The sequence below is a fragment of the Phragmites australis genome, chromosome 1, assembly GCF_958298935.1.
Source record: "Phragmites australis chromosome 1, lpPhrAust1.1, whole genome shotgun sequence".
Classification (NCBI taxonomy): Eukaryota; Viridiplantae; Streptophyta; class Magnoliopsida; order Poales; family Poaceae; genus Phragmites; species Phragmites australis.
In genome coordinates this window covers 7,281,298-7,352,944 of record NC_084921.1, presented here as the reverse complement: position 1 = coordinate 7,352,944, position 71,647 = coordinate 7,281,298, and the positions used below count along the sequence as shown (strand labels likewise).

The 71,647-nt window shown below is 43.6% G+C and overlaps 5 protein-coding genes across 6 annotated transcripts; 3 read left to right on the top strand and 2 right to left on the bottom strand.

Annotated features, from left to right (window-relative positions):
* Window positions 1-16,637: 16,637 nt before the first annotated feature.
* LOC133900140 (ethylene-responsive transcription factor 3-like) lies at window positions 16,638-18,056 on the top strand. Its single transcript, XM_062341299.1, has one exon. The coding sequence runs from the start codon at window positions 16,787-16,789 to the stop codon at window positions 17,768-17,770; it is 984 nt and encodes a 327-aa protein (XP_062197283.1). The 5' UTR covers window positions 16,638-16,786; the 3' UTR covers window positions 17,771-18,056.
* Window positions 18,057-33,143: 15,087 nt separating this feature from the next.
* On the top strand, window positions 33,144-37,047 carry LOC133899938 (signal peptidase complex subunit 3-like). Its single transcript, XM_062341014.1, has 6 exons — window positions 33,144-33,339; window positions 33,791-33,838; window positions 34,691-34,753; window positions 35,708-35,761; window positions 36,461-36,547; window positions 36,697-37,047. The coding sequence occupies exons 1-6, from the start codon at window positions 33,214-33,216 to the stop codon at window positions 36,823-36,825; spliced, it is 507 nt and encodes a 168-aa protein (XP_062196998.1). The 5' UTR covers window positions 33,144-33,213; the 3' UTR covers window positions 36,826-37,047.
* A 31-nt stretch (window positions 37,048-37,078) lies between these two features.
* LOC133900018 (Bowman-Birk type wound-induced proteinase inhibitor WIP1-like) lies at window positions 37,079-40,485 on the bottom strand. Of its 2 annotated transcripts, none has more exons than XM_062341204.1 (2): window positions 40,297-40,485; window positions 37,079-37,440 (listed from the first exon to the last, which is right to left on the bottom strand). In XM_062341204.1, the coding sequence occupies exons 1-2, from the start codon at window positions 40,379-40,381 to the stop codon at window positions 37,217-37,219; spliced, it is 309 nt and encodes a 102-aa protein (XP_062197188.1). In that variant the 5' UTR covers window positions 40,382-40,485; the 3' UTR covers window positions 37,079-37,216. The 2 variants fall into 2 exon arrangements, with proteins under 2 accessions (XP_062197188.1, XP_062197108.1); XM_062341124.1 differs by having other exon boundaries at window positions 37,079-37,443; window positions 40,297-40,482.
* An 8,477-nt stretch (window positions 40,486-48,962) lies between these two features.
* On the bottom strand, window positions 48,963-49,752 carry LOC133887380 (Bowman-Birk type wound-induced proteinase inhibitor WIP1-like). The gene is made up of 2 exons (XM_062327316.1): window positions 49,416-49,752; window positions 48,963-49,319 (listed from the first exon to the last, which is right to left on the bottom strand). The coding sequence occupies exons 1-2, from the start codon at window positions 49,501-49,503 to the stop codon at window positions 49,102-49,104; spliced, it is 306 nt and encodes a 101-aa protein (XP_062183300.1). The 5' UTR covers window positions 49,504-49,752; the 3' UTR covers window positions 48,963-49,101.
* Window positions 49,753-52,212: 2,460 nt separating this feature from the next.
* Window positions 52,213-53,278, top strand: LOC133930757 (uncharacterized). Its single transcript, XM_062377487.1, has 2 exons — window positions 52,213-52,953; window positions 53,204-53,278. The coding sequence occupies exons 1-2, from the start codon at window positions 52,213-52,215 to the stop codon at window positions 53,276-53,278; spliced, it is 816 nt and encodes a 271-aa protein (XP_062233471.1).
* Window positions 53,279-71,647: the final 18,369 nt, after the last annotated feature.

The following is a 71,647-nucleotide window of genomic DNA, read 5'->3' as shown; positions in this document are numbered from 1 at the left end:
GAACATTACAGATATTCTAGAAAAACAATGTCTAAAATTATGTTAATATAATACAATGCAATACATTTAAAATTAGAGGGTTTAAATGTAAAAGTACAATGCATAGCATATCTAATGATGTAATTTCACAGAAATACAAGGTCTTTTCTATAAAATAGCCAATGGCTTGATTGAACCGACTGAATGGGCCAAGGCAACTTGGGTTGAGGCCCATTCGGTCGGGTGGGGAAGGGGTCCAGGAAAAATAAAAGGGGTGGGGGAGGGGCAGTTAGAGTTACCACCCCACCCTGTGATGGGAAACGGGTAGACTACGCTAGTCACCCAGGAAATCATACTAGTAGGAGATCATAAATCGTTACCATTCGACGCGTAGTGTAGTGGAAGAAGAGTTGGAGTAGATCGATCTAACATCGTGCGTGTCAAACTCCTTGAACAACTTCTGGATCAGAACTGCGACCAACCCCGTACAGATGGTCACGCTACTTGACCAACTTCGAACAGGTGGTCATGCTACTGAACCAGTTCCTTGAACAGCTCCCGATCAGGTCTGTCGCGACCTTGAATAGATCTAAGTGATCATGCTATCCGACCAGATTTGAGTGGTCGTGTTGTGCACTCCAACCAGATCCGAGTGATCGCGTTGTGCTTCGCGACCAGTCCCGAACACGTTGCGATCAACTCGTTGAGAAGATCAGTGCCGCAATAGCAATAGCACCTCTACGATATTCACACGTAATGGGCAGAAACATCGAGCACCGATGTACTAGTACCTTGTGCGCGGCTAGAGTTTTGGGAGAGCATGTGAAAGGCTGCGGCTAGGGTTTCCAAATGGCTCAACCTTTGCATGTCCCACCCCATACCTCTCCTTATATAGAACTCACTAATGGGATCACATGTTGGAAGCCCTTTAGGACTCTAACACCTCATGGATCACAATCCAATCAAACCTATATACGAATCCAATTCGCATATCTTATTCCAATCCACTAAGTATGTGACATGTTAGGTTCATGTACATACGGCTACGACTCAGAAACTTTTTCCAAACCGAAATCAATAGTGGTCCCTAGCAGGACATGTTAACTTCCGAGTATATACAAAAGATCATATCAATTGAACCTTTATATATACATGAACCGATCCCTTCGTCTCACGAAACCAGTCAAGCTCAAGGTGAGATATATGCCACCCTTATGATAGCTCAACCATTCACTCAATCAAGTAGTGGATTCATCATGATTAACTCTTTAATCATATTGACATGGCTATGCACTTTCTCAATCCAGCTACATCGAGAGATCCAGAGATATCTCTTCTGTTATCAATGATGGGCAAATTCTATCTTGATCGCTCACACCCGACGACATATTTCATGACAAACCTAAAAACTATCCTTGTGACTATCTAGTTACGGAATAGTATTTGACAGCTCCAAAGTATGTCACTACACATTCTGAGAATCAATAACGATCTCAGGTCTAAAGATCCTACAGGTATACCATTTGAGATAACAACTGATGGCATATCATAATAACAATCCCAACATTATCTTAATATGGGTTTATCCAATATTATGTTCTCTAACATAAATATCCATATTATTGACGTGATATCTCTATACCTATGATCCATGAAATATGATCATCAATCAATACACGTGATGGGCTTATGTATTGTCTCAATGATATGCGATCAGGGATTAACTAAGGATAATGTCATAATATAAACAAAGAATTTCATGAACAAGTCACATATTTGCCAATCAAAATAAACGATAGTCATTCTTGGAATAGCATATTATTCAGAAGTATATGAATATAAAAGTGTGATACAATCATCTCTATAAAGGGCATATCACCTTCACCCTGCCCCTTCTCTGTTGCGGTGTCACCACAGAGGCGGATGAGGCCGAGCCGATATCGCTGCCGACCAAATCCTGCCCGCGCCGCCGACTTGGACTCCTCTCATCACCAGGTGTGGCCGGTCGTGGAGAGGAAGGAGCCACCCCCGGTCCATCAGCGCCGTCATCGGCCTATGGCCATACGGCCGGATCGAGGATCCGGCATGGTGGGCCACAGCCGTTGCCTGAGGGCAGGGAGGTCGGCCATGAGTCGCGTGGTGGGCCAGCTCTGTGCGGCGTGTTTGGCCTCCTGAGGGAGGTACACTGTCGCTTGAGCGCCAAGTGACCAGCTTGATGTGCCATGATGGGCTACCACCGCCTGAGGGGAGCGCGGCCGGGCGGCTCCATCGTCAGATCTGGGCTGTGCAGCTGTCCACTGTCGCCATGAGGATGGGGGTGTGTGGGTGATGGCGTGACTAGCGTCACGCTGGAAAACGTTGCCATGGAGTCGCCTCCGCCAGCGCATGGTTGAGGAAAAAGGCGTCACCATGACGAAGAAAAAGGCTAGATCGGTGGTAAGTGATACCGATTTGTGTTGTTCGATATGTGTTTGATGGCACCGACCGTGAAGCCATCGCCGCCGCCTTCCAGTGTGAAGAAGACCCATCATTCTATCGGTGAATAGATGCACACCAGCCGCGGAATCGGAGATCATGTTGTCAAAGGGTGTCACACCGGCGAGGATGGCCTCGGTGCCGTGGGAACTGATGCTTCCACCAGAGAAGCTAAAGACGGGTAGAAAGGCACAATGGTGACCACCCTAATGGTGTCGACGATGGCAATAAGATGGCATCGCTGTGTGCATCGTGTTTTTCTGATCTTTTGTTCTGGTCCTGGGAGATCGAGGCCTTCTGCCTATGTTCTTGCTTCTCCTGTGATTGCTCAGTGGAGAACAAACGTACTGATAACGTATTACATAGAGTAAAGAATGAAACTCTTGTATTAATTTAATAATATATATATATATATAATGAATAGGTATCATTAAAGAGACATATTTCTCTCCAATAGACATAATAAAAAATATAAAATCTCTTAAATAAAGGACCTTATTACTAATTAATCACTAACTATAATCAAATTCTAACACAAAAGTTGCGCGATCGGAGTAGGCACGCCACGGAACTGAGCATCTGGTCTCCGCATTTTTCCTTTCCCCTCGTCGAAACGAAACGGATCTGGCACTGGCCGGCGCATGCGGATCGGAACCAAGTTGCCGCTGCGTGCACGGCGGATCAACTGCTAGTACCTACGTACGCGGTACGCCGCTATACGCGCAGGCACGGCACGGCCCCCACCACGCAACACCGCCCCGCCTCGCGGCACCAACCGGACCGCGCGACCCCATCAACTGACCTGCTTCACCTTGTTTCCGATTTCTCTCCGTCTGCTCGTGCCAGTATATGCTGCGCTCAAGTTGCGCCGAATTTTCTCGGTCGAGTGGCTTCGCCTTGCCCTCCCCGTGGACGATCACGTCCAAACTATTCGATTCCTCTCCGCGTGCCGCGCAAGGCCAATTATTAGAGTATGGATGGATGGGTTCGCACTCGCCATCGGTTGGACACGATCGGAGAGCCGTGGTAGCTGAAGAAGGTTATGCGCGCCGGCACGTCAGTAGGAAAGGTGGTTGGATCGCGGGACGAGGCGAGCGATCACGATCACATGCGCGGCGCGCGACCGGCCGGGGTCGGCGGCAATGCACGCCACACGCCAGAAAGTGGTACCGGAAGAGAGGCGGCAAACAGTATGGCCAGAGGAATTAATAAGGTGGTGGTGGAGTTGGGGTCCTTGGCAACCTGTATGCATGCCTGGGTACGAGATCTCGAGGACTTGGCCGGTCCGGACAGAGGTGCAGCAGCAGAAGCACATGGACGAGTGGTGCCGGTGGTTGGATCCGAGTTTAACCGACTCGCTCAACCTCAACAGCCGTTTGATTCGTGTCGACGCATGGAGTCACGGACGTGCACGGCATCACTCAACTCGTGGACTCAATGTTGTCTCATCGTCCCCTGCATCTGTATGTAGGTGAGCGTTCCAGTTCTTTTGGGTTGAACCTTGGAACTCATAGGGAGGAATGCACAGCTCGGAGAATACTTAACGAGTACTCAAGGAGCTTGAATTTGCATTTGCTTGTTTCTGTCCTTGCCATTCCCGTACTCCTCATTGGTGGAATAAACGCCACCAGATCGTAATCGTACGATGTTTGCAGTAAATAGTTGGCCAATGGTCATCCATGACGTCGTAACTGCAAACCGCCCTCCTGGGTGTCATTAATTCGCCGTGCAATCAAGAGTCAGATAAATATCCAATCACAGCGTTGCCATTAGGAATGGCAATGGCCATATTTTACCCGTATATCTTGGAGTAAAAATCCTAACATGCATTTTTTACTTGTCAGTACAAGCGTGGGTTTAAAGTTAAATTCAAAAGGTACAGGGAGGATATGAAATAGATTTACCTGTATCCACTTCATATTTTTTATCTTGTTGAATAATGTTTGTTTGTGTTGTACCAAACACTATTAAATTGTGAAATAATATAGTGTATATATAAACTTTGTGGAAATATACTAATGCAGTAATATACTAATGCGGTATACATGTTATATATATATGAGATGCTTATTCATTATATTAGTTGAGATACGATGCTCGTGGGTGACAGGCGCATGTGTCAATTTTTACCTGTGGAGGTAATAAGTGCATAAGTGGATTTGAGAATTAATATGTGGGTACGGATTTATAAGCCTCTATCGGTAGGTATTGTATCTGTTACCATTCTTAGTCGGCATCCGCAAATCCACACCTTTTGCACCCACATATTTTTTCCTTTTTTATTTTGCATAGAGGCGCCCCAATATATTTTGAAGATATTCAGAGCTTCGTAGGGGTTTTGAACTTTCTTTTGTTTAAAACATTTGATAAAGAAAAAAAATCATGTATGATAAAATAAGAAAACAAATAAATTATAACATGTCAAACTATGAATTAGGTTTAAACTCCAAATACATGAGACAATTGTTATAAGATTATTTTCCGTGGGCCTGGGTGGGAGTGTAACCCTGCTGGTTAAATGAATGGAACCTGCTGTTCCAATAAAAAATAATAGAGATTGCTATCGCTGAAATTATCGGCAAATGTTAGGGACGGGACGCGTTTGGAGTATCTATCGGCCTCAGGCCCAACCTCAATACCAACAGATGAGCACGGCCACTTCTCGTTGAATATGGGCCAACAAAAGTAGGCGCAAAGCTCAACGGCTCACGCAGCTCAATGACGAACAAAGTCGGACTTCCACGGCCCGCTTTTCTCAGGAAACATAATAGAGTTTTAAAGGCCCATAGAAAATTTGTTCTCGCGGAATTTTGGCAGCCACTCAATCTCAGGAGTTACCGATCACGGTTACAAATATCGTCGGTAACTGTTTATTTATTACGATTACCAAATGATTTGGTTCGCATTATTTTAATAAATCGAGTGATTACTAATTAAACTTAAATTTAATTTTTTTAAAAAAATAAAAATTTGACAAAATTTAACAGATTTCTATCGTATTTCACCAAATTACTGTACAATTGTCACGATAACAGAATTTTAGTTACCGTTTCACAAACTATTACCGATCCCCAGCGGTCGACCGGTAATTAAAACCTTGTTACCCTACAGGCACCATCATCAGTCTTATGAGTTTACCGTACTCTTGTCGCTACCACGAGGACTTGTTCTCAACGGTAAATTATCACATGCAACGAGGTCGCAAGGGTCTGACCTCGCACACTCCCCCATGTATCTTACTGCCAAAATTTTAACAGCGCGGCACATGCGAGCACGGCTCGCACAGTCGCACCCAGGGTTTACAAATTTGATTGACCGGAATTCGCTACCAGCGACTTTCCAAATTTCGTCAATATTGGATAATTCAATCAAAATTCGGTGAGATTTGGTTCAAAATTTGATCAGTCAAATTTGTAAATTGCTGAAAAAATCCGATCAAATCGATATTTGGTATCCGCTCGGTTTAAACCGAAAACCGATCGAATTGTAACGAAAACCGATTGAATTTTCCAAATTTATCACATGAACCGCATGGATCGAATTTCGAACGATTTGGTTGAAAACCAGTTGAATTGGCCGATTTACCGAGCATATTGTTCGAATTTCAGTGAAGTTTAAGGAAAACCAAAAAAATCAAAAAAAGTCACAAAAGAATCAGAAAAAATAGAAACAAATATAGTGGGAGATTATAATAGCGTACTGCCATCCACACTTACCAAAAATAATGATCTATAGTTTTCATTGTATCAACGCCATTACAACCTACCATAGGTAAAAGAATTAGTTAGAAAATTAGAAAATTATTCCATGTTAAAAAATTGTTCCGGAAGGTAAGCATTACCTTCATTATCACCAGCTTCTAACGAGTCGATCAAATTCGGCTGTATTATACTCTTCGGTGGACATGAGTATTATTCATTGTATAAATAGTAGCTCTGCCTTAAACTCTATTTAACTTTGTCCCGTCTATACAAAAGTGGTTGACCATTATCCTTACAATATGGTATAAAACTCAGAGTCTTCCTACCCATAAACCCACTAAATAGGAGACTATGACTAAGCATCGGGGACATGATAGTGGTATAGATACGATCAAGAACTACTCTCCATGCTATAGTTGCTGCCAGAACTCTCGCTATCTTGTGGTCCATCATGGCCACCTTATGTGAGGATGGGGCATCGTGGTCCTAGTCCTGTGGGGCATGCGTAAACTAACTCTCAGCGATAAATTGCACGGGTACAACAACAGAGGATGGGCGTGGAGGAGCACTGTCTCCCTGACCATCATCGTCACCGCTATCTATCTTTGAGCTGTTGTTATTAGACTCTTAATAAGTTAGGCTCTTTAAGTCACTATCCGTGTTCTCATCGCTTTGCATTTGTATTTTGCTCTTACCCTTAATCTTTTTTGTCTTCTTTGGATGCACAATTTGCTTTTTACTCTTTCCTATATGTGTACCACCTACCACTTTAGCATCCCACTTTGATAGTGTATAGTCCCAGTCTGTCGTTATAAATCATGTGGGTTCACTATGTTTGTCACATAGTGAGTTGGCAGGGTATGTCACTGTATGTATCCTTCTCATTAAGTTTTGGGATAGCATTTGATCTACCGGTCTCTATCCAGTCCCAGAGCAGATTGTTCTCCTCATTCAATGTGAGCTCGATAAGCCGCTGAAATGGATCATCGTCAACAGTCAACATAATGCCTGCATCCAAATTATTCTGCATTTTCAGGTTGTAGTTTACATATACCAACTTATGAAGCTTCTTGTAGCTTAATCGATTGCGAACTTTGGTATGGATAAATGCAAATATACTTTAGTTCCTCTCACACCCACTAGATGAAGCGCATTGAAACACTAAGCACCACACAAAGCATCGTTAGTGTAGTTGTATATGAACTGAACATAGACCACCATTGTGCTGCAAGTAAATAAAGTGATATAACGGTTAGATATGTCAAAGAAATATGTGCAAGGTGGAGTCTTGCAATATCCGTGAAGCGAGCGGACCAGCAAATGATTGAAACTTTGTCCGATATATTTCAACCTCATTAAGTGCTTCTGCGGTAGTATCAATATCTGTCATCCTCTCGAATGCCTCCCGTAGATCTTCGAACAAAGCTGGACCTATGCCATATGCGTAGTGCATGCAGGGATTAAATACGGTCGTTGCATGTTGATGATCAAATCATTAGTACCATAAGCATTAGTACTATAAGAATGCAAGTGGTAAGAGTGTATCACCGACATTCATGTAGGTCCCATATTTTAGATCATATATTCTGCGATCGACAACTGTGTACATGTCAAAAGTATCCTTATCATTGTGATATAAGAAATCGTACTCCTGCTTGAGAATGTTCTATCTCAGGAGCACCTCACTCAATGTCGGCATCGTGTCTTGATTAGCAAATCAGAGAAAGACATACAACGGTTGAACGGAATCGTCAACCATTTTAAGGTTGTCCCACCATGTTAAGCTGGGTAGGCAAGTATGTGCATATCTCCCAATATCATAAACAATGTAGCGAGACTGCTGCAGCTCATTAGATGTCATCGATTGCATAAGCATATCCCTTTGACGTAGAAAGCTTTCAAGAAATAGATAATTTGTGTGAAACCTTGTAGCATTCCACTTCACCAACTCTCCACCAATCGTTGTCTTATCATTTTATGTAGGTTTGAATGATTGTAAAGCCATCACGATATAGACCTTGCACTTTGAATGACAATGTCGTGATCTCTAAATTCACCAATTGATTTTTAACATTAAATTTATCTTATGCGCTACATAAGACTGACACATGATAGTGTGATACTCCCTTCTGCCAGACATGCCTTTTTATAGTTAGACCCATTATTGGTCACGATCTGCATAATATTTTGTGCCCCCACATCATTCACTACTGATCTTATCGCTTGCATAAATGAATCATCCAAATAAATATGCAAAAATTGCAATATTGAGTTACCAATTCAGCAAAACAATGTACTTTATTCAAATACTTGGCATCTTGGCTGTAGCCAAATGCATCTATAGACTTATGAAAGAACATGCAACCATTGCAATATAAAAGAAAATTAATAATACTCATGTGCATTGATCCAGACCAAGAATCACACATGATAGTCACACCACACTCTAGCTATTCTAACTTCCACTTATCAAATATCTTCTTCAAATTTCTCTTATTCTCATCCAGATACTTACCATTAGTATCCTGACCAGTTTGAGATGGGACACCCTCTCCTTTTATAGAGCAGATGATCATGATTAAAAAAAGGACAACAATAAAATTCATTACAAACTTTATCGGTCACCCCATTTCTGTGTTTCTCTCACTACAGCAACAAAAAATGTCATCCACCCTTCTACCAGGAATACCTGAAGTGTGAAAAAATTTGAACCATGCCACACCAATAGCTACCTTTGCATTCTTTCCCTTCGCACTCCATAGCCCGGTGTCAATTCTCTATTGCACAGGGACTTTTAGTGCAGCAACATTGTAATCCCTGCCACTTGGTGGCTCCCTAGTTGAAGATGCCCTCCTAAGCATCATCTTCAAAATATTGCATCCTCTGTCACTTTCACTACCACCTCCATTTTCGTAGGAATCACATGGCCTCCTTCTGAACTCTTCCTCCTCACTAGACTGAACCATGGTACACTGCACCTGTTTGTGTGAGCCCAAAATCCTTAATCCTTTCATTAAGCATTCAATTATTATTATCATCATTAAAGTTTTGAGCAAGTAATTAATGCAATTAAAAATTAAACATAAATTGTTAACTTTAATAATAAGTGGCACATTGTGAAGGAACTCACAAATTTGCTATGCAATATAGGATTGTAAATAATTTTAGAAATTAATTCATACCATATAAAGAATATTATTGATTTTCCCCAAATTTTTTAGGATTATTTTGAAGCCTTAAAAATCTATGCAACTTAGGAAAGATTGCATTTTTGAAGAATTTTAATTCAAAATTAGCTCAGGATTTTTTTGTCAAACAAGTTAAAATAACTTGCACATGAATTATAGCTTCACACAAAATTTGTCCCACAATTTTTGGAGGTGGGGAAGACCTATTTTTGGTTCACAACAGGAGAGGGGATATTTTTGCTATGTCAATTACTATTCCTCGGCCCCATTTGTTATCCCCTCTCTCTGTCTCCATATCCCGGCTAAGCAGCTTCGAGAGAGGAGGCTACCGGCTTTGTTGACCATTGAGGCCAGCCACGTCGACAGTCCACCCTCAAGAGAGATCGACCGCCGCCCTTATCTGCTCCTCCCTCACCTTGCACTCTCTACTCCGCCTCTCACACTCGGCCAAACACAACACAAAGCACGGCACGGCACCACCGCCGCCCAATACACCGTGTTGAGCCCCATTTAGCCTAGCCTGAGCACCCAGGAGCACGAAGGAAGGTCATCGAGCCCCTTCACCACCAGATTTTCCTTCTTCCTCGGTTGGATTCGTGCGCAGGCGTCATCTTCCCTAACGCCAGTGTGTCGCTCCACCCCTCACCATTGAGCCGCCTCCTCGCTACCTCTTCACGTTGACATGCCCCTTGGTGAGCTTCCCTGTCCCTTGTAGAGTCTAGTGCGCGCGTCGGTTTCCTTTCGGCCCGTCGATGGCGCGCTTCTCCGCTGCGGTTGAGCCCCTTGGCCAAGTGGCACACCGTTATGTTCACTGACCCGTGTAGATATTGTAGGTGCTCTCGTTCGAGCCATTTGAGCCATCGTTTAGCCGTTGGCCTGCCGGAACGATCCGTCATGGCTGTCGTGCTCTCCATGCTCGCCGTCAGCCGCCTCCCGACCGGGGCCTACAGGCTAGACCTACCCACTCGTGTTGTCCGTGCCGCCCTGGTGCCGTGGGTGCCCTTGGTTGGCCATTTCCTGTCGCCGTTCGCCACCGACGAGGTTGCATGTGCCGTCGGTGCACTATGCAGTCGACCTCAAGGCCATTTGACCAGAGTCAAAATGCCCTGGCCTATTTTCAGCCATTGTGGCTAGGGTTCCCTGGGTGAAAAAGGGTTAAAGTCTTTTAATATTCGAATAATCAAGAGAAAATGCAAAATTGAATTATTGTTGCACATTTAAATCAGCTAAAAACTTGTAAAATGCATAGGAATTTAAATAGAGCTCAAAAAATTGTGAAACCAATTTTGCTAGCCTTGCATGGTCATTGTCTACATGTTAAAAATTCTAGGATCCATGAAATATGTATTGAGTTTTCTTTGGCAAATAAAATGTGTTTAAGCTTTAATAATTCATATTTAATTATTGGTAAGTCCCAAAATGGTAAACCCAATTTGTTAATCTCATGAAATTATTCATTGTTCACTAAAAGTAATCCCTGTTCACTAAAAATTCATAAATTAATTTTCTATTTAGGTATAAGATTTGAGCTAAGCTTAATTAATCCATGAAAGTGATAAATCAATTAACAATAATAGCAATTAAGAAAATCTTTGATGCTATGAACTCGTAACATATTACATTGCATCTCCACTGTGGTCATGCACTGTGGAGCATCTTTCACTATATGTCATCATACTCATTACGATACATCGTTCTTTATTTAGGAAACGACGTTTTGTAGAGTCGTGAGTTTGAACACGGAGGTGAACCAGTGGAGTTTGTGGGTGAACTATAGTCAACACCAGGCAATCATCTATCATATATCTCCTGTGTTTTGGATAATAGTTAGTTAATATGTTAGATTTTGCTATATGTCGTAGATACATGCGGTAAGGAGTCGATGTCGGGAATCTGGCAGATTCTATTTGTTGCATCGTACCTACCTTGGTAAAGTTGTTAATCCTGATCCTTGTAGCCTGAGTATAACGTATCATGGTCCACCTTAAAAGTGATGAGGTAATTGCTTAGCCTTGCATAGGTCATCGGTAAAAGTCGAACGATGGATGTCATCGTCGTTCGCGAGCTCCAGCAATTTCAACTACAGTTACAAAGAAATGATTTGTTGGGATGAGAAGTTGGTGGTATTGAAAAAGAGAGCTGGACGGTTCTAGGGGCAGTTCGGGAGATGAATCCAGATGCCATAGACTATTTGTGAGTTTGAAAAGTTGAGATGAGATGTGGGCGGTGCTAGGGGTGTCTTCTGTCCTGAAGTGGAGTTCCCTAAGGTAGGTCAGGAGAGAATCCCAGAGGTCATAGACCGCCTGCATCGTTTAAGCATTGACCGTTGGTGCCGTTGGCTTAATCTCTTTTCGTACTTCTACATGTCAATCTAATGGTAAGATAAGCCAATTATCATATGTCGTGCTAACACTTACCTTGCGTCTCTGTGACGCGTAGAAAAACTGCGAGGAGATGCAAGGTGGTGGGGAGCCAGAGGTGTCCGAGACACGCCCGCGGTAAGCTTGGTGCCATAGGGTCTGCAAGTGGGTAGTTCTAGGTATGAGAAGTTTTGACACGAGTATCCTCTTGTATGAGCCTGTGTGGTCACTCAAGTCAAATGATCCTTGAGTCATATGGTTAAAGTTGTACCCCTGTAGAGTGTAAGAACAATTCGAATTGCTACGCTTTCAGTTACGGGCATGCTTCTGTCCATTTGTAGAAGTCGTAGAGTTGTGAATTTGAGATTTATGGTATGGTTAGATGAGATGGGTTTGAGATGGTTCGTTTTACAGTTATATTCATGAGCTGGTTCCTTTTATGTTTATATGCATGTCGATGGTTACAGAGTAGAAAGATATATGTGGTTAAATTTAGATGCTCACACATAGGTGTTAATATTGCTTACGCATGCGAATTTACTTAAACTTGTGACCTACACTTGCTAATGACTCAATGTATAATCCTTGAAGTCGGGTTATTATATATACCCATTATGGATGAAGTCTTGCGAGTACATTCGTACTTAGGGTGTTATCCTTAAGTCGATGCAGGTAGCGATGAGTTGTTTTACGGGTACTTTTATCCTGCTGATGTTAGAGATGGCTAGGAGTAGAGATCGAATGTACAAGCTAGTCTCGGTGGTGCATGATGGGCAATGGTGCCACTGGTCTTTATTTTATTAATATATTTCTACTATGTTTGAAAACTCTGATCTAAGTAGAAATTAGAACTTGGAATAAGGTCTGTAATAAAAGTTAGAACTTCTATACTCTGTTCATATCTTATAATGAAACTATGTTGTAATGGTATATGTTGTGATATCGGGACTGCCAGAATTACTCCATTTTAATCGACTTAATCGTTGATTAAGCTGGGTGTAATTTAGTTGGGTCGGACACTGTTCCTCTTCCGTCTGCTTATTATCGCTTGTCAAATCTATGTGGGTAGCTGTCTCTTTCTTGTGAAGTCTCTCCTTAGACCTTCCCTTCCTCTCATTTTTTGTCCTATCAAGCTCACGCACATCTAGAGGCATCATATCGCAACTCATAACATTCGATCCACGCCCTGCCAAATGTTTTTTCAATCATGTGGCACCATCGCTTTTCTTTTCCTTCTTACAGTAATTACACCTAAATCTTGGATGCAAGTTGTCCCCATGCTACCACACCACATCTCTATCCGCCATCGATTACTGCAAAACAACATATATCATCATATTAGCACTCCACAAATTCCAATAGTGAGTAAATATTAAACAAAATCAAATACTAAACGCTAACCAACGCTATCAAATACTAACCAACATTAACAACCTACAAACGAACTCTAACCGACACTAACCACTTAGAACCTACCTAACCAAGCATAACACACACGAACTGATCAGTAAAATATATTAACCAAGGGCACATGACCTAAAACCAACCGCATCAGGACGAAAATCGAGCACATCACACAATAACATCCATTGGTTTTGACCGCATCGACAACTAACCGCACTGACGACCTCCTACGAGCACATACCAACAACATTAAGCAAAAAAATAACTCAACTTTATGTGCTTACCAGTCGAACTGAGTTGAAATGCTGTTGGGCGTCAGGCGCTCGCTTTTTCCTCTGCAAATCACAAATACCGCTGCAATGCGCTCGGTTACCTACTCCTTCGCACCGTTTTTTCGCTTTCTCCACCGAATTTCCTTGGCTACGCAACGAATCTGGCCAGGCTCGAGGAGGTGGCGTCGTTTTTGCTCTAGACAAAGTGAGGGGAACTCAGTGAAGACCTTATCCTATTTCTGCCCTTACCCCCATCGAGCTGGGCCGAAACGGGCTGTTTGCACTGCGCATTCGACATGTTTCAGTCTTTTCTATTTTTTGTTCTTTTTTGAACTATCAATGTTTTGACACATATTTTCTGATACAAATGATATTTTTTTTAACTTTCTTTTCACAAATAGTCTTAAAATTCTCTTTAGTTTTTTTATGATTTTTTTATTTTTAAATCCGATTTACTTTTTTTAAATTAAATACGAAAACCGTTCAATCTCTGAATATGGGTCTAGCGAATTGTCCTAATATCGTGAATAGTTTACAACGAATTTTCGAACCCTTGCACCAGGACTGAACTGGACTGGACACTGGGCTCGGCGTGCCAACCGGCAAGCGGCCATCGCACCGAGCAGCACACACGATTGGAAGACAAAAAGGGTTCCAGATCCGATTAAATTTTGTAGTGGCATTAAAGATCTGTGCATGAAAACACGCTCAGGTTCGTTGCAACTGGGCCGCCGTGTAACGCGGCACGCACGCGCTGCCTTGCGATACATACGTGTAGCTCACCTGCTTCGCTTTGCCACGCCCCTCTGATTTCCCCGCACAACTGGAAGGAATATATTAGATCTGTTTTGCATTGGTTCTCCCATCTAAATTTTCAAAGAAAAATGATTATTTAATAGTTATTTTCCAAGATAAATTTTATAAAAGAAATAATTCTATAGAAAAAGCATATCAAGAAAAGTTAAAATTTCCAGTTCACAGTATCTGATTTATTTATAATAATTACTACTATGAAATCAATTTAAAATAAAAATTACACACTACCGTTTCACATTAGTTCCAACTAATTTTTATCATGAGAGGTGATCTCACAGCTCTGAATAGACCCCGCCGCTGCTACTTTTGGGAAAAAGGAATTTTTTCCAGCAAAACTATCTCACCGAACGAAATAAATACTACTATCGCACGAGCCTCTCACGTGCATCCCGGTCAGGACGGCACGCCTCGAAAAAGCGGAACGAATACGCAATTTTGGCACACCAACCGACAAAGACTTCTTCCCGGGCCCCACAGGAGTCGACAGATTTTTTGTTCACATGACCACGTTTGGCAGGCGCCAGGCGCACGCACCTGGGTCTGCGTGGCGGCCGCACAAGAAGAGTCCACACGGGCACGCACCTCGGCGTGCCAACTGCAAAGCGCTTGGCGCAAGGGCCAGCCGCCCAGCCATGCATCCGCTAGAAATTGTCCTGTTGTTTTCCGATGTCCTTTCCGCTCCGTCAATTCTACTCTTTCTGTTGTAAACGTAGATTGTTTTATCTTTTAAGTGTTTTTTAAATATAAGTTATTTTTATATTTTTATATTTTTTTCTTAATTTTTATGTATAAATCTAAAATAATCTATATTTAAAATCGGAGAGAGTATCTTCCAAGTACAGCATAATTTGCCGTGTAAATGCAAACACGTTTCAAACGTAGTGTCCGTGTGCGAATACTAAGTAGTACATGAAAGAGTTTTACTGTAAAATGTCATAATTTGTCCAAGTTCGGAGTGTTTTTCCTTAGCATACGTGAATAAACAAAAACACATCATTTGCCTCTCTGTTTTTTCCCTGCAGTGACAGAACGCTGAAGAGCAAATTTGCTGAACGGAAAATGTCAAATGCGGGGTTGGTTGCAGGCGAGATACTCGCACAAACATGTCCACGTGTCATATGTGCCAAAAAAAACGAACGGCACCAAATGTCCGTGGCCTTTCGTTGCGTTTCCCTTTATTTCATTCCATTTTATTTCTCCTCTAAACATCTCTAACCTATATTTCCTAAATCTCATTCTTTATATCTTTATATAAAGAGTCTATTCAAAAATTTCTCTCTTTATTTCTTTACACGCTTCAACCAATTTCTTAAATCTCACTTCCTAAATTTCACTCACATATATTTTATTAATATCGTATAAATAAAAAATATTTATAATAACTATATTTCCAACAGTAAATTTTGTACAATCATATTTCCAACCGTATAGGTGGAGGTTTATCATTTCTACTGCCGCCTCTCGTCGGCCATTCCCATGAGACCATGCTACCTTAAAACCCCTCGAAATATTCACCACCTAATGCATTCGGTCATTATCTCCATGATTAGTGGGAACATGTTATGTAGGTCCACATGTCAGGGGAAAAATCTCAGCATGCTTCCGTACAGTTGCGCGGAAGAGTTCTTACTGGAAAACGTAAACGTTCCATACTGACGGTGGGGTCGGATTGTAATTTGGGCCCACCAGTCACTGTGTGCGTAACAAACAGAATTCGCAGATCTTTGTACGTCCAGCGCCAGCACATCACGGCCGTCCTTTCGTCGCTTTCCGGTAGCCGGATTTTCCATAATGACATATGGGCCAGGGAAATTATTGGACCCACGCGTCAGTCCAACGGGTGGATTTCATACTTATCGTGTAATCTTCGGCGCGGTGCAGTGGGCACAACCTCGTGGTCTCGTGGATGGGGAAGCGGATTAAATATCGGAGGAGGAAGCTTGGCCAACCCCTTTCGCTCCTCTCGCCACTTTGGGTTGGGGTTTAAGCGAGTGTGAGGGAGGCCGGAAGCGACGGCGACGGCGCCGGCGTCGGAGAAGAAGAGCCGCAAGATCACCACGCGTGCCAGCTCTCGTATATGTCTTGTTGCCCCTTCTCCGATCTGGTCGTCGTGCTCCTCGCCGCCGTCGTTGCCGTCCTCCTCGTCCAAGCCCTCGCCTGTACCCGCCGATATATGCGCCTGGTGCTCAACGGCTGGAACAAGTGCTCGTCGATGCTCAGGTTTGTCCGCCTATTCCCCCATTAAAAATCACCTTTTCACCGATCTGAGAGGTTTTGACCGGGTTTTACCGCCCTGTTCGTCCAGATCTGGGGGGGGGGGGGGTTCTTGGTTGGGTTTTCATGGCGTTTTGACGTATGCTTCCTTGTGATGTTGCAGGGACGGGTTCGGGGTCAAATATTCCGGATTCCTCCACATAAGGTCGTGTGGCTTCTGTCGAGGAGACTGACGGATTCGGCCGATTCGTGCTGGGCTCCGTCAATTTTTTGCACTCATCAGAAAAAAAAGTTTTTCCTTTTAGAGTTTCCCCCCTTCAATTTTGGTAATTTTGGCGAGAAATTTTGGAGTTCCTTCCGGCGTAGATAGAAGGGAGATGGCTCCGTTGAACCACCAGCAGATTCTGATAAAGAAGGCTCTGGCGAAGAAGCCCAAGACCAAGATGATCTCAGGTTTTGGTCTTAAGCCCTCCAAGAGTCTCTTGAAGGCCAAGCCTCAGCCGCCGGCGGTGGTGCAGCCGAGGCGCCGCGTCCGTGTCCTCTTCGAGGACCCCGATGCGACGGATTCGGACTCTGAAGACGAAGAGGCCTGCGCCACAACTGGCGCAAAATCCAAGCGCTTCTCCTTCGAGCTGTTCGTCGGCAAGGCAGCGGCAAAGCCGGTTACTCCTGCGGCCACTGGGGCTGCATACACCAGCGGCGGGAAGCCGGAGAGCTACCGTGGTGTGAGGCTCCGCAAGTGGGGCAAGTGGGCGGCGGAGATCCGCAACCCGTTCACCGGCAAGAGACAGTGGCTTGGCACCTTTGATACCGCCACGGCGGCCTCTTCTGCCTACCTATCTGCCTCCCGGAGCTTCGCCGAGGAGAAACGTCGCCGCCGTGGGCAGCCCGTGGCCACATCCTCACCTGCTCCGTCGGCAAGTACCACCCCGACGGCCTCCTCTTCGTCGTCCACCTCGGCTGCTCCGTTCGCCCACCCCTCGCCGTCCTCCGTTCTTGAGGCCACCAAGCCTGCGCCGAAGCTGCTGTCGCCGGAGCCGGCTCCAACCCCCATCCCGCCCTCCATTGATTCCGCGCAGCTGCCGGACGACCCAGAGTTCTACCAGGATCTTCTGCGCGGGCTACAGCTGCCGGACATCGACCCGATGGACTTCCGTGCTGGGCTGGACGCCCTGGATGTTTCCGAGTTGCCGTTTTGCTTGGATGACGAACAGGACATGCTGCTGGGGGACTTTGGGGATGAGGAGCTGGTGCTTGATCTTGACCTCGACGACATCAACGCCGTCTTCCCGGAGATGGCCGGTTGCGACCTGGGTCGCGGCATGGATGACTTCCTGAGAACCGTGAATTTCTGCGTGTGAATTAAGTGCCTTAATACTATAGTTGTTGGTATGATGGCCCTGTGAGTGCTTGGGAGGGGGATTCCTTGGGTTTTTTCCCCGGGCAATCCAATTTGCTCGTGCCCAAGAAAGATGTTTCCTAAGCAAAGCACATTAGTGTTTGGAGAGTTCCTAATTTTTGTAGGTTACATTATGGCAAGTTATAGCTGGTATGTTATGTTTTTAATGTTATTTGGCATGCTTGTCGAGACGTTATAGTGGACAAGTCATTGAGCTCTTATAAGGAAAGAAAATAAGTGTTGCATTACATTACATTTTTGCCCATGCTAATCGCCTCATGTATATGCATTTTTTGTTCTTTTGTCTGAGCTGTCTTCGTGAGATTCCAGAATGGAGGGCGTCCAACTAGTTCCATGTGATTGACTATTCGAGTGGGTACTTATGCTGTGATCGTGCTGTTAATCGGCGGTTGTTGAGGCCAGGCGTGGTATTGTTCACAACAATCATGATATTCTAGTATGCAACTGGATCCGATGTGCCATTGGACTCGATCGTCTTTTGTTCGCTGTAGTTTATGCGCAGGAAATCGTTGGTGCACGGGCGTGGGCATAAATAAGTTGAGGTCATAAGTATGGTATGTAGCTAATTGGATCCAATGTGATGTTGGACTTTGTTCAGTGGAAGAGCAGTTTGGTTTTTATCTGCATGAACTCTCTGGTAGGCCTGCTATGTATAAATTTATTGAATGAGTTAAGAGTTTTTGTGAAGTATTGCTTTACCAAGTATCAGATGTTACTGGACACCCCGGCGGCATCTGCATCCCGCAGGGCGTGCATCGGCGTGGGCTGTTGCGTCACCCATGCCGCGCGCCTGACTCTCCTGAGGTGCCCTCGTATCCGCCCGGTCGTGCCACCGTGCCGATTCGGCTGGGTGCCCTTTTATCTCGCTCTCGCCGCGCCAGGGATACGGGCCAGACCGGGGGACCGTGCCGTGCCCGCGGGGTGTATGTGTGGCGGTTGGCGCGCGCGCGCGCGGCGGAGATAAGGTTCCCGATGAGACCGCATCCTGTGGCCTGGCGTGGGCGCGCGATGCCGTCTTGGCCGCACGCAAGTTGGGGACGGAAAGGTGCGCGATGCGCCGATGCCGCCTGCCGTGGTGTGGCGCTATCCGATCCCCCGGTGCCGCACAGCGCGGCACGGGCGGGTGGAGTGGCTATCCTATTCTAGGACCGCCGGGCGCTGGTACGCACGCCACGACTTTATTTTCTCTGCTGAGCTTTCCGCAAAGCGTTCGGGACCGGAAAATTATGCTGTTGCGTACGCTTGCACCGGCGTTGAGTGGGGGGAGGGACGCGTGTGTAGGACTGGAGTGGAGGCACGCGATGCGACTGCTGGGGGGAGGGAGCTCGATGGCAAAGTGGCTGCGCGGTTGCGGGTGGGGAGGTTGGTGAGGTCGGGGTGGAGGGAAAGGCCCGTATGTGGGGTTGTTCGTACTTCATTCTAATATGATATCTATACATTTGATATTTTTTTTATGTATTTTATAATTTTTATCTATCTTTTTAACACAAAATTCAATATAGATAAATAGTTATAATAACAATACGTCTGCAACGGCTCGTAGAGTTTTCACTTCCTCGAGGGTGGATTGTGGTAATTGGAATATGGTTAGACCATCTCCAACAGCTACCTCAAATTTTCATCCTCAAAATACTATTACAGCATCCTCTATCACTATTACAGCATCCCTATCCCTAACACTGTAGCAGTACTATATCACTGAATACAGATTCTGTTGGAGACGAATTTCTAGTGCTACAGTACCCCCACTAGAATCCTCAAATTTGTAGATCCTGTTGGAGAGGGCCTTAGTGTGGCATGGAGTGACGGTGCAAGAGCGTACAACAGTGAGAGGACCTACATCGTTGTGCTCAGCACCAAGGACAAGTGACACAAATTGCGTGTGTGCGTGCATGCTTCACTTAGTAGCTGCGCAACTAATATGAAAGCTTTTCTTTGCCCGTCGTTGATATGGATTTTTTATGTTTTTGCAATACTAGTTGAGTGCTCGTGCATTGCAACGGAAATAAAAAAAATAAAAAAAATGATATCAAACATATATAAAAGCTATTGCTTACATCAACAGATCTAAGAGTGATTTTTTATTATAACTACGTTACAACTCAATAATTGACAATTTGACATGAAATGAAAAAAAAACCCTAATATTACTTGATATTCATGTATACTTATCAACTCTTGTTCCAGAACTTTGCCCATAAATTTTACACCAACATAAGTTCGCTCAAGCAATCAACAAGATGAGTGTAACTCAAGCTCAATATATATTTGTATATACACGAGGCACAATCCTGACAAAGCAATTAATTGCCAAATGTTGCCTGACTAAGATGTTATTTACCGAAGAGTATTGAGCTGAAACTATGATCAAACCACAGAGAAGGTCTGGTGCTTTTTTGCTCCAAGATCATGAGCCAAGGTTCTAATTTGCTCTTGCCTCTTTGGCCTTGCATGCAACCCAGTAAAACCTATTATCTTTTTAGACAAAAAATATTAACCAACACAATGAAATAAGAACTAACACTCTGAAATGATCTTTGTTGCTACTCATCTGTTCAAACGGTTGAAGTTTATTTAGGAAAGGTTGATACAAGTACCTCTTGTGTGGGCCTGTGTGGTCATGCAAGCTGAATGGTCCTCGAGTCATGTGGGTAAAGATGTACCAACTACAGGGTGTAAGAACAATTCAAATTAACGCGCTCTTGATCATGAGCGTTCTTCTGTCTATTTGTAGCAATCGTAGAGTACCGATATTAAACAATGAGATGATATATTGGAGAATGGTTGGTGATGCCTATTGATGAGATAAAATAGTTCTGTTACAGATATGTTTGTGTTATAGGTTTCAGGATAGAAACGTATATGTGGTTAAGTGTAGATGCTCACACTTTTGTATCAAAAATTGCTTCTGCATATGAATCTACTTAACCTTGTGGCTGATTTCTTGCTAACTTATCCAAATAAATCATCATTGGAGTCGGGTTATTATATGTCCCATTATGAATTAAGTCTTACGAATATCTTCGTACTCACGCTGCTTTTATAGGTGCTACAGGTGAGGAGAAGCTAGTGTTTGGTTATTTCATGCCCGCAAATGTAGATGATGGGAAGGAGTAGTGTAAACTACTCGAGTGATGAGGTTTTGGGGTGGTGTCTCAGGGCAAATGGCTCCACCCATCTTTTGCTGTCCATAGATTTTGTTTTCCGCTGCGTAATACCTCTAGGTGTTTAGGAGGTAAAAGACTGTTCTTTTATCCTCCAAGTGATCGTACGTTGTAAATTGTAGTAAATGATAATCCTTTAAAGACTTAAAATATAATATAATTGATCGCTCTTTATTAAGTTTTGTTGTGATAATATATGTTGGAAAGACGTGTGTTCCGATCTTAGCATAAAACACATGTCGAGACTACCAAAATAGTATTCTAGTTAATTATTATGGTCGTGACTATGTAAATAATCAACTTAATGATTAATTAAAATACTATTTAAATGGCTCTCCACACTCTCCTTTGCTATCTCCCCACCAGCCTCCCCCTCCCCTCCCTCGCCACCTCCGCCTCTCCCCCTATTACCACCGTCTCCTCTCCTCCTCTACCGCCACTGCCTCCTCTAAATCTAAATGTCTTTCACTAATCTGAAATCGTTTTACAGGTTACCTAGACAAAGAGTATATGATTTAGGCGAAGTGCTCGGGCTCCCTAATAATATGAGTGTAATGCCAATTGAAGTCAACAATCACTACTAACTCATGAAGATGCAAAACATAACATAAGATAACAAAATACGTTTCCTTGCACTTGTAAAGGATTGCACATCAGTAGTTAGTATGTATCTAATACGGGTATGAAGAATCATACCCACGAACATTCTCAGTAAACCAAACTGGTAAAAGTGAATTGCCTCAAACCAAAGCTACCCACAATTTAAGGTAAATATCAGAAAATTAAATACAGAAATTATCAAAGTAGAACTAAATAAGTCTGTGATATTGTACATTGCAATGGACTAAGTTCACAACTTTTAGTACTGTCAGTCACTAAAATAAACATTGTTAGTCAAGGACCTCTAATTGCAAAAAAAAAAAAAATGAAATCTCTACCGTATCATTCTCCAGTTTCCACCCATATTTTCAAGAATGCCACATCCAATAAATCCTATCAGGTGCTCCTGTTATGAGGAATATGATTACACCAAACAATATAATTATCTAACTCAGGTCTCATAATCAAATCATGAGTAGAGATCATGTTCATGCCTGGTTTGTGTAAATATATCCTGGAACAATAAGTGATGCTGTTATATACATGACTAGCTGCATGTTGATCTTGAGTCTAAAGAAAAGTTAGTGTGACATGTGATTTCAGATGTTGTATTTCAAACAGAGTTTGATGAAACACTTGATCTTAGTAAGGTGAAAATTAATTGTATCTATAACGACTCTTAATTGTACAAGAATAGAAGAATCTTCCTAAATTGATTGTAAACAACCCAGAGAAGCACTGACAGGAACCAAAACAAAATGTAATTTTATTAGTATTACCATTCAAAACAACCTAAGAAGCAACTTGAGCCAGCTCGTAGCATCTCTAGGTGGACATCATGGTCAACAGTGCAACATCGCAAACCATGAAATATGAGACATAAGGATCTCACAATACAAATATTTAACTTAGCTAAAACAGAAGCAAATTGGACCTAACATTTCTTTTTAGAAATAGCACCCTTGTAAAAGTCTCCAAATTTAGGTAGTCATTAAACAACAATGAGCAAGCTGCCTAGAATTCCAAAGATATTAACCTTCCCCTCGCCTAACAAGAACAATCAACAATTGGAGTCCAGTTTATGCACACTCTTGCAGTCTAGCAAGCACATAACTTCAGCTTCAATGGATTTACAATCAGTCCTAGGAAAATTAGAAGCAACATTTATTAGGTTACGATTGCATCAATGACCACCTAAAGTGTCAAATTCATGTTCTTTTTAGTGGGATTCCAGTTTCACTGTTTGTATACATCTTTAGATTTCACCTTCGGTGGACAGTCACAAATCACTTGTGTAATGCTAAGAATTTTCATGTAAATCATTGACCACTTTGCTGAGGTAGAAGGTAGTACACACCTGCTAAAACCATTCTGGACTAATATTATCAAAAGATTCCCACGAAAAGATTGTACCAAACATAAAACATCATCAGATTGTGAGGCTCATTTGCACTATTGCACTTAGCTAATATTACCCTTGACAAAGACGTGGCTTATATTTAAGTAGAAATGTAGTGTGGGAGTATCAACGAGATTCAGGTAATATTTTCGTATTGCTAGCGGTTTATGTCTGAAAACATAAATGTAATTGCTTCATCGCTCATGTGGCCAGGTATCAAACATAAATGTCTAAAAATATAAACACTGAATTAGCAGATTGCAAGAACCCGTCAATCTTATGTTCTCCCTAAATCAAAATAAGCAAACCTCGATTGCTCGTGTGGTCATGATCAGGGAGAAACAACCGGGAATGAAAATGGCACTCGTATGTATCAACCGCAAAATTAGTGCACCTAAGGGAGAGTGTGACAAACCTAGACCTAGAGTGGATGATTAGTTGATTTTCCTGGTTACTTGTGTATTGCTGCTGCAAGGGAACTTATTTCCCCATCTTAATCAATGGCTGTAAAATCAACTAATCCCCAACATAAGCAACTAATCCCGGTAAGACTAAAACCCCAAAAGAAACGCCATTGTGAACAAATTTTCAACAAATAAAGATCATAATGCCTTGTGTATTACATATTTGCAGCTCATGCACTATCACACTAACACCAGAGACGGCCACAAAATTTGAAGGGGGAAACGAAACGCCTTACCTCAGTGTCACCTTTGATGGCGGAGTGGAAGATGCCGAGCCCTCACATTGCCATCCTCCTCATCGACCTCGCCTTCCTGCTTCTCGTCCTCCTCGCAATCCTCGCCTTCCTCGTAGTCTAGGTTAAAATTTTGATCACTGAGGCTCACGATTTAAGTGGTATAATGCACTTCGAGAGGGATCGCGCTTACCTCATTCATCGTTGTCGTCATCACATCGAGATGGAAAGGAACAAACAACAACATATTTATAGGGGTGCGAAGGAGCAAGAGGGTGGGGTTGGCGATGCTTTTGGCGGTGTTGGCAGTGGGCTAACCTCCATGGGCCCACAAAGGGGCGCCAGGCGGGGTGCAAAAAAGGAGGAGGGCTAGGGGCGCGGAGGAGCCGAAGGCCGGGGCATGTGAGAAACCGTCCAGATAGTATTCTAATTAATCATTAAATCAATCATTTACACAATCACAACTTCAACGATTAATCAGAATACTATCTCGATAGTCTCGGCACGTGTTTTGTGCCCAAGATCGGAATGCCATTCGAACATACACATCATAATAAAGCTTAAGAAAGAACAAGTAAGTAAATTTATATTAAAGTTCTTAAGCATCCAACCATTTACAACAATTTACATAAAGGAGAAAAACTAGACAGCAGAAAAAAAACTATCAACAACAAAAGAGAGGGTAGTGCCACATGCCCTTAGGCACCGCCCCAAAAGCTACGCCAACAGAGTAGGATGCACTAATCATGTCCGTCGCAAGCTCCGACGGGCGTGAAGTAGCCAAACATCGTATCTTCCTCACCAGCAGAACATGAAAGAGCAGCATTAGTACGAAGGTACTCGCAAGACTTAATCTATAATGGACACTTATAAATAGCCCGACTCCAAGGATGATGCATTTGGATGTTAGCAAGAGATGGCCATATGGTTAAGTAAAATTTATATGCGAAAGCAAAAATGACACACATGTAAGCATCTGTATTTAAACCAACATACCAACTAACCCATAACCACCAACCATCACATAAGTGTATTTGAAACCATAACGATAAAATATGCGAGTAGAACCAACTCAACCACCACCACCATCCTACATTCGTAACTCTACGACCGATGCAGTAGACAAAAGCATGCTCATAATTGAGAGCGCGTCAATTCAAATTGATTATACACCATGCAGGAGGATACTCCTTTATCCACACTCTCGGGTCCATCATCTTGACCCCCGAGACAACCTTTCTCATACCTAGAACTACCCACTCAATGCTCCTATAACACCGGGGTTACCGCGAGCGTGTCCCAAACACCTCGGGCTCCCTGCCACCTTGCTCCTCCTCATTGTTTTTTCATATGCATCATAGGGCCGCTAGACGAGCGTCAACACGACATATGATACTAGGCTTACCTTACCAATAGATCAGCATGTGGTGAGTACAGAAAGTGCTAAAAACAACTGCACTAATGGACGGTGCTTAAATGATGCAAATCGGTCTATGGTGCCCGGGCTTCTCTCCCGAACTACCCTGAGGAACTCCTCCTAGGCAAAATACTCTCCTAGTGCCGTCCACATCTCGCCTCATCCTCACCACTCATCCAATGAACAACATAACCAACAAAGTCAATGTGGATGGACAAAAGCATGCTTATAACCAAGAGCGTAGCAATTCGAATTGATTATACACCCTGCAGGGAATACTCCGCTACTCACACGCCCTGGGTCCATACTTTTAGCCCCGGAGACAACCTTTCTTATATCCGGAACTACCCACTCGCAATGCCACTATGGCACCGAGGTTTCCGCGAGCGTGTCCTGAACACCTCTGGCTCCTCGCCACCTTGCTCCTCCTCATTCTTTTTTCATACATGTCATAGGGCCACAAGGCGAGCGTCAACACGTCATATGGTACTAGTCTTACCTTACCATTAGATCGGCATGTGGCGAGTACAAAAAGTGCTAAAGTCAACGACACCAACGGATGGTGCTTAAATGATGCAAAGCATCCTATAATGCCCGGACTCCTCTCCCGAACTTGAGGCAGAAGACACCCCTAGCACTGCACACATCTCACCTCATCCTCACCACTCATCCAACCAACAACATTAATCAACAAAGTTATCAGTGTGACAATAATTAAGCCTATATTCGCGAACGATGAAACATTTCACCGTTCGACTTCTACCGATGATCTATTGCATTGCTAAGCATCACGAATCAGCTTTTAAGTTAAACAACATCAGGTTAACCCAAGCTACAAGGATACGAATCAACAATAAATCAAGGTAGGGGCAATGCAAAACAATATAGGTTCTACTCATAACACTCGACTCAATAACTCTAATTATGCAAACATACATACTGCATAATTTATCAAATTATATTATATGAGATCCAAGGTAATAGGTATAGTATGCTTAGATGCTTGCCTTGCTGCTTAGGTGACCACCTAAAGCTACCCGCGCAAAACTCGTAGAACTCGAGGAGATAAGCGTTGTCTTCACTCACTTGGGCCATGGGCTCAACGTTCTATAAAAGAATCACAGATGCAATGCATAAATAACCAACAATGGAAAAGGGTGCATATGATGCACGATTGAATAATAAAAGAGCGTCATGTTTCGAAAACATCTGTAAAAGATCGCCAATGGCTTAGGGTTTTGAAGTTTGAAACCCCGAACAAGCTAAACTAAGTGCTTGAAGCTTTCAGTGACTGTCGATCAGACCGACATTGAAGTGGCGGTCAAACCGCCAGCGTGCAGAAGGTTTTGGCCTCTGGCGATCAGAACGATGTTGTGTTGGTGTTCAGAATGCCGACCAACGGTGAGACCGACCCTAATGGCGGTTTGACCACTGTATAGGGTTCTCCACTCGGATAATCCAGCGCTAACTGGCGGTTAGATCGACCCAACGTTGATTAGACTGCCAGACCTTACCGGCAGCAACTTTGCAAGGTCGCCGGTGAGGATTCTGGCGAGACCCCCGGCGACAAAGGACACTAAAGTGCTCTATGAGACTAGTGGAGTGCTTCTAAAGTGATTTGGACAACATTCACCGAGCTAAACTCAAAATACCTTATGGATTGGATCTAGGCTAGGTTGAACTTGGGTCTAAATGACATGATAGTTGAATCGAGCTCGTAAACAATGAGGAAACGGTAGGGGATGCCTCACCTTAGTGTATGGTAGCTTCTTGGCGGATCAATCCACTCCGGAGAAGCTCCGGTTTGAAGATCGGGCTCTGGGGTGGCGTGCAGGCTTGAGGTTGGATGAGCGTGCCTCTGGCGAGGGAGAAGAGAGGAGGAGCTCGGACAAGTCCTTTGGAAGCTTTGAGAGGTTCCCACCGTCGATCTACGGTTGTTGTGAACGTCGAGGTGGAGCTCTCCTTCTTTGTCTAAGGTGGAGTGGGGAAGAGAGTGAGGGAGTGAGTGTGAGAGAGAGTAAGAGAGAGTGATCAATTCACTTAAGTGGCGCCTCTGCTGAGTTTTGGCGATCAGATCGCTAGGAGGGTCGGTCAGACAGTGGGAAGCACACGTGGTAAGTCTACATGGCTGGACACCTGGCGATTAGACCGCAGGCGAGCTTGATCAGATCGTGAGGACGGTTTTTGCTGAATTTTCCTAAGTGTCGCCTTATCTATACTCTACATATTTTTCTAAGTATTTGGGGCTTCTCCAAAGTGCTCTAAACCATCTTTAAAGTACTTGAAATACATTTCGACTCAACTCTATAAACAAATACGTATAATTACATGCGATGATGATCATGCAAACTTAATTACGTAGTTAGCATTTTGGGATGTGATAGGACTGGCGGTGTTTTCGGTGTTGCTGGCGGTGGGCTAACCTCCATGGGCCCATGGAGGGGTGCCAAGCGGGGCGCGGGGAAGGCGGGGGGGGGGGGGGAGAAGCTGGGGGCGGGGCTAGCGGCGATGTGTGTGGGGAGGGCTCTGTGCAGGGTGATGGGAGAGAGCTTTCTTCCATGGGTCCACGATGGGACGCCGGGGGAGCGCAGAGAAGGCAGCCGGGGGTGGGGCTGGCAGCGATGGGTCGAGAGGATGAGTGGGATGACGGATGGCTCGGTAGGTGCGGGCGAGCGAGGATCACAGAGCGATATAGGTCGAGCGGACGAGTGGGTTGATGAGTGAGCAGACGAAGTAGCGAGGCAGAAAAAGACCGACGATACATGGATTAAGAATTTTTTTTAAATAGGAGAGAAGTTTTGTGAGCAATCTCTCTCTCGCATGCACGCACAGGGCATATGAGTAATCATTGTAGGCTTAGGTCAGAAGCTTAGAACTAAGTACTAGGTTCGGGAAAATTTTACTTGAATATTGGAATTTCGGAAAGTCTAGAATTTGAAAGTTTGTTAATGGAGTAGAACAAGTTGAAAATTAAAATTTTAGTGGGAAGAGGTGAGGCTGGCTGTGACCGTTTTATACAGTTTGATGATTATGATAGCGACCGGCAAAGAGCGCAGTTCACAGTCCTAACCAAGCTTTTGCTTACCGACCGGAGCTCGGTTATCGAGCTCCAGCAGTAATCGAAAATTCGTGGTTACCGCGGTAACCGGTCGAAATTTCAAAAAAAATTGGACAAAATTCATTTAAAAAAAATGAAATTTGGGGAAAAAATCGTGATTTTACCCGCTCGGTAACCGGTCGAATTGGACAGGTTACTGAGCGGTTTGTTCGGTAAATCGAGCAGTTTCGTCGGTAACCGAGCGCACAAAAACCGTCTGAATTGCTGCGATAACAGAACGATTTTGAGCCATTACCGAGCGGTATGGACGCGTTATCAATAATTGTGTAGGAAAATCATAAAAAACAAAAAAAAAATCACAAATAAATCATGGAAAAAATAGTATAGTACCATGGTATATTTTGTAACATCATAAAAAAATTTAGTATGACCTTTGCTGTATTTTGGAAGTTTCGAAGTCAACAAACAGATAGTAATAGCAATACGAGCACGTACATATAATTGTTGCATCAAATATATACGTACATTACATATGCAACGCCTGAAATTAATAAATATATATCGAATTGTCCGTAGTAAAGCTAAAAACGCAATTACATCCCATCCTTCAGTACTTACCATGGTATCCACGCCACGTGCAGCCTACGAGATGGAAAAAATTAGTGTAATAACATGGTATGAAAATAAAGTAGTTACAAAAGGTAAATTTGCATCACCTTTAGAACCACCAGCTTGGTGGCGATTACATTCGGCCATATTGTGCTCATCGATGGACATTAGCATTAGCCGTCGTGTCGATAGCAACTTTGCCTTAAACTCAACCCATGTTTGCCCTGTCCATGCAGAAGTGGTTGACCATTGTTCTTGCAAAATGGCATAAAATTCTGGATCTTGCCACTCATAGACCCACTGAATAGGAGGCTCTGACTGAGCATCGGGGAAATGATAGTGGTACGGATACGATCCAGAACTACTCTCCGTGCCATAGCTGCTGGAATAGCTCCCACTATCTTGTGGTCCATCGTGACCACCATGTATTATATGCCTTGGTGAGGATGGGGCACCGTGGCCCTGATCCTTGCCTTTGAACCCTCTCCTTAGTCTTTCCCTTCCTCTTATCTCTTGCCTTATCCAGCTCACGTCTGAAATAATCACGTATATCTGGAGGCACCCTATCACAATGTTAACATTCGATCCGCGTCCTACCAAATGTTCTTTCAATCTTGTGGCACCACCGCCTCTCTTTTCCCCATTGCAGTAATTGCACATAAAACCCGAGGCCAAATTATCCCCATGCTGCCACACCACATCTTTATCTGTCATCGCTTAGTATGCAATTTCTCTGTTGGAAGAAGAAAACTCGATGGTTAGCCTACTAATAAATATCTCATACATGTTCAAATCGCTAGTCAACTCAATTGAATGAAAATCATCAATGGTTAGCCAACTAATAAACTTATTTGAACGAATATTAGCACCATTTGCACCTAAAATCGATAGTAAATGACCGATTATCTTGCACGAATATTACCAACATCCGCATGTATACGGACAATTCAATGTAATAAGGTCCATAACCCAGCGAATCAACCGCTACATGTTCCTAATCGACTACACGACGAACTGTTGCCCTTGTAACACTGCTTACCGAGCATAATACACGAAAGAATGCTACTAAACAGTCCACAACCGAACGCATCACACACTGCATCATCGAAATACCACGCAATCTACAACTACCAACCATATATCCACGATTACCAACCGAGAAACATGCAAAATCGAAGAAGTGGCGACGGTTGCCGAAGCTTTAACGACGTTTACCGAAGTGCGGCGAGAAGTGGCGACGCGCTGGGTGCAGCTCGTCGGTTACCGCTCGGATGCGGTCGGTAACCGACCTCCCCCGCTCGATTACCGCACCTGCATCGTCGGATTTGCGCCGGAGAACATCGGAAACGGTCGGGTGGTCGCCAGCGCCGCGCCTGCTGCTGCGGGAAGTGGGGTGGGGATTGTCTGCACTGCACAAAAGCCTCCACACCGACGCAACCTTATCCACTGAATGTGGCCCGAAACGGGCCGGTCCGTACTGTTCATTCGGCCCAGTAGACAAAACAGCCCATTTAAAAGAAATCTGATCTTTGCTCGCCAATTTAGAGCTCCAAACGAGATTTGTTTCAAATTTTATTTGCATAGATACTCTTAAAATTAGCTCTAGTTTTTTATCAGATTTTTTTTGGATTTTTAGATTTTTTAAAAAATTGATTTGAATTTTTGAATTCAAATTCGGTTACCGCTTGACTTTTAAAACCGAACCGGATCGAGAAAGTCGATAACCACGGTTTTTACTCGGTAGTCGTCGTATTTTTAAACCTGGTTCTAACTCATCGTAGCATTGAAACTAGACAACGATATGGCGAGCTTCTTTGAAAGTTCGGATACGGAATCCAGAAGGACGTTCCAGCTCTCAAGAGGAATGAATCTCTGTGTGTTTATATATATATAGGAGTAATAAGAAGTGAAAAGGACAAACCGCTAATTCGTATAAAGCCATCGATATATATATATATATATATATATATATGCTGAATATATATAGTCTCACTTATCGGCCTCTCGTTTGTACAATACGTGGCCGTCGTCGCTTTACTCGTCCCCTGGCCACTCGAGCGTCAATGAATGGCTGGTACGCTTGCCGCAATTGCCGCAGCCGAAAGCAGTTGGTGGCGGCAGCGGCTTGAGAGAGTTATTGCCGCCGGTTCGTTGAATCTTGAGCCCCTAGCCCTGTTTATCGATGGCGATCGATCCGAGGCCCAAGGGAACGCGAAGCACCGCACCGCACCGCACGGCCGATCGAGATGCTCGATGCTGCAGAGTGCCGCAGACACGGATCGGCAGCGTGATGCACGGCACAGCGACAGCGAGAACTTAATCAGAAGGAGCTGCGAAACCGCACGGCTCAGCAGGGGGAAACTGTCGTTGCGGTCCTAATCTGCCATCTGTTTGGCAAATCGGATTTGAAGGGATCCGTGTTTCGTGTCGCCAGCAGGTAGACAGTCCCCATCGCCTGCGACATCGCACATCGATTCGGTAAGAGTAAGTGGGTACAAAATTCCACAAACTCGTGACACCTTCCAAGCGCTTTCTACCAATTCGGAGCACGCGCGTTTTCGGACCAGTCGTGACAGATGATGATAGATCATGGGCCGGCCAAGGCCTACGGTAAACTGCTGCAGATAGCTACCACATACGGCGAAGACAAGGAGATTGCCTGCTAGGAGTAAATCGCAAGCGTGCGTGCGCTAAACGAATCGTGACAAGTACCCGGGAGATAAACTGTAAAAATCAAGCTGCCCAAAAGAAAATCCAGGTGCATCGTACCCGACCACGACAGCGTCTGACTAGCTTGCTGGTCGACATGGTAAGCTCCGCCATATTTCTCTACGTTTTCCTGACGCGCGCTGTCTGCAACGCAGGGGCCAGTGGCGGTCGCTCTCACGTGACGAACTGAGCGGCTGAGACAGTGAGCAGGGATGACCAACGCAGGTACCCATCAATGGTAGCCTGAGAAAAAAATTGTACTTCAAATAGACACATATGTAATGAGACTATTATCTTTCCAATCTAAGCCAGACATACTTTTTACTACTCCATCCCACCATTCTCTCAAGTCTACTATATAAAATAGCAATAGGTTCTATGTTATCATTTCTCCTACACTCCTACTATTTAATAAATTCTTTTAAAATTTAAATAATTAATCTACTTTTATGATCATTTTTGTTTTTCATCCTTCTTATCTCATTATCGATTACAGATATGATACTATTTTACTAATTAAATTTTTAAAAAAAATTAGAAAAAAATAGTAGATAATCTTCTCCTCTTTTTTATCCCATCTAAAATCAAACTACGATTCATTCAGCAACGCTCATATAACATATTTACATCTTACATATCAATATATACTTAATGTTACCATATATAATATTTATTTTTCGTTACAATCACACCTCATTTAGCTAGTCCTTTCTCCATATATTACTTTCTTTTTATGGACCGCTTGTTTTTCTCCTTTCTCTGCCCCGGAATATGGCCTCTCCTGTGCTGTGCTGTGCACCGATAGCCACTGACAACTGTCTGCTGTGACTCCGATCTGGGGGTCAAAAGACAGGAGGGGGCAGCCGGCCAGCCAAGTTGGACGAATGGAGGAAACGAGGCGTGTATTATTGGCGTACTAGTATTTTACAGCGCGTGTGGGATCAATCATTCATGGATGTGGAGCACTCTGCTGTCATAATCCACCTCCTGTCATGAATCTTTTACCTGCGCTCGTCAGGTGTAGTCGGTGGTTGGCTGGTTGCTTTGACCGGTACCAAGATAAGCTTTTGGAGATCAGCACTAATGCTGCACTACGGGTGATATTTCTCGCTGTTTCTTTGCATCTTTGGGAGATGCCACTGAGGATGATGAATGGATCTTCATTTTTATTTTATTTGAGATGGATGGATCTTCAGATTCGACAAAAGGGCGCTTGCCGATTTTAGGTCAGTGAAAAGAGATACTACTTACTACTGGAGATGTTTGCCACCTCATCCCTTGATAAATCGGCCCACAGACCACAGGTGAAAAGGAGAAAACGTAGAAGAAGATTGCACCTTTGAATTTGTTGACTGTTCGAGGATGTCAGCTTGGATCCTCGAGTTCAGATTTTTTTTTCTTCTTTTGAACGAACAAAAGTTCAGATTCTGAACTTGTGATGCGCTGATTAGTGATTATCTTGGTGTACAAATTTTTCTACACCTCATCCAACAATTTTGCAGTCTGTGGATACACGTATTGTAGAACAACAATCGTAGAAGAGCTGCAGATCAGAAGGTTTCATTTCTTCAGTACCACGAGCTCAATCTGGACCATCGATTTTCAATCGGACGGTTGCCAGAGCTCGCATACGTGGCGCATCATGCGTATATACAGGTGAAGTCGGAGCAACAATTAAATTTCGGAAAAGGAAAAGAAAAGAAAAGAAGAAAAAAGAATCGATCGAAAGAGATGCACAGTTGGGCGCAGCGCCTGTTGGCTGCGGCGACAACGGCAGCCGTCCTACTCGCCGCCGCATGCGCGGCCGCCTCCGCGCTCGATGCCTTCCACGCCCCCTCCGTCCATGCCCGCGCCCATGTATCGACCTCTTCCTCTACTCGCTTGTTTAACTCTTCCATACTTGGTGCGATCTGCGACCCCTTAAAGTGACGAGCCCTTGCTAGGGTTTAGGGTATGTTTCGGGGCGATTGGTGTGGTAAGCTGTAGGGAATTGAGCAATCCTAGGATATTGGTTGGTTTTATCGATTTAGCTATATGCTATTGTGAACAGGATTGTGTCACTGTAAGCTAGATCGAGTATATAGACAGTAAACACTGACTTCACTATATAACCTTTACAAACTACAAGCAATTCTGCCAGTTTTAGAAATTGATAAGCTATTAGAGCATTAATTAAACAAATGTAGCTATTCTCGTCTACCGTCTATTTGTCTGTCTCAATTCTGTATTGAGAACATCTAGAAATGTTGTGATGAATGCCCTTGCTTATTTTTACCTTATCAATGTGTTTATGTATGTTACCTTGTAGGTTACAAAGATAAACCGGTTCCACAAAAAGATCAATGGGAATGACAAGGTTTGTGCCTGTATTTGATTTCCTTGTCCTTGAACATATTTGTTTCTGACTAGTTTTTTTTTTCCCATAGAGAAAGATGACCATCATTGAAGCATGGTAAATGAGTTGGGTTTACAAATAGCCAAATCACTGCTCAAGAGCAACCCCTTATGAATAGAATGAGATACCAACATGTTCCAGGCTGCTATAATTCTCTGTTGTTTGACACGTTGAATTAGATTTGTTCTGCTATGGCTCCTCTTCTCATTAAGCCAATCGAGTAGGAAAATTGTTGACAATTATTCAGTTTCATGGGCTAATCTGTAGATCACAATTGCATTGATGATTTTAGTCCATTGGGTGCACTGATGATTGCCGGAGTTTGCTTTGTCAACAATGCTAGTTTGCTAGATTATGATTTAGCCGTTGAAAGCATGCTTTCTCTTTTCCCTGGAAAACTGTACTGGGCTCTGGAAACAAGAAAGATTTTTCTACATGAGAAGACTTTTTTTTTTTGGCTGTAAAGTTTTAAGATGGCGCTCTTCCCTTAGCTCAGTCTGTGCCACTTTTCACATATTCTAACCATTTACTGAACAAATATGTCATGTTCCAACTTCATGAATTCTTTACATAGTGTATACAACAATAAGTTTCCAAACACTTAAAAATATAAGTTTCCTAGATAACATTGTTTCATATCTCGAATAGAGTCGCCTATACCATTGCAGTGATATGCTTATATGCTCATTTGTAAGATTGAATTGATGATCTGCACATGCTATTACAAATAATTCCCTCGCACATGCTGCAATCAGATGCATCTCATATACATTTGATGCTACTGCAAATGACAAACTTGTAATTTGTATGCAGGTGACGTTGACCTTCAATGTGTCTGCAAATTTGGAGTCACTATTCACCTGGAACACAAAGCAGGTGATCCTTTCATATCAATAGAATATGCGATACAAGCATGGTAAATCGAGCACTATCTTTGTGGGCCTGACAAAAATATTAGATGTATATCAACAATATATATATTTTTCAAAAAGTAACATATATAAAAGACGTTTAAAGCACTAATTGAAATAGTTGTCTATCGCAACTAAATATTGCTCAAGTGACTGAGATATCTAAAAAAATACAATTTCAGTGTTAATGAAATGAGTTACTGATCGTTATTCTACTACACTTGTCCCACCAATTTCTCATGCAGTATCCGTATTACACTCCAGAATGCATGCAACATAAATATGTCAACTATGTTCAGAAGAAATAGATAGTATGTAGTTTCTTGTGAATCTCTACATCAGCAGATCTAAGTGCTAAGATGCTGGAGGGAGCATCATAAGAAATAAAATCATCTTCTTGTTGTCTCCCCTCACTGCATGCTTTGTTGTTATCAATATCAGCCCTTTTTTTCTTTTGAATTCGGCAACACAGAAGGATTACAAAAAGAAGAGTAAAAAAAGCACTGAAGTTATTTTTCAGACTAAGTTTTCTTTTTAGATGCACACTAAGAGTTGATGTGGCTAATAATGTATTCGTACAAATGGACAGATAAGGTAGAGCGTTGAGGCAGATATTACTGAACATTTTGTGATTGCTATGATCAATTTGGAAACACTGCCGTACTGTTATCATTGTAACCATCATTTAAAGCTGTCATGACTGCTGCCTCGGTGAAACCACTGATACAATGTTATGGAATGAATGGTCACTGATCAACCACTGAATGTTGCTGTCTTATTTTTTCCAACATGTTTTACATTGATAATTGATACTCCCATTGCAGCACAACCTTCTATATTCTTTCGGAGCATATTGTTAAATACCAGTTCCAGGTCATGGTATAGGCAGCCAGTAACTGAGTTGCCTTTTTTGGTACAGGTCTTTGTCTTTCTGACAGCTGAGTATGAGAACTCGAAAAATTCCCTGAACCAGGTATGCTAGCATTCATGTTTAACCATGGTCACTGTATTTCCTGAATGTTAAGAAGATGGTCAAAAGCAAATATTGCTCGAAATATGAAATCAACCTCGCCACTTTATGATAAATGAACAACTTTTTTCTGGCTGCCATCCTGTGCATAGCCATATTGTTAAAAAGAACTAAGCGGTGCTAAATTGCATTGAGGAATTGACTATTGCTCTTGGTCTTTCTTGTACTGACGCTAGTGGCATTTATATGAACACATGTTTTGTTATCCGAGTCAGATAAAATTCATACAGTAAACCTTCTGGCCATAACCGACAAGTGACAAATCATGTTTAGATGATTGCTACCAAATGAAACATGAAATTCATGTTTTTGCACCAATAGCATTTTCGTTGTCTAGCCCTTTGGAGGATCTCTTCATGCTTTAGCTACGTTACTAATTCTATATGAAAAAATAATCTTATTTGGCAATATGCGGATACTAACATCTCTAGAAACATCGAGTAAGCTCTGTAGCAATACTCTGGCATATGTATTTAGTGTGCTGTGATTCCTTTTGCTAAACAGTAAAATTTAGTTGAATATATCATGAGGCTCGGATAATTCTCAATCTATTTAGTTGAATATATCATGAGGCTCTCCGATTTATATTCTAGTACTTCGTGAATCCATGCTTATGTTCAAATTATTCTGTATGTTTGACAGGTTTCGTTATGGGACCATATTATACCAGACAAAGACCACGCCAATCTGCAACTGGAGGTAAAGAGCAAGTATCCTCTGATTGACCAGGTAAACTTTTTCTTCTTGCTCCCTGACTGAAAATCGCACCAAATACATGCCCTGAGTTTTTCTTGACGCATTTCCTTACATCAGGGAAGCAGTTTGTTATGTACGAACGTATCGTGTCTAATGATCAAATGATATGTATTTATGATCAGGGAAGCAGTTTGCGTGGGAAGAAAATTCACCTTGTTCTCCACTGGCATATTATGCCAAACGCCGGTGCGATGATTCGAGATCGGATGGCTCTTTCAGAGTTCAAGCTGCCTGACACCTATACTTCTTGAAGCCAAAGCTCTACTGCTCTGCCCCGTCTGATGAATTCTGTGGTCGGCTCACAATTGTAGATCTGGGAACAATCCCCTAATGAGACATTCACTGCATTCATCGCACTGCCCATTTCTAATTTGGCATCCACAATTGGTCAAACGACATAAGATCGTCTGATTCATATGAAACGCTGACATTTGTACTACACATGGAATATTGATTTTCGATCAAACATTCAAGCAGCAGCGCACATCATACGAGAGTTGAGCGTATAGTAGACAAGTGAGCTTATTTTTATTCCAGTTCGATTGAGCAGGGACACATACACATGCAAACAGCAACGGCTTATTCATGGCGTGTAACCTGCAGTACATGCATGGGTTCAGCTGAGCTTAGCTCACGTTGAACCTAGTTCTTCTTGCACGGGGGGCCGCACATGCCGAGGAAGGTGTCGGTGCACTGGAACTGCTTGACCGGGTGCTTCTTCACGACGACGCAGCTCTTGCAGACGGGGTCGCACTTATTCACGATGTCGTCACAGGTGTATAGCCCGGAGAAAGAGAAGTTGCAGCTGGTGCAGCACTTGAGCTTGCCGCCGTTGGTCTCCCTGTTGCCCTTGTTCTCCCCTACCGCTGCTGCATGCACGCAATTGCATTCAGATCAGCTTCACCTCGCGCACTAACTAGTTTTCTCTCTTGCGCACTAACTAGTTTTCTAGCGACTCGCTTTTGCTCATAGTTTGAACTCCTTTCTTTTTAAATTAAATGGAAGAGCAGTGCGCCTGCTCATAGTTAAAAATAAAACGACTCTCTTCTATTTCATTTTAAAAAAACGAGTGTCGCGCCACCACATACACCATCACACGCGCACACCACTGTAGCTACTCGTTTCGATCGTAGCTGTAGTAACTACGCAGAAAAATTGGATTAGATCTTAGATGTTGAGGAGACAGTATCTTTTTCGAGCATATCCAGTTCTACGTGTGGATGTCAGGATCAGGAGTGGACCACATAGTAGTCTTAATAGACCTAGGACTATCCTGGTCTACCCCAAAGTTTAGCCCAAAGTTTAGCTCGGTTGTCAATTTTTTTTAAAAAAAAAACCAATCGGACAGTTTCAGTCTTCCTCACGCCGACTCAACTCACGCCGCGAGGCCCGTGAGCCCGCGACTCGCCTCCTCGGCTCCTCGCCCTTTGTTCCTCACGGTCCGAACCCCAGATCTGAACCGCTCTCGCGCCATGATTCCCCGTCCGCACCCAAACCCTAACCCCATGATCCCAATGCGCAGGTGAGCCGCTCGATTTCACGGGGCAATTCCCCCCCAGATTTTGGTTTATTTTTCCCAGCGATTTTTGCCAAATTGATTGGTTTGGCGAACCGCGCAGGCCGTAGGGGCCCCGGTGAGGCTTCGCTCCACCGCCGGTGTGGCCCGGCTGTGGGTCGCCGTGGCGGCGCTGGTGGCTGGGACCATCTGGCTCTGCTCCTCCTCCCTTGGCTTCACCCGTGCCTCCTACAGAGTCCACGTGCGTTCGCCTACACCTGCTACGTAGTGTGTAGCTTTCTATTTTGGCGTGCTGTTCGTTAAGCTATTAGGTCAACTCCAGCAGATCCTTCAAATTTGCAGATTCGGTGCTACAGTGTTTTACGGGTTCCTGTAGCAGCACTGTTTGCAGAGGCTGACAGCGGGACCGGAGAGAGAAAAAGAGGAGTAGAAGGTAGAAAATAGGGTAGCTGCTGGAGATGAAAAAATAAGGAATGCTGTAATAGTGATAAAGGATGCTGTAATAGTATTTTTGAGGATGAAAATTTAAGGTAACTGTTGGAGATGACCTTAAAAAACTTTTTACACAAATCTCAACTTAGAGCTTCATCGTAGAGTTTGGACGCTAGATCCTTGCTATGTTGTTTTCCATGGCTGCTGAAAGTTTTCACTGATTGATCGATCGTAGCGTAGCGCAACCTGGGGCTGTGGTGCAGATACATTGTGATTGTGGGTTTGGTGAATAGCACATGCCGTTTGCTTGGCACTATCATAATTTGTTGGGTGAAATCGGTGAGTTTGGTGAATGTAGTGTAACTGATGCCTAATTCTGTCTCACATGGGTTATATATTAGGTGGATTAGAGATTTGATGCATATCTGATGTCGAAGAGCTAGTTCAAAGGAAGTTTGTACGTCCCTCGTGTTTCTGGTAGATTAATCGCTTGTGCAATCAAGCAGAGCATGCAGACCTTTTAATTGATATTCAGAGCATGCATCCGGAAGGAGGGTAGGTGGTGAGCAGTGGTGGATCCAGGAATTTTGATGTGTGAAATATAAGGTGTTGATTGGCTTATTCGGCTAGAGGGTGATAGTACCACTGACTTGTAAAAAAATTTAGGGTTCAATTGAATCCCAATAAAGAATGTAGATCCACCACTTCTGATGATCACATGGGAATGCAAGACATCTGCATCCTTAATCAAGTTTAAGTTAGTAAAAAGTGTGATTTTGCCTGTCATGTTCGTGGCATATCTGCATAGCTTCGGAGTTTTATAGCATGTAGATTATACCTAATTACCAAATTTGTACTCCCTCCGATTGCAAATATAAATCGTTTTAGACTTATGCATAAGGATTAAGAAAGTAGATTGAATGACCTTGTTGCTCCTTATTTATTCTGCATTGAAAAAGATAACTCATTCATTTGTGAAAGTGATAGCATTTATTAAACAAGGATAAGAATGGAACAAAAGAGAAAAAAGTGCATAGAAGTTTGAGAATGACTTATATTTAGAGAATAGTTAAGAAGGCTAAAACGACCTACATTTGCAATCAGAGGAAGTATTATCTTTTATAAAATTTTATACTTTTTTATTAAATTTATAGTCTCAAAAATTTGGATGTCTATCCTAATCCGCCACTGGTCAGGATGTGACGTGCCGTTGATGCAGACATGCAGTGGTGCCCATCTACGTCCACGTACTGCAGTACAGGTTGGCATGATGGATCTGTGCTTGGATGTATTTGCTTATAGCAAGTGGAATGGTAGTGAGTGGTCGAACCCAATATGGCAAGATCTGCAAGTCTATCCGCCTGACGGCGACTTCAGAAAATCTGGTGACGATGTCGCCAAAGAGATAAATGATGAGGATATATCCTCCCACTTTCTCTCATGCACTGACCACTGAGCTCCAGTACAATGCATCAGTTGAGAAAGTTTAGATCCTGGTTAAAACAACCGAGTACTGACGTGAAAATGTGCGTTGAACATCTTATTCTTTCTGGTAGAGTAGAAAAGTGATCTAGCAGGTCCAATTTTAAAAGCGTGTTCGATAGGAATTCGGCAAAAACTAGCCCGATCGACAAAGAGAGCGTACGACCCTACTGGTTTTTCGCTTCACTACATTGCGCGAAAGCACAAATTAAACAGCACTGGCCTTTCAGAAACATGAGTAAACTGGGAGTGATTAACCTCGGCGAAACTTTCAGCATCAAGAAACACGTACCGTTTTCTTTAGCCACACCTGCAAAGATGCCCATGACCAGAACGGCCTGGAGAGCCAGGATCACCAACAGCGTGCTGCTCTTCATCTTTACTACGAACTTCTAAACGTTTGATTCAGAGCTTTCTAGCTTACTGCCTCTACTCGTAGAATGAAATGCTTAGTGGTGTTGTTGCTGGCCAAAGCGCAGTGCAGCTGCTCTATTTATGAGTCCAGATCGGTACGTGACATGTTTTCCACGCTTGTGATCGAATATCTTTTGGGGGACATCTGTTTTAGGCGGCTTTTTGACTCGAGCCGGCTAGGTGGAATGCATCTGTATTCTTTAATGGCACTTCGTCCTCATCAGCATGGTCCAAATGGACAGCAGTGACACACTATGAATATCGCCGTCATATATACATGCATCTGGTAGAGTTGTAGTCAGCAGAGCTGGAATGCAGTATATAAGCTGGTGGTAACGTCCTTTCGAGATAGGTTAAAAGGAGCTAGTGCTGTAAAATGAAGGGTTTTACGGGTACCAGTTTTGAGCATCACACATGTCATCCACTCGTAATTGCAGAATTTGATGCGTTGACAGACATACGGCCGGATTGATGATGAGATGTCCAAATTTTGTTGAAACCTACCCGTGACTAATCAAGGCAGTAAAGCCATAATCCCCGGGTTACCATGCGCGTGTATAATAGCTCGTGCTGGTGCTCGTGTATGATACTTCGCTTAAAAAAAGGTTAACTCAAAGTTGTTAGGTGTAACTCCACTGAGTTCGTAAATGCATGGGCTATTTGGGCCAACACGAAATTGATGGGGCGTCAAAAATAATTACTCCCCGGTTATAAATACATATCATTTAAAAAAATTAATTAGATTTTTAAAACTTTAACTAGCAACATATTTCAAAATATTTGATTTAAAACTCTTAAAATGGTGTGTAAATTTATCTTTAAAATACTTCCATAATATCACAAATTTAATAAATTTAATAAATACTCTCTTCAGTTTAAAATAAGTGTCGTTTTGGATTACGTATAGTCAAATATTTTAAACTTTAGCTACAAATTATTTTTTTATTTATTGAGCTTGGTACTTGAAAATAATAAGAGTAAATTTGTCTCAAAAAGTATTTTTATAATACTATATTGTTTACTATATTTTATTAATATATTAAAACAAAAGTAATAGTCAAAATTATATTTTGAGGATAATGTTGATGTCCAAAATGAAAATCATTTCATACTTAGATTAGAAAATTGTGATCAAATCTATACATTAGAGAGATCGTGTTTTATCTAAAATGATATGTATTTATGATTAAATGGAGTAATACTATATATATATAGTATGTATGAATGTATGGTGTCCATGTCAACACGCAGACTGGCAGTACTCAGTCTAAGGGTATGTTTGTTTCAGGTTGCTTCTGCCTTTCGCTTCTGTCAAAAGCCTAGAAGCCAAAAACCTAAACAAACGAGTTTGCTGAAAAGTGATTTATGAGAGGCTAGAAAACTATTTCTGAGGAAATAAATTAGAAGCTGAGAAACTAAGTAAGAGCAGTTTTTCTAAAAAGTAGTATGCTAAAAATCTAAAAAATTATTATAAAATCTAACAGCTAAAATTCTAAAATAACTTTTCAGAAAAACCAAAACTACAATTTAAAAAGAAAATCAGAAGTAGAAGTCTAACAAATAGACCCTACCTAGCCCAATCTTACTTTCGCAAGTCCTACTAAATATCGTCGGTGCACGTGCCGATAGTGTCATGGAAGATGCGATGCGCATGCCATGTGGCCAGAAAATTCCCTATCACCGACACCTGCACGTATAAGATTATTGTAGAGAAATAGTATATCTGCAACAGCGTAAGTGTGTAACACGATGTGCAAGCTGCAGCAGCTATTTAAGATGTGATTGATTATCTGTATAGTTTTTCTCATATAGCTTGTATATGCAGGTTAAATAAAATTATATTTATTGAAGAAAAAAGAATATTTAATTAATTGTATATGTCTGAATACTAAATTGAGTTTATATTTGGTTAGCCGAAATGATGTAGTATGAGCGGATGAAAGAATTGAGATTGTGATTGTTTGCTCGTATAGAAATAATTTTGTGATACTGACAAATATGCTTGTTTGTATAAGTTGGACTGTGGATATATATTTGTATCCACTGAGTCAGATTAAAATAGTATATATGGGTAACCAAATATATATGTTCCTAAGATTACGTAATCAACCGCACCTTTACGTCACGGGCTCAGAGCAGCTAAGCAGCCTGCCATCCATCATGGGCTCCAGATGAGGCTTTTGCACCTCGTCGGCTACCCTGGTGTTGGCGATATTGTTGTTTCACTTGCCAGATTGATTTGTACTCTCTCCGATTATAAATATATATCATTTTAGATTTATACATAAAGATTAAAAAAGTAGATCAAATGATATTGTTGCTTTTAATTTATTCTGTATTGGAAAAGATAACTCATTTATTTGTGAGAGTGGTAACATTTATTAAACAAGAATAAGACAGAATCAAAAGAGAGAAAAAATACATAAAAATTCGAGAACGACTTATATTTAGAGAATAGTTGAGGAGAGTAAAACAACCTATATTTGTAATCAGATGGAGTATATGTTAATTCTTCTCCTCCTGTTTGTGAATGGGGTGAAGATACTCGGTGTCTATTTGGTGTGTTTCGGTTTCGGCTCATCGATGAGAGCGGATTTGTTTCTGGGCCATCGACTTCAACTCTAAGGGTGGTGGCTCCAGCTTTGCTTGGTGTCTCTCGTTGCGTTGGTGGGAGGTTCCATCTCCAGGTCCAGCAATCTACATCAGCGGTGGTCTAACACCAAACTTTGGCTGCGTCAACGGTGGTCGTCGGAGTTTATGAAGATGACGGCAAGGACCTGTTTGTGCTTTTCTGTTTTTTCCTATTTTTCAGGGTCCTCTATGTAAAAGAGGGGATGTACTGTGCTCGCTTCTAATATACTAATCTACCCCTTCAATGAAAAAAAAAAACGCGTAACGCGTCGCCTGTAATCTATCGGACGGTCGCCGCTCACTACAGTAGCGGCGATTCACTAGCCATATCGCTTACCAAATTATGCGTGAAGTATTATTGCTCGTTCTGGTTATTGGCCTCGCCTCTCGCCACATCACTTACTAAATTACTAATCATCTTGTGAGCAGAGTCAAAGCGTTTCACTGTTGCCTGTTGCGCGCTCTCTCTCTAGAAATCGTTATTGATGCCACTGTAGTCATTGATTGATAGAGGCAGCAATCGCGGTCAAAGGGAAGAGAAGTGAAGCACTCGCTCGCGCGCGCGCGGTTCGTCGAGATCAAGAAGGAGAGCTAGCTAGCTAGCTCTAGTTCACACGGAGCTGGCCGGCCGGCGGCGGCTCTGGGCAAGGTGGCAGAGGCCGAGGACAAGCTAGGCAGCGTCGGATTAGGTCGTCTCCCTCGTCGGGTAGAGGCAGGCCGCGGATCTCGTGGCTCTGCGACCCGGCTGCACGCGTGCACCGCGTGATGCCGTGGCGAAGCGACCTCGCGAGAAGCCGAGAACCCATCCTTTCCGCCACTCTAGTTAGTTCCACCGCTACTGTCGTCGATCGAACGCGGGAACATCACATGCAGGGTTCAAAAAATACGACGATAACCGTCCAAAAATCGCGGTTACCGACCTTTCCGCTGCGGCTCGGTTTCAAAAATCGTTCGGTTACCAAATTTGAATTCAAAAAATTCAAATCGAATTTGAAAAAAATAAAAAAATCCAAAAAAATCTGATAAAAAACTAGAGGTAATTTCAAGAGTATCTGTGAAAACGAAACTTGAAACAAATATCGTTTCGACATCCAAATTGATGGCAAACTTCGGACATATTTCTAATGGGCTCGTTTCTGTTCTGGGCCGAATGAACAGTGGACTTTGGCCCATTTGTAGCCCACGGCGAATGGATAAGCTGGCGTCGGTAAGCGCGTCCTGGCAGCATTTCACTTTCCCCACCACGAATGCAGGAGCTCCTAGAGCGGCGCCGGCGACATTCCGATCGATTCCGTGGAAGGACGGCGCGACTCCGGTGGTGAAGCATCAGTAACCGACAGCTGCAACTCGGTTACCGACCAATTTAATTCGGTAACCGACAGCTTCAACAGCTCGGGCGCGGAGATTGGGCACACGGTCGGTAACCGTTTCTCCCCCTTCGGTAACCGTAAATTTGTGCGCGATTTTTGCAGAGTAGAGGTCGGTAACCGATGTAGTTAGCTCGATTTTAGCAATTTCACTGTCGGTATCGTGTTATTTTGACAATGCAATGCATTATTAGTTCGGTTGTGAACTGTGTAGTAGTTCTTTCATGTAAAATGCATTGTTCGGTGATGAGTTCGGGTGAATCGTTGAGCTATAGACCTTATTACATTGAATTGTCCATGTACATGTGAATGATGGTAATATATGTGCTACATAATCGGTTATGTAGGTGTATATGATGCTAATATGCGGTCAAATAAGTTTATTAGTTGGGTAAGCATTGATAATTTTTGTTCAATTGAGTTAGGTAACGATTTGAACACATGTGGGCATATGTATTAGTAGGCTAACCTTCGAGATTATTTCTTCGTACAGAGAAATTGCAAACTAATCAATGACAGATAAAGATGTGGTGTGGCAGTATGGGGACAATTTGGCTCCGGGTTTTAGGTGTAATTATTGCAATAAGTCGAAGAGAGGCGGTGGTGCCACAAGATTGAAAGAACATTTGGCAGGGTGCAGATCAAATGTTGTACACTGTGATAGGATGCCTCCAGATGTACGCGATTATTTCAGACGTGAGCTGGATATGGCAAAAGATAAGAGGAAGGGAAAGGCAGACGAGAGGCTTCAGAGCAAGAATCAGCTAGAGTTCAAGTAGATTTGATAAGCGACAATGAGGACACAGAAGAGGAACAGGTGCAGCGTGCCATAGGTCAATCGAGGGATGAGGAAGAGTTTAGGAGGAGGGCAGGCGAGTCCTACGAGCATAGAGGTGGTAGTGGTACTGACAGAGGGGGATCTGTATTAAAGAGGATGCTTAGGAGAGCATCGTCAACAAGGGAGCCACCACCAAGTGTCCGGGATTACAATGTTGCTTTAGCAAAATCTCCTGTGCAACCGAGGATTGACACCGAGTCATGGAGTGCCAAGGGAAAGAAAGCGAAGGAAGCTATTGGTGTGGCATGGTCCAAATTTTTTCACACTTCAGGCATTCCTGGCAGAAGGGCGGACGATGCATTCTTTATCGCTGCAGTTAAAGAAACACAAAAATAGGGTGAGTGATTTAGTGTGCAATGAATTTATTATTGTCATACTTATTTCTTTTTGAGGTCTGATCATTTGTTCTGTAACAGGCGAGAGTGTACCATCTCCAACAGGACGGGATATAGATGGTAAGTATCTGGACAAGAACGAAAATGCTTTAAAGAAAATATTTGACAAGTGGAAGCTAGAATGGCCAGAATATGGTGTTACTATAATGTGCGATTCGTGGACGGGACCGACGCACATGAGTATTATTAATTTTCTCATATATTGCAATGGTCGTATGTTTTTTCACAAGTCTATTGATGCGACCGGCTACAGTCAAGATGCAAAATATTTGAATAAGGTATATTATTTTTCTCAGTTGGTAACATAGTATTTAAATTGTTGCATATTTATATGGTTCATTCTTTTATGCAAGAGATAAGAGCAGTGGTAACTGATTTGGGTCCACAAAATATTGTACAGATTGTGACTGATAACGGGTCCAACTATAAGAAGGCATGTCAGGTTTTGAGAAGGGAATATCCTGCTATCGCGTAGCAGCCTTGTGTGGCACACACGATAAATTTAATGTTAAAATCGGTTGGTGATTTTAGAGAACACGACATTGTCATCCAAAGTGCAAGGGCTATATCACGATGGCTGTACAATCATTCGAAACTACATGAAATGATGAAGGCAACAATTGGTGGAGAGTTGGTGAGGTGGAATGCCATAAGATTTGGAACTAACTACCTATTTCTTGATAGCTTTCTATGACGAAAGGATAAGTTCATGCAATGGATGGCATCTAGTGAGCTCCAGCAGTCTCGATACATTAGTTCTGATATTGGGAGATATGCACATAGTTACCTATCCAGCTTACCATGGTGGGACAATCTAAAAATGGTTATCGATTCTGTCCAGCCATTGTATGCATTCCTCTGTTTTGCGGATCAGGACAAAGTGCCAACATTGAATGAGGTGCTCTTGAGATACACCATTGTGAAGCATGAGTATGAATCATTGTATAAGAATAATAGGGATTCTTTGGATAAGTACATGGCAATTGTCGATCGTAGAATGAATGATCTCGCCAATGGGACATACATGAATGCCGGTAATACACTCCTACCACTTTTCAAATGCTTGTGTTTCTAATGCTTTTAGTACTAATGTTTTGATCGTCAACTTGCAGCGGCCGCTTTGAACCCCCGCACGTATTACGCGTATGGCACAGGTCCAACCTTGTTCGAAGATCTCCGTGAGGTATTTGAGAGGCTGACTGATGTTACTACTGCCGCAGAAGCACTTATTGAGGCTGAAACGTATTGAACAAAGTCTCTCTCATTCTCAGGTCCTCTAGCTGCACGGATGGCTTGTGACGGCAGGACTCATCCGGGTACGATGATTTTTACATATCTATCTGATCCGTCATTTTACCTACTTTTCTGAGCCTCATATCACTATACCTACTTGCAGCGCAATGGTGGTCCATGTTTGGTTCATCTACACCTACACTATCAATGCTTGCTAGACGCCTAGTGTCATAGTGCGCATCATCTAGTGATTGTGAGAGGAACTGGAGTATATTTGCTTTCATTCACACCAAAGTTCGCAACCGATTAAGCTACAAGAAGCTCCATAAGTTGGTGTATGTCAACTACAACCTGAGAATACAGAACAACTTGGATGCAGGTATCAGGTCAACTCTTGATGATGATCCATTTCAGCGGCTTATGGAGCTCACATTGAATAAGGATAACAATCCGCTCTGGGACTGGATGGAGACCGGGAGATCAAATGCAGCCCCTGAGCTTGACGAGGAGGACACAGATAGCGACGTACCCTTGCCTACTCACCTGGTGACAGACACAGTGAACACACCTGACTTGCAACAATGGGCTGCTACAACGGTTGGTGACACACACACAGGAAAGAGGAAGAAGCAAATGACGCAAAGAAAGAAGAGCAAGAGGACTAAGGGCAAGGGCAAAAGACAAGTGCAAAGCGATGAGAGCACAAATAGTGACCTAAAGAGCCTAACTTACCAAGAATCGAATGACAGCAGCTCAAAGACTGACAGCGGTGATGATGATGGTCAGGACGGTGATGCTCATCCAGGTCAAACATCTGTCGTTCCTCCTGTGCAATTCACTGGTGAGAGTCAGTTTTCACATGCCACGCAAGATCAGGACCACGGTGCTCCATCCTCACCAAGGCATATAACACATGGTGGCCACGATGGACCACAAGATAGTGTGAGCTATTCCAGCAGCTATGGCATGGAGAGTAGTTCTGGATCGTATCCGTACCACTATCCTGCCCCCGATGCTCATTCAGAGCCTCCTATTCAGTGGGTCTATGAGTGGCAAGACCCTGAGTTTTTATGCCACTTTGCAAGGACAATGGTCAACCACTTCTGCATGAACAGAACAAACATGGGCTGAGTTTAAAGCAGAGTTACTATCGACACGACGGCTAATGCTAATGTCCACCAATGAGTACACTATGGCCGAATGTAATCGGCCCCCAAGCTGGTGGTTCTAAATGTGATGCAAATTTCCTTACGGAGGTCATGATAATTCCATATATATTTATTAATTTCAGGCGCTGCATATGTAATATACGCATATATTCGAAATAATAATTATATGTTCGTGCTTGAATTGCTATTACTATCTGCTTGTTGCCTTCGAAACATAAAAAATTAGCAAAGGTCATGCCAAAATTTTATATGATATTAGAAAACATATCATGGTTATATACTATTTTTCCTCATGATTTAGTGGGCAATTATTTGTTTATTATGATTTTCACCTTAATTATTGAAAATGCATCCACACATGTCGGTAATCGCTAAAAATCGATCGGTAATCGCACAAATGCGGTCGGTTTTCGACCTGTCGGTAACCACTCAAACCGCTCGATTTATCGAGCAAACCGCTCGGTAACCGGTACAAACCGACCGGTTACCGAGAGGTCAAAAATCCGATTTTTTTCGCAAAAATTTAAAATTTGCCGAATGAATTTTCTCTGAATTTTTTTGAATTTTTGACCGGTAATCGCGGTTACCGCGGTTTTTCGGTTACCGTCGGAGGTCCGGTCGGTAAGTTGAACCTTGATCACATGTGCCCGTCCCTTGTCCGACAAACACATACAGGGTTATGGCTCAGTCACTTGGGATTATATTAGCATGTAAAATAGTTTAGTTTTCCTTTCAATCCAAGAGGGAATTAGATGATTTTCTAGTATTTTTTTTTTATCGTTTTGTCGATAATATCGGTACTTCAATATCGCAAGTTGTATCAGCACAGGATAAGATCGGCGCCATGTCCCTCTCAAGGAAAAAATACAAATCTGATTCTCCCTCCACACATGACCGGCTTGTTGCATCACTTTTATTTGGAGAAGACCTACTTTATATATATGCAAACAGCGCGCGGCTTATTGTTCACGTGTAACGTCCAAAACATGCCCAAGCACAGAACACAGTTTTCACAATCATGAAGCTGCATGCAGGTCATCTCGGTGTACTTTAGTTCTTGCACGGGGGGCCGCACATGCCGAGGAAGGTGTCGGTGCACCTGAACTGCTTGCCCGAGTACGTCTGCACGACGGCGCACTTCTTGCAGACGGGGTCGCACTTCTTCACGACGTCGTCGCAGGTGTAGAGCCCCGAGAAGGAGAAGTTGCAGTTGGTGCAGCATTTGAGCTGCCCCGGGTTGATGTCGATGGCCTTGCTCTCGCCCACCGCTGCATGCATTCGTTTATTTAGTCGCTTGTCATCGCAACACTGATTCAGATGAATCAGCCACGTACTTAGAGATCGTCGATGAAGCAGAGACGTACCATTTTCTTTAGCCACAGCTGCGAAGAAGATCCCCATGACCAGAACAGTCTGGAGGCACAGGATCACCAGCAGCGTGCTGCTCTTCATGGTCACTGAGGCGTTCTACACACCACAGCCTTCTTCAGCTGGCTCCGATGCTTGCTGTTGCTGGAAGCTTTTGTGGTGTTGCCAACAGCGCAATGGAGAAGACCTACTTATAGGCGTTGAGATGTGAACATAGCATGTTACCGTTCCTGCAATCGCATATTTTTTTAGGCGTTGAGTGGAAACTTGTTAGGCGAGTCTTTGACTCGTGGCTGCGAGTCGTATATGCATTTGTTTTCTTCATGTTCAATCATCCTCATCTGCAAGGTCCGAAATGGACGGAAGTGATGACGTTATCAGCATAACTGAAATTGTGGCGCTAGAGAGCTGGAATACTGCAGTATAAATTACTCGTAAGCTTGAACACGCGAATCAGGAGCTGTAAAAATAGAGGCATCTGCAATGGTAAGATCATACTAGCTGTTTCTCCATTCTCAGTAGAGTCACTTGAGAATCTAATTTCTTTGTTCTAGTGTCCTTGGTTTTTGAGGCAGAGAAAGCTGTTAAAGTTGGGGCCATACAGCCTGTTCTCAAATCAGGCAGTGCCTTCAATTTTGTTGGAGCTAGCAACACCTACATGTGAATAAGAAGAATGGCGTGTCCTAGTTTGCAAACATCGAGCATGTGATCTTATTGTTTTCTTAAGATTAACCCCAAAAATACTACTCCCTCCTGTTTTAAATATATGGCGTTTTTATTAAAATCCAATCAATTTTTTTAAAATTTTGACCATCAATAATTTCTAAAATATTTATTTTGGAAACCTCAAATAATATTATAAAGACATTTTTAAGATAAATCTACCGCATGAATTTTATATTTTAAAAAATATTTTAGAAGCTATTGATGATCAAAGTTTTAAAAATTTAACCGGATTTTGATCAAAACGTCGTATATTTAAAACCGGAGGGAATAATGTTTAGTTAACTGTAGCTGGATGCATCACTAATTAAAGTGTCATTAGTGGGACGGACACGTTAATTTTAGCATGTCCGCATATCGTACAGTGCTAGCTTATTGCCAGGATTTTGCACACAAGCTGCGCCTTAAGAGGATTGTATTCTACGTGGGAAAAGCTTTCATAACAGTGTGATAGTTGATCCTAAACATACTTTTAAAACTGGATATATAATTGTGTGTTGAAGTTATATTTACTTGAGGAATAATGCACCTGGAAATACCTTAACCTCACTAATCTTTACCTGACGTATCCAAGACAACCAAGTAGGAGCTCTCTATCTACCTCCTCCATGCCGCCCCCTCCCCCAGTTGTAATTTATGGAAATTTCAATGTTTATGCCTTGCGCCGATTTATGGGCTGTCAGAACTGGGCTCTGATCTGTTTTGGCCCAGGCCCACGATGGACACCCTATAAATTTGGCTTCTAGGGTTGGGAAGGGGAGATTTTCCCCTGGCTGTGGCGTTCGATGCTTCGGGTGCTGGCGGCGGCAATAGCCTCCGGCTGATTCTCCGGGCGGCTTGGCTGGCTGCAGCAGCATTGGAGGTCGTCGGTTCGTTGGATGGCCACGGGAATCTCGCTGGGAAGCTTGCGCCGGTTCTCTGCGATGAGGATAAGGCCCCTATTTCTTCCCCTCTCCCTCTCTCTGTGTGAAGGCATGAGCTTTGGCTAATTCCCTCTCCCCTGTGATTTCTCTCTGTGTTGCATCGGGAACTAGAGTCCGAGGTCTCTCTCGTGTTGTCTCTGGTGCTCTACTCTAGAGAAAGGGCTATTGGTGGCCGGAGCTGCAGCGTCGAGGCTCGCCCGTATTGCGGTGGCAGTACGGTGGAGAGCTTTGTATCTCCGATCTCCTCTCCCCGCCTGCAACGGAGGGTGATAGGTTTTCTAGGTCAACGGTTTGCTAGCCGTGCCTAGCCATTCTTCATTTTGATTTCAGTCAAATTTTCGCTGTGAGTTTTCTCCCACTCCCTCTGGACGGCTATGCTCTGTGATGATTCTGTATTTTTAGATTGGGCTATTAGATGAGTACAATAGCTATAGACTTGTGATCTGGATAGGGAGCTGCTGTTCCTGCTTTAGGTACAATTTTGGACATAATTCTGTTATTGCTTTGAAAAGAATAGCAGCTGTAGGCTTGTGTGCACATGTGGTTGTATGTTGGCTGCAACCTAATGCGCATGTGTTGCTGATTTTGCTCGTAGCACTATCAGTTTCTTTGAAGGTGCTCTATGCAGCTCTATTCTGAAATGTTTTAGCCATAACATACTTTAGTTGATCTCATATCTTGTATGGCTTAGTTGGTTCTGTTATGGCTAGATGAATTATGTTAAAGAATTCATTTTCAGTCACTGTCCAGAACATAAACTATTTAGCAGTCTAAGTTCTTTGTGCTAGTTGAGATCTCATTAATAGCCCAATCTCTGATAAAAAGAAAAGAACAATTAGGGAGCAAGACGTCTAAGTCTTGGAGCCAATTGTTACACAAATCTGAGAGCAATATATCCTCTTTCATTTTTATGCTGTCATTACATACTGGAGATCATACTCATATGCTTTATTTTGGTATTCAACTATTGATGATACACCTGTTAGACATGTTTGCTACTGTTAGTTTTAATTCTCTCAGTTGCTTATTCATGTGTATAAATAGGTCGAATATTTGGTATAGCATTTGTATATGTCGAATAAGGTATATGATCATTTTATGGCATAATATTCTTTAACAATCCAGAAAACCTATTAGTGCTTCTGAGATGACTAGCTCTGGCTCCTCTGTCCTACCCCCGTCGTCCTCGGACGCTATTAAGCCTGAGAGGTTTGACGGAACCGGTTTTAAGCGCTGGCAGGCCCGGACGAGGCTATGGTTGATGGAGCTCGGATTATTCTGGGTCCTCATCGAAGAGCCGCCCGCCCCTCAGGGGGAAGCCGTGCTAGACGAGGTCGAAAGAACGCGTCTTGACGCGTTAAGGGCCCGTTGGGAGAAGGCAAATGCCTCAGCCCTGGCACTTCTCTTGGTTGTCCTGTCGAACAGGCTATTTGACATCTATGTGGGCTTCGGGGAAGCGCGGAAGGTGTGGACGGAGCTGAATGACAAGTATGCTGAAAGCGACAATGGCAATAAGTCCTTCATAGTGGCAAGCTACCTGAACTTTCGTATGGGAGATGGCAGATCAGTCATGGAACAAATCCATGAGCTACAACTGATCGTGCGTGACTTAGGCCAGTACGGCTGCGTCCTCCCTGAAAATTTTCAGGTTAATGCCATCCTGGCCAAGCTGCCTACTTCTTGGCGAGACTTTGTCACTGCACGACGGCACTTAAAGCAGAGATTAACTCTTAATGAGCTCATTGCTGCTATAAATATCGAAGAGAAGTCTAAAGCAGGCTATGGTGAGGGAAAGACGTCCGCTCAAGTTAATCTTGTCGAGCATAAGAACCAGTCTGGAAGAAACATGAAGAAAGAAAAGACCAAGCCTGGATTTTCGGGACCGAAGGCTAATGCAATGAAGAAGAAGAAGAAGCCCGAGATTGTCTGCTACGTCTGCGGCGGGTTGGATCACAAAGCCAACAGATGCCGTGACCGTAAGGGCAAGGGCCCGACACCTGATCAGCAGAAGGCAGCCAAAGCCCAAGTGCATGTGGCTGTTGCAACGGTCGATAACACCGGTAGAGGCGACATCACTATTGGGTATGTACCTGAGGCCTTTATGGCAAATTCACTAGTAAGTTGGTGGGTTGATACAGGTGCTACAAGGCATATTTGTGCTGAGCAGACATGTTTTACTTCTCTCCAGAGCGCAGACGGTGGATCTGTACTAATGGGGAACGGGGTATCGGCAGCAGTGCGCGGAGTAGGACAAGTGAGCCTGAAGCTGACTTTCGGCAAGACTCTTGTCCTAAAAGACGTACTTTTTGTGCCTACCATGACCCGCAATCTACTCAGTGGATCAATGCTGTGCCGGCAAGGAATAAAATTATTTTTCGAGTCAAATAAAGTAGTGATGACCAGGTGTGGGTCGTTTGTAGGGAAAGGCTATGATTGCGGAGGCATGTTCCGCATCTCTACTATTGATAGCTCTGCAAACATTTTCTATTCCTCCTTTTCGAATAAGAACATTGATATTTGGCATTCTCGCTTGTGTCATGTTAATAATAAAGCAATTGTGCGATTGAGCAATATGGATCTTATTCCTTCATATAAGTTTGATAAGAGCCATAAGTGTGAAGTGTGTGTGCAAGCAAAGCAGCCCCGTAAACCGTTTCATACGGTCGAAGGGAGAAGCACATCGCCACTTGAGCTGGTCCATTCTGATCTTTGTGAGATGAATGGAATATTAACTAAGGGTGGCAAGAGGTACTTCTTCACTCTCATAGATGATGCCACTAGGTTCTGCTATATCTATTTGTTAAAAACAAAGGATGAAGCACTAGAATACTTTAAGATCTATAAGGCCGAGGTGGAAAACCAGCTGGGGAAGACTATAAAAAGACAAGAGGTCTGACAGAGGTGGGGAATATATTCCTAGGGATTTCTACGAATTCTGTGAAGAAAGTGGCATAATCCATGAATTTACGTCACCATACTCACCACAGGCCAACGGAGTAGCCGAAAGAAAGAACCGAACAATTTGTGACTTGGTTAACACCTTGTTATAAAGTTCAGGTATGGCTAACTCTTGGTGGGGTGAGGCTGTTCTCACAGTTAACTATGTCCGGAACAGGGTTGCTCTTCGGAATTGCGAGGTAACCCCTTATGAAGGATGGAAGGGGAGGAAACCGAATCTATCCTTTCTTCGCACATGGGGCTATTTAGCTAAAGTACATGTTCCCCTGCCAAAGAAAAGGAAGGAGAAGACTATTTTGATACTTATTCTCCTGTGACCAGATTACCCATTATTCGTGTGCTCTTAGTACTGGCAGCATCATATAATCTTCTTGTGCATCAGATGGATGTCAAGACTGCTTTCCTCAATGGAGAGCTGGATGAGGAGATTTATATGCAGCAGCCAGATGGATTTGTGGTAACAGGACATGAGCGTAAAGTATGCAAACTAATCAAATCCCTATATGGTCTCAAACAGGCCCCTAAGCAATGGCATGAAAAGTTTGACACTACACTGACTTCGGTCGGCTTCTGTGTTAATGAAGCCGATAAGTGCGTGTATTATCGCTATGGTGGGGGTCGAGGCGTCATTCTATGTTTATACGTGGATGACATATTGTTGTTTGGTACAGATCTAGAAATAATTAACCAGACCAAGTCCTTTTCTATCTCAAAATTTCGATATGAAGGACCTGAGAGAAGCTGATGTAATTCTAAATATCAAGCTCTTAAAGGGCGAGAATGGGATAGCACTAAGTCAATCCCATTATGTGGAAAAGGTGCTTACACGTTTTGGTATGTTAGACTGTAAGCCTGTAGCCACGCCCTATGATCTAAATGCTAAGTTGAAAAAAATGTAGGCCATGGAAAAGGCCAGTTAAAGTATTCACATGTGATAGGTTCCCTCATGTACTTGGCCAGTGCAACTAAGCCTGACATTTCATATGCAGTATGCAGGTTGAATCGTTATACGTCCAATCCAGGAGATGATCATTGAATAGCTCTGGAGAGAATTCTCAAGTATCTAAAGGGGACAAAGAATCTTGCGATTCACTATTCTGGCCATCCTGCAGTCATAGAGGGATTCAGTGATTCCAACTGGATCAGTGACTCGGATGATATGAAGGCTACGAGTGGATATGTTTTCACTCTAGCAGGCGGAGCCGTGTCTTGGAGGTCATCTAAGCAGACCATCCTTACTCGTTCCACGATGGAGGCTGAGCTAGTGGCACTAGACTCAGCAGTCGTAGAGGAAGAATGGATTAGAGAACTCCTTTCTGACCTGCCGATATTGGATAAACCAATTCCGGCTGTTCTCACCTACTACGATAACCAAATCGTTTTGGTTAAGGTGAAGAGTAGGAAGGACAACATGAAGTCTTCGAAGCATATAAAACGGCGACTCAAGTTGCTAAGGCATGCACTAGAGACGGGTATAATCGCTGTGGATTATATTCAGTCTGAAAGGAACCTTGCGGACCCTTTCACAAAAGGAATGGTTAAAACAGTCATTCAAGCGGCATCAAGAGGAATGGGATTATTACCCTCTGATAAGGTTCACATCGGCAGTAACCTATCTTAGCAGATCGGAGATCCCGTGAACTAGGCTCTAGGAAAATAAGTTGTGTGGATACAAGAGCAAATCGATGCCATTTGCTGTTATGCTCTTTTGTAGGAGAGGTTGAGCTGCTAGCTCTTAATGAATTCAATATCGAATGGCAATAGATGTCGTCCTACAAGACATCTAGGAGAATTCACCTATGTGAGTACGATTGTGTGGTCGCAATCACAGAGAAGCCGGGCACTTCTCTGAGTGGCACTCATGAATCAAAGGTACTAGGACATGACCATAACGTCCAAACCGAGAGCTAAAGGCTTAGAAGCCTAGTACAGGGTGTTGTATGGATGGAAACTCTTACACCAAGATAGAGGATCAAGGTGTAGTCATCCTCTGTCTGTTTGAGCTAAAATCTATATGACTAGGTATTGTGTTCAAACCCGAAAGGTACACATTACTCAATTCTTGTATACAAAATCGTGCATTGCCAACATTAAAATTTTGGTGGGGACTGTTGTAATTTATGGAAATTTCAATGTTTATGCCTTGGGCCGATTTATGGGCTACCAGAACTGGGCTCTGATATGTTTTGGCCCAGGCCCACGATGGACACCATATAAATTTGGCTTCTAGGGTTGGGAAGGGGAGATTTTCCCCTGGCTGTGGCGTTCGATGCTTCGGGTGCTGGCGGCGGCAACAGCCTCCGGCCGATTCTCCGGGCGGCTTGGCTGACTGCAGCAGCATTGGAGGCCGTCGGTTCGTTGGATGGCCGCGGAAATCTCGCTGGGAAGCTTGCGCCGGTTCTCTGCGATGAGGATAAGGCCCCTATTTCTTCCCCTCTCCCTCTCTCTGTGTGAAGGCATGAGCTTTGGCTAATTCCCTCTCCCCTGTGATTTCTCTCTGTGTTGCATCGGGAACTAGAGCCCGAGGTCTCTCTCATGCTGCCTCTGGTGCTCTACTCTAGAGAAAGGGCTGTTGGTGGCTGGAGCTGCAGCGTCGAGGCTCGCCCGTATTGCGGTGGTTAGATGAATTATGTTAAAGAATTCCTTTTCAGTCACTGTCCAGAACATAAACTATTTAGCAGTCCAAGTTCTTTGTGCTAGTTGAGATCTCATTAATAGCCCAATCTCTGATAAAAAGAAAAGAACAATTAGGGAGCAAGACGTCTAAGTCTTGAGGCCAATTGTTACACAAATCTGAGCAATATATCCTCTTTCATTTTTATGCTGTCATTACATACTGGAGATCATACTCATATGCTTTATTTTGGTATTCAGCTATTGATGATACACCTGTTAGACATGTTTGCTCCTGTTAGTTTTAATTCTCTCAGTTGCTCATTCATATGTATAAATAGCTCGAATATTTGGTATAGTATTTATATATGTGGAATAAGGTATATGCTCATTTTATGGCATAATATTCTTCAACACCCCCAATGCGCCCCTGCATCCTAGGATTAATCATCATTCTCCGACAATCATTTGGTGGTTGCAAATCAGGACAAATAAACAAAACACCGTATCAGACCGATGAATCATGCGTTATCTGTCTTGCTCATTTACCATTCTCAAGAAGTGATAATTACCACTGAGATTGATATACGAAGTCTCTAAACCTATACACGTAGAGTAAGATGGCAAATAAGATGCTACCAAAAGATTCCATTGTAAATAAGCGAATACACCTATGTCCATTGGTTCAGTTAAGCAGCCGTTACGTGGACGCGACCGCTCACTGCAGTAATCGATAGCTAACGGACACGAGGATAAAAGTCACCCCTGGCCACTCAGGCCCCAGCACAGCAGCAGGGGCCATCGCTCTCCCGTCGACGGCTGCTCTTCGCGGCTTGACGTAACCTGTTTTGCTCCTGGCTTCGCGTACTCTGCATTAGCTATTATACGAACGACTCAACGTGGGCTGGTCAGTGGTCACAGCGTTTCATTCTGGGCGTTGGAGCCTGGGAGGCTGATATCGGTCGAGGTCAAAAAAAAAAAAAGGAAACGATTACCGGTTGACGTCGACGCATCCAGTGGTTTCTAGCGAGCTGGACGAATCAGCGCGGATGCAGTGCTCACAGTAGCAGCCCGGGTGCGAGCTGCAAGCCAAGTTTTGGATTAGTCACACGGCGGCGGCGACGGCGACAGCAAGCCGACGATGCGCGCGCGCGGCGCTGCGACTGAGCGGCAGGCTCGAACGGCTGCACAGCCGGTTAGCGCGGGACCGCGTGCTTGGGACGCCGTGTGCCGCTACCCGTGTGACTGGGACGGTGAACGTGCAGTTGCTGCCGGGCGCGAAAACATAACTGGTCCAGACCGTGATATGGGCTTCAGGACAGGACAGGCCAGGCCACGTTCACCTCTCGGCGAATCGTCAGTTGGCACGCACGCTCGGGTAGGCCACCTCATATCATTGATGGGCCTCAGAAAGGGCACAAGAGTTCGAGGCCACCCTTCGGCGATCTATATCTAGACCTCATCATAAGCAGCCCGGCTTGGCATACCCGGCCCAAAAAAATCTGACCTGGTCTGATCTGATCAGTGCACGAGCTGGACTCAGTTTAAAAACAAGTCTGTAATTCTTTTAAACCAAGACAAACCTAAACTTAACAAAAACCAATGCCAGGCCGGGCTCAAACTTAAAAACCCAGCCCGACATCAGGCTCAAGCCAAACTCAAGCTAGCAGTTTTGCTTTTCAAAGCTCGGCCCAAAATCTGACCTAACCTGACTTTTGAACAGGTCTATCTATCTCCATAATCTAAATCAGGAAAGATTTTTGTGCCACACATTGAGCCACATCACAGAAAAACTTCAGCCGTTAAATCAGTCTACAGAGAAAAACTGGCCGCAAGATGTGCCTCATGCGACTTTTGCATCTAGACCCGGAAGCGTGGAATCGCAAGCCTTGCAATCCGGTCCTCCCCGATCCATTCAACTCCCTCCTTCCCCGCAGGCGTCGCCCACGCCCACCCGTGCAAGGCGTCCCCTTCCTCATCGGCGCTACCGCCCTCCACCTCCACCAGCGCCACCCCCTCACCAGCCTTATCACCAGGCCCTCCCCTCTCGACCACGGTAGCGCCGGTGACCCAGTTCTGCCTGGGCGGCCACACGCGGGTGGCAATAGGGCTCTGCCCCCATCTCTCCTCCATAGGTGATAGCAGCAGGGTGGCGTCTTCGACCTGTTCGTCCATAGAGTTCAAAAATTCGTCGGTAACCGACGAAAATGCGCGATAACCGGGCATCTCAGTCCGGCTCGATTTCAGAAACCGGACGGTAACCGAATTTGAATTCAAAAAATTCGAAAAAATACAAAACTTTAAAAAAATTCAAAACCAAAACCTAAAAAACTAGACATAATTCTAAGATCTTATGTGAAAAAACTTTTAAAAAGAATATCGTTTGCATCATATTCTATAGGGAGGAAGTTTAAAAAAATGAAAAAAAGTTGAAGTGTGCGGCTCAGTTATTAACTCATGTTAAGAAAAAGTTTAATATGCAAGCAAATATATATTTTTAAAACGTATCTAAAGAGGATCTTTAAAATTGATTTCACTTTAATTAGAGTTTTATTAATTTTCCTATAATTTTTATAAATTTCACAAGTATAAAGTGAATATGTTAAGAAACAACACTGTAATTAATTTTTTCATGTCTACTATTATTTTTTCTATGTAAATAATAGTATAAATAAACTAATAAAAGTGGTTTCACTAATTTTTGAGGTGTGATGGGTCAGCTATGAATTAATCTAGTCGCAATACATTTACATAATCATGTATGTTACAATAACTAATTCTTGAGTTCATATATTTTTAAAAGACATAGAATCATGTAAGAAGATTAAAAAATTAGTTTCATGATTTTTAGATTAGCAAAGAGTAAACTATGCATTTAACTTGGTTTAATAAATATATTTTCTCATAGAAAATTTTGAACTTTTTTATGAGTATAAAAACTTTTATCATGTACATCATGTTACGAAACCAACAAAATTTGTTTTACTTGATTTGAAACTTAGATGAATTAGTTATTGATTTTACAAGATTGAGATAATTTTTAGATTTTTTGTTGAACTACACTAAAAATCGAGAAAACCGCTCGATAAATCGAGAAAACCGAGCAGTTACCGACAAAACCGAGCGGTTACCGACTATACGGAAAATTCGAGAAAACCACTCGATAAATCGAGAAAATTGCTTGGTAACCGGTCTAATTCTACCGGTAACCGAGAGTCAATTTCACAAATTTTCCCCCAAATTTAAAATTTTATCAAATAAATTTTATCTAAATTTTATTTAAATTTCAAACTGTCATCGCGGTTATCGGTAACGGTTGGAGCTCGGTAAGTTGAACCATGTTCGTGCAACGATGGGCGGCCGGACAGGGGTTCCTCCCTCATCTCCTCCATAGGGCGGTCGGACAGCGATGGGCGACAGCAGCAGGAACGAGTGCAGCAGCAGGGCTTCGCTCGGCGGCGGGACCTCCGGCAGGCGGCGCGCAGCAGGGCCTCCGCCCTCACCATCGGTAGGTATATTGAGTCGCTTTATATAGGCAGTGGCTAGGATCTTTTGCCGAAGATATTGAACTCGGTTCTGTTAAGATTTGAGGAGGAGATTTGGCCGGTGGAGAGCTAATCCGGCTCGGTTGGGGAAGATTGAATCGCATTTGGATCGAGATAAAATCACAATTCGATTAGAGATTGGATGGTGGTCTGAGGCTATCTCCAGCAGCTACCTTAAATTTTCATCCTCTAAAATACTATTATAGCATCTCCTATCACTATTACAACATCCCTTATTTTTTCATCTCCAGCAGTTACCTATTTTCTACCTTCTACTCCTCTTTTTCTCTCCAGATCTGCTGTCAGCCTCTGTGAACAGCAATGCTACAGTGTTGCTACAGTAGCAACCGGATCTTCAAAAATGATGAATTCTGCTGGAGATGGTCTGACTGGTCTCACGTGGGGCTTCTAGGTGGTTCTGCCTTCAGCCTTGAATCGGATTTCGCGCTTTCTCGGCTGTCCTGTTCCGGTTTTTTGGAGATAGAGGATAGCGGCTGGTGGTTGAAGATAGACCAGCGCGTGGGCCTGCGCCGCAGAGAGGAAGAAGAGAAAAAGCAAGTGCAAGCCGGCCTGTGAGGCGCGTGATTTCTGGGTGCCCTTCCAAATGAAGCTATGGTTATCTCTAATGATTAGCTCTCCACTGACTAAATGAGTGCGTTGTCCACGCGGTCGCCGGTGTTGATGGCTGCACAGAACATCACCTCCTCCGGATCCTTGTCCACTAGTTGCACCGCCGCATAACAATCCAAAATAAGACCGAACCTGCTCCTGCTGATTCATCATTATTGCTCGATCTCCTCTTCCTCCTTCCTTATTAGATGAGACGATTTCAAGAACGGAGTAAAGTGCGAGAGAAGAAGAAATCGTTCAAATTATATTCTAATTAATTATCAAAAATAATTATTAACATAATCACATCTATAAAGATTAACTAGCACGTGTTTTATATCCAAGACTGGAACACATGTATTTTCAACATATAACATCACAATAATATTTAAGAAGAGTGAGTAATTAAATTATATTACAAACTCTTAAGCATTTGACCATGTACACAATTTACAATAAAAATAAGTTAGGAGGATAAAGAACAGTGAAACTACGCAGCGGAAGATTAACAACTATAAATTAACAAAAGCTAGGTGAAACCATATGCTCTTAGGCTCCACCTAAAAGCCTCGCTACATGAGTAGTTTGCACTACTCATTCCTGCTACCTATATCAATGGGTGTGAAGTAGCCAAATACGAGGTTGTCCTCATCGGTAGAACATGAAAGAGCAGTGTGAGTGCAAAAGTACTTGTAAGATTTAATCTATAAATAACCTGACTCCAATGATTCTACATTGAGTCATTAGCAAGGAATAGACCATAAGGTTAAGTAAATTCACATACATAAGCAACCTTAACATCTATGTATAAGCATATATACTTAACCACGTATACTTTTCTACTATGTAACTCTCGACTTGCATATAAATGTAAATAGAAATATCTCATGAACATAACTGTAAATCAAACCATCTCAAGCCTATCCCATCCAACCATACCACATATCTCACATTCGCAACTCTACGACTACTGCAAATGGATAGAAGCGTACTCATGACCAAGAACACGACTGTCGGTGACACAAGAACCGGGGGTCCCCGAGTCCCGAGGCCAGAACAGCAGAGTGCCACGTGGCGCCCTCCCTCGGGGGTTATCTCCTCGAGGTCCAAGAAGACCAAGTTCCGGGAGAGGGTGCTCGGGGCCATGAACAGTGGTCCCCGAGTATCCGAATTCCCTGATGATCAGAGAAGACCAAGTACCGGGAAGAGGGTGCTCGGGGCCATGCACAGTGGTCCCTGAGCACCCAAGTTCCCTGATAACAAGAAAAGCCAAGTTCCGGGAGAGAGTGCTCGGAGCTATGAACAGTGACCCCCAAGCACCCAAATCCCCTGAGGACCCGAGGGAAGTCAGTTCCGAGAGGGAGAGAGCTCGGGGCCGTGAACAGTGACCCTCGAGCACTCAGTTCCCCGAGGACCCGAACAGTCAGTTCCGGGAGAGAGAGTTCGGGGCCGTGAACAGTGGCCCCCAAGCACTCGGTTCCCCGAGGATCCGAACAGTCAGTTCCGGGAGATGGTTTGATTTACAGTTATGTTCATGAGATATTTCTATTTACATTTATATGCAAGTCGAGAGTTACATAGTAGAAAAGTATACGTGGTTAAGTATATATGCTTATACATAGATGTTAAGGTTGCTTACGTATGTGAATTTACTTAACCTTATGGTCTATTCCTTGCTAATGACTCAATGTAGAATCATTGAAGTCGGGTTATTTATAGATTAAATCTTACAAGTACTTTTGCACTCACACTGCTCTTTCATGTTCTACCGATGAGGACAACCTCGTATTTGGCTACTTCACACCCATTGATATAGGTAGCAGGAATGAGTAGTGCAAACTACTCATGTAGCGAGGCTTTTAGGTGGAGCCTAAGAGCATATGGTTTCACCTAGCTTTTGTTAATTTATAGTTGTTAATCTTTCGCTGCGTAGTTTCTAGTTTTGATTATAAGGTAAACTGTTCTTTATCCTCCTAACTTATTTTTATTGTAAATTGTGTACATGGTCAAATGCTTAAGACCCATCCCATCCAACCATACCACACATCTCACATTCGCAACTCTATGACTACTGCAAATGGATAGAAACGTACTCATGACCGAGAACACGACTGTCGGTGACACAGGAACCGGGGTCCCCGAGTCCCGAGGCCAGAACAGCAGAGTGCCACGTGGCGCCCTCCTCGGGGGTTATCTCCCCGAGGTCCGAGAAGACCAAGTTCCGGGAGAGGGTGCTCGGGGCCATGAACAGTGATCCCCGAGTATCCAAATTCCCTGATGATCCGAGAAGACCAAGTACCTGGAAGAGGGTGCTCGGGGCCATGCATAGTGGTCCCCGAGCACCCAAGTTCCCTGATAACAAGAAAAGCCAAGTTCCGGGAGGGAGTGCTCGGGGCTATGAACAGTGGCCCCCAAGCACCCGAATCCCCTGAGGACCCGAGGGAAGTCAGTTCCGGGAGAGAGAGCTTGGGGCCGTGAACAGTGACCCTCGAGCACTCGGTTCCCCGAGGACCCGAACAGTTAGTTCCGGGAGAGAGAGCTCGGGGCTGTGAACAGTGGCCCCTGAGCACTCGGTTCCCCGAGGATCCGAACAGTCAGTTCCGGGAGAGAGTGCTCGGGGCCATGAACAGTGGCCCCCGAGCACTCGGCTCCCCGAGGACCAAGAGAGGGTATATCCGAGAGAATAGTAGCTCTCGAGCACTCACAGTTCCCCGAGAGCCTGAGAAGTCCTTCGCCGGTGGTCCCCACAAGAGCTCAGCGGTGAGGTGTCAACTGGTGAGAGGCTCGATGCTGCATTTAAGAGGGCGCATGACCTGTCACTTCCAACCACTCCCCCCACGCCTGCTGTTAGTCCCTGCCACGGTCTGGCAGGGAGGCGTGGGGACATTTAATGCACGGGTCCCATCGCGCGTCATCCGGCGCGCCTCGGGATAAAGTGGCAGAGCTCGAGGCACACTGCCTGCCGTCCTGCTATGTCAGGCCTGCTCTGACTGGGCGGGCACGCGGGGCTGCTCGGTGTCTGCCCGGTGGGCCCTCCCCGCAGCACTCGCCAAAAAGCCGAATAATGACTAACAAGACCGGACGGGGGCGCGTTTTCAACCCTCCCTGTCACCTCGCGCAGCAGCCCATGATGGTTGCTTTCCATTTATGGCGCCTTGGAACTCACATCATCCTTTCTGGGCACGCTACCACCCCGGCGGGTATATAAGCGGGGCGGGCTCCCCGGAGAAGGAGGGACGGGCATAGATCAAGTCCTACACACAACCGAAGCACGGATCACATTGACGAGTCCCGAAGAATAAGGAGCACGAAGCTCTAGACTTAGATAAATATTCTTGTAACACAACAAACCCTCAGAGAGACATTCTCAGAGTATTTATAGCATACACACAGGAGTAGGGTGTTACGCTCAGTGCGGCCCGAACCTGTCTAAAAATCCCCTAAGCATTTACTCCTTCCCGCATCCGATCATTCCACTCCACCTGCATCTCATTTACTCCCATTTATTTCACCTACGAAACGGATTCAGAATCATCCCCCGGCTGAATCTTAAAGGGGGTCCCTCCGGATCCCCGCTTGAGGAGTTCACCCTCCGACAACGACAATTCGAATTGTTCTTACACCCTGCATGGTTACAACTTTATCCACACAACTCGAGGACCATTCGGTTTGAGTGGCCACACAGGCCCACACAAGGGGTACTCGTGTCAACTTTTCTCATACCCAGAACTACCCACTTACACATACCCCTATGGTACCGAGGTTATTGCGAGCGTGTCCCGAATACCTTTGGCTCTATGTTACCTTGCTTCTCCTTTTTTTTCTCTTACACGTCATAGGGACGCACGACAAGCGTCATCACGGCGTATGGTAATCGGTTATTTTTACTATTAGATTAACATATGGTTAGTACGAAAAGTGCTAGAGTCAACTACAACAACATACGATACTTAAATGATGGAAGCGGTCTATGATATCCAAATTTCTCTCCCGAACTACACTGAGGAACTCCTCCAGTGAAAATGATACCCTTAGCATCGTTCACATCTCGCCTCATACTCATATCTCATACAACCCACATCATTATCATTACGTTTGTAAACAATAAGTAAGTCTTAAGCTCGTGAATAATGGTTACACCATCGCTCGACTTCTACTAGGGACCTATGCATTGCTAAGCATTTCGAATAACTCTTAAATTAGACATCAACAAGGTTAACAAGGCTACAAGGATATAGATAATCAACAACTCAAGGTAGAGGTAATGTAATTCAATATAGGTTATATCCATATAAACCCGATATCGACTCGCTAACCATACAAATGTACATAAGTGACAACTTATCAATTTAGACCCCATTCAAATCAAACAAAGATGCAATATGCTTATATGCTTGCCTTGATACTCCGATATTTGACTGATACTCCCGATGCAACACTCACATAACTTAGGTAGATTGGTATCGCCTTCACCCGCTTGGACCGTTGGTGCAACGCTCTCTAAACGAATCAAGAATGCATTGCATAAATAAATGAACGATGGAAAAATGTGAAAATGATGTATGCTTGGATAATAATAGAGCGTCCTGTTTAAAAAACATTTGCAAAGACCGCTAAATGATTAGGGTTCCGAAGTTTGAAACCCCGGCTAAGATAACCTAAATGCACAGAGATTTGAAGAGTTGGCGGTCAGACCGTCGTGCAAGTGGCAGTCAGATCGCGAGCGTGTAGAGAGTTTAGAGCCCTGATGGTCAAATTGCCGACCAATGGTCAGACCAGCCCTAACGACAGTCTGACTCCTAAATTCGGATATTTTTAACCAACCTACTGGCGGTCAGACCAGCTCTAATGGTGGTCAGATCACCAGACCTTGCCGGCAGCACCTTCGCGGGGTCACCGGCGAGGACTTCGATGAAACCTTTGATGACGAAGGGCACCAAAATACTCCATAGGACTAAGGGAATATATTCTATGATTGTTCGGACGACCTGCCTGGTCCGAACACGTAAAACCCTAAAAATAAGATCTAGACCTTGTATTCACTAGGGTTTCAGGGCGAAAATCAAAACGACGATCGCCTAGGGCTAGAAAACGATGAGAAAATAGTAGGGAAATGTTTACCTCGACGTGGAGGAACTTTGTATTGGATCAGAATCCTTCAGGAAAGCTTTGATCGATTGATTGGACTCTCATAGGGTAAATGAGCTCGCAGAGAAAGAAATGGCGAGGAAACCCTTCCGACGGAGAGGAAAGGGGGAAGAAGCTCGGGGAAGTTGAAAGTGCATCTAGGCCCCTTAAGTGGATTTTGGCTTATTGATGACAAAACGATTAAGGATCTAATATGTTTATCTAAGTTATGAACAGGTTTAAGTCTTAGTTGAGAAGACATATGACGTTTTGACGCCCGTCAGAAAGAAAGGAGAAGAAACTAAGAGTACTCAATAGGATTTAAATTCTTTTATTTTTGAAATTGAGTCTAGGATAGCCGCTCTAGTAAGAGGGTTGCATTTGATTGCTTGATTAGTGTCTCAATGCTCAAGATATCCTTTAGAACCAACAAGTTGAGACACACACTCACCCACGGATACCAGGCTAGTTCTGCAAAGTTCACTGAGTCCGGATACTCCGGTACTCAGTATTTAGTCCGGAGTCTCCGAGGTAGACTCCGGCAGAGGGTGCTCGGTTCCGATTTATTTTTTAGTTGAAAAAGACCGGAGTCTCCGGTGTTCACCGGATACTCCGGTAGTTGGTGAGTTTTGAGGCCGGAGTCTCCGAGGGAGACTCCGCCAAAGAGTCTCGGTTAAGCATTTATTTTTATTGAAAAAGACCGGAGTCTCCGGTATTCACCGGATACTCCGGTAGGAGAAAAAGTTTTAACCGAAGTTTCCGAGGGAGGCTCCGTCAGGGGTGTCTTAGTTAGCATTTATTCTTTTTGATAAAAAGACCGGAGTCTCCGGTGTTCACCGGATACTCCGGTACCTGGAGAGGCCGGAGGGTCCGGCTAGTCTCCGGACTTAGTCTTCTCGATAGCCCTGTCAGGACTGGAGACTTCGGTATTCACCGGAGACTCCGGTAACTTAACAGATTTGTAACGGCTAGTTCTGACACGTTCTGTGACCGTTCTGACGCTGTTTTTGGATTTGGAGCCGGATACTCCGGTCAGGTCTGACAGAACAGTAACGGCTAGTTTTTGAGAGAGGGCTATAAATACTCCCACACCCCATGGCATTTAAGGCTTGCTGTTGCTGGTGAACTCTAGACTCTTTGAGCACTTTAAGAGCATTCAAAGTCCCTCCAACCACCTCTAGTGCAAAGTTTGCAAAATTTAGTGAGTTTGGGTTTGGAGAGAGTTTAAGCCACTTGAGCATTGAGTTCTTCCTCGAGCATTCGCTGTGATCTTTACTCTTGAAGCTTTGTGCTTCTAGATGGCAAGGCGTCACCCGTAGAGCACCCAATCTTTGTGAAGTGCCATGAAAAGTTTGTAATCAACTTCAAATTGAGTAAGGAAATTCTAGCTTGATCTTTGTGATCGCTAGAAGAGGATAGGGTTGGAAAAGACCCGGCTCTTTGTGAGCTCCTCAACGGAGATGTAGGCACTTCTTTGTGAGGTGGCCGAACTCCGGGATAATCTCTCGCGTTCTTATTTGTGCAATTTACTTAATCGTGTGAAGTTGTGATTTTTCACATAAATTGCCTTAGTGATCATCTTACTAGTATCAATTGTTATTTTAGCTCTGTGATAACTAGTAGACCTAGCTACAACTTTAGATTCTAACTGCTCGCTTTAATTCGTAGTTGTTCTTGATTTCCTGTATAGACCGGAGACTCCGGACTAGACCGGATACTCTGGACCAGACCGGAGTATCCGGCAGATTTAATCCGCTGTTTTAGTTTTAATTTTCAGAAAAGCCTATTCACCCCCCCCCCTCTAGGCACTTTCAGAAGTCCTCTGAGAAGCTCATGGGAGTCACCACCTTCGATCTCCGGTCGTCGACATGTCGATTTGGCGCTCTCTCTCTTTAGGGTTTGTTGGAATGAGAGAGTAAATGAGAGAGGAGTGAGAGAGGCGATCGAACACTTAAGGGAGCATCTGTGCACTGACTGTTAGACTATGGGAAGCCCATGCGGCAAGCCTACGTGGCTGTCTGCCTGGCGGTCAGACCATGGTTGAGCCCGGTCAGACCGCGAGAAGGGTTTTTGCTAAATTTTGTTCTATTTTTTCTCTTTTCTTTCTTCTTTCTTTTCTTTTTTTTTCTATATGGTATTTAGGGTCTTCCTATACAATTTCACTCCCGAAATATCTAAAATAATAACTAATCGCATCAAACATACCATTATGATGATTATGCATGCTTAATCCCATAATTAGCGTTTGGAGATGTGACAAACCTCTCTTAAAAAGAATCTCGTCTTGAGATTCAACGAACTAAGGGAGAAGGTGACCACGGTGGAGTGGGAAAGACTTCTCCATAAATGGAAATGAACCTCGTCGAAATTCATTGACGGAATGAAAAGACAACTATTGGACCTTCACAAGAGTTGATGGTTAGACCGCAGCTAGGCTCGGTCAGATCGCAGCTCGGTTAGACCGTGTGGACGATGGTTAGACCGAAATCTATACAGAGAGTTTTGGGCTCTAACAGTTGGATTGACATTATGCCGGCGATCAAACCATTGACCAACGGTCAGACCGTGAGTCTGGGGCGGTTAGATTGCCCGGAAATAGAGTTTTTGGGTTCTAAATGCCTCTAGCGGTCAGACCGTCAGGGGTTTGTTCTCCCGGTTCGAAAGGTTTCTAAGTGCAATCCTTTGAGAATAAACTTTTCATTCAATGTGGTGATAAATATAGACATGTGAGATGCTCTATTATGCAAAATTATAACGATATTCATAAGTTCTCAAAAAGTTCAGGATATTCGGAGCGAATTTTATCCCCACGCTTCCAAGTTGCTTCGTCTTTGGTGTGATTGCTCAATTGGATCTTGATGAACTTAATAGAATGCCGTTGAGTCTTGCATTCCGTTTCATCCAAGATTCGAATTGGTCGCTCGTAATATGAGAAATCTGGTTGCAATTTTTGATTTGCAACATCAATGATCTCAATTGGAACTTAAAGGCATTTTTTCAGTTGCGAGATGTAAAATACATTATGAATGACGTAGAGGGACGAAAGTAAGTCCAACGATATGTTCGGGGAACAGCGTAGGAAATTAGAGGCGTTCGTTGCTTAGTACGATGGTCGTTTGTGTCATTCAATCGTTTTGCTTCCAGTAGAGAAACCAAATGCCATCAAATTTGCAACACTATATCAGGTTTATGTTGGAAGTGTTGAAATTTAGCTGTTTAGATCTTGCTATGCTGTCAGATGATCTCTAATGTTGATCCAGCACAATTTGGAAGAGTTAGCTTTGGAATAATAATGTCTATTTTCTCTGATTCAGCTCGAGCAGTTCAGTAAGAAGAAGGCGGCGAAGAAGGCCACCGCTGTTGCAGAGCAGGCAAAACCAGCTGTTCCTGATGTAGTGGAGAATCCCCCCCCCCCCCCTCCAACTCTCAATGCCGCTAGCTTTGGAGATGGGCTGTCCCCTGATGTGGAGCCGAACACAGCAAGCACGTCTTCTGTATATGAGAATGGCCCAACGAGTTCTTCCAGTGGTGCAGAATTCTTGTCTAATGGTCCTTCCATAGTATATTCTTCAGTTGGTATTGGTAATATTAATCCCCAACAAGACACTGTTAGTGATGGAGAAAGTAAGTTCTATGGGAACTTGAGCTTCTCCGACCTTGTTAATGGTCATCATGAGAATTGGAGAACCGACGTTGCTGAATCTGAGGTACAAGCAGCAGTTTAGCCTTGAGCAGGTGATGGCACCCATCATGCAGTCATTCCGCGAGAATATCTGTAGCCACAAATTTCTTATATTAGCAATCATGCTATCTGAACTGGATGTCACACTATGCTGGAAAAAAGGAGATACATGCCCTAGGCATCTGTCTGCTGTAATTTGATTACACAAAAATATTACTCTGGTCCTAATTGCGCTTAGTGTGCAAGGTTCTGACAGCAATCACTTTTGAATATTGCATCATTGCAGGTTCCCGAGGCCTTCTACTATGCCCAGAAGGCACTACTTCACCCAACAGCTCCTTATTTTTGATCGAGGGATCCAATCTTAGAAACCAAACTGTTTAAGACCTTTGAAGCGTATATTCATTATATGGTGCTCTGAGTGATCTGGACCTCAATTAATTCCATATTTGCATTTATTGGAAAAGATACTGATACTAAAAGCTACAAGCTAATTAAAACAGGTCCTATGGAGGCCAGCAGCGAGTAGTGAGGGGACAGAAGGCAACACAGCTACTGCAGTGTTCTGAAAGTGAACCACTACGAGGCTTCTATCAATATGTATAGACAAGGTGACTTCAATATTGTTAGCGACCAAGAACATAATAGAGCCAACCAGCGATAGGATCAAGCAAATCAAAGAGGAGAGATAGGTCCAGAGCAGCCGGCGACTTGCCGTGCTCGAACTCGCCGTCTATTGATTCATCTGTATCTTCTTTCTTGTCTCTCAAGAACATAACTCCTCCCCTTTTTAACACCCACCCATTCAGTCACTCTAAAAGATAAATCCGAAATCTATTACATGGGCCAACGCCCTAGTTTAACCATTCTGGCCCATGGACCTTGGAGTTTGGTCTCCTTCTGCGCACCGGCCTTCCTTGCTCTTTCTGCATCTTGGCGCCCTCTTCTTCCCCTTTCAAGTCTGCAGCTTCAGGATGGTCAGGTTGGCCGGTGACAATCCCTTCTCCTTGAGTTTCGGCTTGTCCCCAAGCCGGTGCCTTCGGGAAGCATTGGCGCAGTGCATCTTCATTCTCCCATGTAGCTAGATCAGTTGGCCAGGAAGACCATTTGATCAACACCTGAGGCACTGCCCCTTGCTGATGCCTATGCAAGTGTCGGTCCAATATCTTCTCAGGAACCTGCAAAAGGGCTGGTGTCTCGGGCAATTATGAACTGACCCGGTTAGGAGGAAGTATAGCCTTCTTCAATTGTGATACATGAAACACCGGGTGTATAGTAGATGAATTGGGTAACTGTAACTTATATGCTACAACTCCAATTTTCTGCAGTATGGCAAAAGGACCAAAATACCTGAATGAAAGTTTGTGATTTGCTCTAGCTGCTACTGAGGTTTGAACATAAGGTTGTAACTTCAGGTATACTTTATCTCCAACTTCAAAATGCCTTTCTGTCCTCTTTTTATCAGCTTGTTGTTTCATGCGCAACTGAGCTCTTTGCAAGTGCTGATGCAGCAATTTAGTCATAATCTCTCTCTCCTTGAACCATTCTTGCAAATTTGGAATTTGACAGGACTCCACTCTATCTATTCCCAATTGCCTCGGCTCATGGCCATACAGAACTTCAAAAGGAGACTTCCCAAGAACTGAATGAGATGCAGTGTTATACCAAAATTTATAGAGAGGTAACCATTGAGCCCATTTGTTAGGACAAGCGTTGGCAAAGCATCTGAGATAAGTTTCCAAGCATTGATTTACTCGTTCATTTTGTCCATCCGTTTGAGGATGATAAGAGGTACTCATTCTAAGATCTGTGCCAACCATCTTAAACAACTCTTGCCACAATGCACTTGTGAAAATTTTATCTCTATCAGACACTATGGCCCTAGGTAGCCCATGCAACTTGAAGATGCTATTTAGAAAAGCCATTGCCACTTGAAAAGCTGTAAATGGGTGTGCAAGAGGTATAAAATGTGAATACCTTGAGAATTTGTCAACAACCACCAAAATGCAATTGAACCTTGAAGAGGTTGGTAGTCCTTCAATGAAATC

What these genes read in the sequence shown, in the direction of transcription:
- LOC133900018 (XM_062341124.1), bottom strand. Translation starts at nt 40,381, where the DNA reads ATGAAGAGCAGCACGCTGTTGGTGATCCTGGCTCTCCAGGCCGTTCTG. An exon ending in AGGTGTGGCTAAAGAAAACG is followed by an intron (nt 37,444 to 40,296) that starts GTACGTGTTTCT and finishes GCGTGCATGCAG; the next exon opens with CAGCGGTAGGGGAGAACAAG.
- LOC133900140 (XM_062341299.1), top strand. Translation starts at nt 16,787, where the DNA reads ATGGCTCCGTTGAACCACCAGCAGATTCTGATAAAGAAGGCTCTGGCG.
- LOC133899938 (XM_062341014.1), top strand. Translation starts at nt 33,214, where the DNA reads ATGCACAGTTGGGCGCAGCGCCTGTTGGCTGCGGCGACAACGGCAGCC. An exon ending in CCGTCCATGCCCGCGCCCAT is followed by an intron (nt 33,340 to 33,790) that starts GTATCGACCTCT and finishes GTTACCTTGTAG; the next exon opens with GTTACAAAGATAAACCGGTT. An exon ending in CGAAAAATTCCCTGAACCAG is followed by an intron (nt 35,762 to 36,460) that starts GTATGCTAGCAT and finishes TATGTTTGACAG; the next exon opens with GTTTCGTTATGGGACCATAT.
- LOC133930757 (XM_062377487.1), top strand. Translation starts at nt 52,213, where the DNA reads ATGACTAGCTCTGGCTCCTCTGTCCTACCCCCGTCGTCCTCGGACGCT. An exon ending in CTGGATTTTCGGGACCGAAG is followed by an intron (nt 52,954 to 53,203) that starts GCTAATGCAATG and finishes GGGTTGATACAG; the next exon opens with GTGCTACAAGGCATATTTGT.
- LOC133887380 (XM_062327316.1), bottom strand. Translation starts at nt 49,503, where the DNA reads ATGAAGAGCAGCACGCTGCTGGTGATCCTGTGCCTCCAGACTGTTCTG. An exon ending in AGCTGTGGCTAAAGAAAATG is followed by an intron (nt 49,320 to 49,415) that starts GTACGTCTCTGC and finishes GAATGCATGCAG; the next exon opens with CGGTGGGCGAGAGCAAGGCC.